General features: G+C 45.9%; 1 protein-coding gene across 3 annotated transcripts; it reads right to left on the bottom strand.

The window, feature by feature from the left end:
* Positions 1 to 15,139: 15,139 nt before the first annotated feature.
* Positions 15,140 to 57,071, bottom strand: hyal6 (hyaluronoglucosaminidase 6). 3 transcript variants are annotated; one of them, XM_038781170.1, is made up of 5 exons: positions 57,057 to 57,071; positions 55,824 to 55,949; positions 21,323 to 22,303; positions 18,074 to 18,163; positions 15,140 to 16,790 (listed from the first exon to the last, which is right to left on the bottom strand). In XM_038781170.1, the coding sequence occupies exons 3-5, from the start codon at positions 22,286 to 22,288 to the stop codon at positions 16,341 to 16,343; spliced, it is 1,506 nt and encodes a 501-aa protein (XP_038637098.1). In that variant the 5' UTR covers positions 22,289 to 22,303; positions 55,824 to 55,949; positions 57,057 to 57,071; the 3' UTR covers positions 15,140 to 16,340. The 3 variants fall into 3 exon arrangements, with proteins under 3 accessions (XP_038637098.1, XP_038637100.1, XP_038637099.1); XM_038781172.1 differs by lacking the exons at positions 55,824 to 55,949; positions 57,057 to 57,071 and adding an exon at positions 45,375 to 45,398; XM_038781171.1 differs by lacking the exons at positions 55,824 to 55,949; positions 57,057 to 57,071 and adding an exon at positions 38,246 to 38,374.
* Between the last annotated feature and the right edge of the window lie 11,652 nt (positions 57,072 to 68,723).

Raw genomic sequence — 68,723 nt, 5'->3', positions numbered from 1 at the left:
ATCTGCACCTTTCATTTTCTTTGACCACTTTCATTTATTAGTCGCACAGATATTGAGGTTCAATTAAGGCCTGAATTCGGGGCACGTCCAAGGTTGGCACGGACGAAAGCACGTTGTGAATACGGTATTATGCTGGCTGGCCAATGTGAAGCCATGCAGCTTGATACATGCTCTGTGTAAGTCTGAACTCAGCCGGGGGCGCGCAGGGTAGGATGTGGGCAGGCACCAAGAAACAGGAAGGCGGAACTGCCAGAGGGAGCTGCGGACCAGTAAAAAATAAATATCAGCGGAAAAACTGTGCCACGAGTGTCTGGGTAGCACAATCATCCGCAGGGTTCAGTCCCCAAATATGTTAATTTTATTTGAGCACTGATCATTCAGACTGCCCTGGTTGCAGCCAAAACACAACGGTCACCTTGCCAGGGCCGGCTCAAGGCACCGGCAACTCGGGCAGTCGCCAGGGGCGCCATGTGCTAGGGGGCGCCAGAGACTCGGGTCCCGCGCATGCGCAGTTGGGCCGGTGTCAACCAGCGCATGCGCGGTGGCCGCCCTCCCCCAGGGCGGCCCCCCCCCCCCCCCAGTCCCCTCCCCCCCGCCCCCCCCCCCCCTCGGGTCCGTCCCCCCGCCCACCCCTCGGGTCCGCCCCCCCCTCGGCCCCGCCCCCCTCGGCCCCCCCCCTCGTGTCCGCCCCCCCGCCCCACCCCCCCCCCCCCCCCCCCCCCCCCCCCCCCCCAAGGGCGCCGAAGTTCAGCTTGCCCGAGGCACCAGCAACCCTAGGGCCGGCGCTGCACCTTGCCAACCGGCCCACCTGCCAACCATAAAGGCAGATGGGTAACGTAAAATCCCAGTTCATTGCTGATTAGTTTGGCTTCTTGGTTGTCAGCAGGCGTGGTTGCAACTCGCCCGCCCGCTGACCAAAATATTGTGCGAGGGGGCAATGACATCGGGATGCCCGCCTGATGTCTTCTCATGCGACTTTATGTGCTTCTCGGTCGGGCACACGGCCAGACCTTACACGTAAAATTCTGGCCTCAGCCATGATGAGGCAGCAGAGGGTTTGTCCCCTTTTCAGTTGGCAAAGCAGGGAAGAACGGCTGAAGGATGGACCTATAGCAGGATTGTATGGGTGTTTGAGGCAGGAGGTCATGTAATGAAACCAGGAAAAGCACCAAACCTGAGTTGGCAGCCCCACGAGAGTACATGCCCATCTTTGAAATTAAAAATTGATTTCCGACACATGGAAAGTTCATTTTGTTATTTAGTCCTTCAAAGCAGTTCTGCTGTCTGCCTCAGCACAGTACATAAACAAAATGCCTTGATTAATAAACAAAGTTGGTATGATTTTTGTTCGATCCTGTTTGGTGTTTTCTTATTTCAATGGAACTTTGAAATTGTTTTTGGTTACATGTTGTGCAGTTCATAGCAGATGAGCCTAAATCTTCTTTATTGAGCCAGCCTTTATATTCATTGGGTGTCAGCTGGTGTTCCGCACTTTTACTGAAACTCAATGAACCATCCAACGTAACATGATGCACGGTCAAATCCACAGCCCACAATTTGAAAGATGTGGGCGGGATTCTCCAGTCCCCCCAGCCGTGTGTTTCCTCAACAACGTGCCGTTCGCCGGTGGCGGGATTCTTTTTTTCTGCCGCCTGTTAATGGGATTTCCACTAAAACCACCCCACGTTACTGGGAAACCTGTGGGCGGGGCTGCGCTGCCGGCGGGGAAAGTGAATCGCAACGTCCAGGGGACTCCGGCCACCAGTGCATAATAGGGACAACTAGAATAAACTCTTTTTACATTGAGAGTTGAAGGAATTTGGGAAGTTTTGCCACATGGGCTAATTGATGCTTTATCATTCAATGGTGCATTTGCTGATTCTGACACTACAGAGCGCTCACTCCCTACACTTGCCATCATTGACAGTGATGTCCCAAACTTTGTTACATACAACAAAGATAGTGCAGATCAAACAAAGAGAAAAAGAACAACACTGTTCCGACTCCCTCCTGCACATCTTTGGGTTGTGGGGGTGAAACCCACGCAAACACGGGGAGAATGTGCAAACTCCACACGGACAGTGACCCAGAGTCAGGATCGAACCTGGGACCTCGGCGCCGTGCTCCCTGCTCTCTTCATGTTCGTCCGCCCACATTGACCACCACCCTTTGCCAGTCGCTTCCACTTCCCCCGTCTTCCTAGTTCTTGATACCCTGGCTACTTCTTCATGGTCCATTCACGGTTCCCTCCAGCGCCTTACATTGAGCCAGAAGGAGCAGCAAAGGGAACAAGAATGAGGGCTGGAGGCAGTGGGATGTTGGGGACTGGGTGGCAGGAAGCAGGAGGGAGTGGGGAATAGTGGAATGGACAACGGGGAAGAAGAAATGGCAGAGCATATGACAGTGAGTGAGAAACCAAGCATACAGCGGGGAGCAGGATGTGGATATGGGCAGCATGGTAGCACAGTGATTAGCTCTGTGGCTTCACAGCACCAAGGACCCTGGTTCAATTCCCGGCATGGGTCACTGTCTGTGCGGAGTCTCTACATTCTCCCCGTGTCTGCGTGGGTTTCCTCCGGGTGCTCCGATTTCCTCCCACAAATCCAAAAAGATGTGCCTGTTAGGTAAATTAGACATTCTGAATTCTCCCTCAGTGTACCCAAATGGGTACTGGAGTGTGGCGACTAGGGGCTTTTCACAATAACTTCATTGCAGTGTTAATGTAAGCCTACTTGTGACAATAATAAAGATTATTAAAATGATTATGTGCAAGGGGTGGCACGGTGGCACAGAGGTTAGCACTGCTGCTTCACGGGGCCGAGGACCCGGATTCGATCCCGGCCCCGGGTCATTGTCCGTGTGGAGTTTGCACATTCTCCCCATGGCTTCGTGGGTCTCACCACCACAACCCAAAGATGTGCAGGGTAGGTGGATTTGCCACGCTAAATTGCCCCTTAATTGGAAAAAAATCATTCGGTTCTCTAAATTTATTTTTAAAAATGTACAGAGGGTGGCAAAGAGTACAAAGAATGCAGGGGGTTTTTGAGAAGTGGATGGTGGTGACTGAATTCACAACAGTGACATCAATCCTGGGAAAAATCGCACATTGGCCGACAGGCAGACGTGCGTGTGAGTTCCTGTTCCTGTTCAATAATAGTTCATGCTAAGACTACTGGATAACTTTTAGATGATGCATAAAAAGGAGGGAAAATTGAACCAGGTAGTATCAGGACCTAAGAGGCATCCACATTTAACACATGGAACAAAGGTCCAAAGGTTTTCCTGTGCTCAGGCTTCTGTAAAAAGTCATTTTCTGCTGACAATATTTGCTGCTGCATCGAGATTAACCTGAACACAAGATGGTGTAAAATCAGAAAATGCTGCAGGCTGAGCCCATCGCCTGAAAAGAGAAAAGACGATTATAATAAAAAGACAAAATGGCAGAAAATGCTGGAAATCTGAAACAACAACAACAAATTCAGGAATGGGAACAGGTCAGGCAACATGTTTCAAGAGGAAAGATAGAGGGCAGCACGGTGGCACAGTGGGTTAGCCCTGTAGCCTCACGGCGCAGAGGTCCCAGGTTCGATGCCAGCTCTAGGTCACTGTCCGTGTGGGGTTTGCACATTCTCCCCGTGTTTGCGTGGGTTTCACCCCCACAACCCAAAGATGTGCAGGCTAGGTGGATTGGCCATGCTAAATTGCCCCTCAATTGGAAAAAAAATTAATTGGGTACACTATATTTATTTAAAAAAAGAGGAAAGATAGGTTAATGTCACTGATGTTAGTTACTCTGCCCTCCTTTCAGCTGCTGGTGAGTGTGATTTGATTTGGCAGCACGGTATCATTGTGGATAGCACAATAGCTTCACAGCTCCAGGGTCCCAGGTTCGATTCCAGCTTGGGTCACTGTCTGTGCGTGGTCTTGCACATCCTCCCTGTGTGCGGGGGTTTCCTCCGGGTGCTCCGGTTTCCTCCCACAGTCCAAAGATGTGCAGGGTAGGTGGATTGGCCATGATAAATTGCCCTTAGTGTCCAAAATTGCCCTTAGTGTTGGGTGGGATTACTGGGTTATGGGGATAGGGTGGAGGTGTTGACCTTGGGTAAGGTGCTCTTTCCAAGAGCCGGTGCAGACTCGATGGGCCGAATGGCCTCCTTCTGCACTGTAAATTCTATGATAATCTATGATTTGATTTGATTTATTATTGCCACATGTATTAGTACACAGTGAAAAGTATTGTTTCTTGCATGCTGTACAAACAATGCATACCGTACATAGGGAAGGAAGGAAAGACTGCAGAATATAATGTTACAGATTATAGCAAGGTGTAGAGAAAAGATCAACTTAATACAAGGTAGGTCCATTCAAAAGTCTGATGGCAGCAGGGAAGAAGCTGTTCTTGAGTCGGTTGGTACGTGACCTCAAACTCTGGTATCTTTTTCCTAACGGAAGAAGGTGGAAGAGAGTATGTCCGAGGTGCGTTGGGTTCTTAATTATGCTGGCTGCCTTTCTGAGGCAGCGGGAATTATAGATCGAGCCAATGGATGGGAGGCTGGTTTGCGTGATGGACTGAGCTACATTCACAACCTTTTGTAGTTTCCTGCGGTCTTCGGCAGATCAGGCTCCATACCAAGCTGTGATACAACCAGAAAGAATGCTTTCTATAGTGCATCTATAGAAGTTGGTGAGGGTCGTAGCTGACATGCCACATTTCCTTAGTCTTCTGAGAAAGTAGAGTCGTTGGTGGGTTTTGTTAACTATAGTGTCGGCATGGGGGGACCAAGACAGGCTGTTGGTGATCTGTACCCCTTAAAACTTGAAGCTTCCAACCCTTTCTACTTTGTTCCCATTGATGTAGACAGGGGCATGTTCTCCACTACGCTTCCTGAAGTTGATGATAATCTCCTTAGTTTTGTTGACATTGAGGGAGAGATTAGTGTCATCGCACCAGTTCACCAGATTCTCTATCTCATTCCTTTTTTAAAATAAATTTAGAGTACCCAATTCATTTTTTTCCAATTAAGCGGCAATTTAGCGTGACCAATCCACCTACCCTGCACATCTTTGGGTTGTGGGGGTGAAACCCACACTAACAGGGGGGAGAATGTGCAAACTGCACACGGACAGTGACCCAGAGCCGGGATCAAACCTGGGACCTCGGCACCGTGAGGCAGCAATGCCAACCAATGTGCCACCGTGCTGCCCTCTATCTCATTCCTATACTCTGTCTCATCATTGTTTGAAATCCGACCCACTACGGTGGTGTCATCAGCAAATTTGAAAATTGAGTTGGAGGGGAATTTGGCCACACAGTCGTAGGTGTATAAGGAGTATAGTAGGGGGTTGAGGACACAGCCTTGTGGGGCACTGGTGTTGAGGATGGTCGTGGAGGAGGTGTTGTTGCCTATCTTTACTGATTGTGGCCTGTGGGTTAGAAAATACAGGATCCAGTCGCAGAGAAAGGAGCTGAGGCCAAGGACATGGAGTTTGGAGATGAGTTTCATAGGAATGATGGTGTTGAAGGCTGAGCTGTAGTCGATAAATAGGAGTCTGACATAGGTGTCTTTGTTATTTAGGTGTTCCAGGGTAGAGAGCAAGGCCATGGAGATGGCGTCTGCTGTGGACCTGGGACCTGTTGCAGCGGTAGGCAAACTGTAGTGGATCAAGGCAATCTGGGAGGCACGAGTTGATTCGTGCCATGTTGAAACACTTCATGATAATGGATGTCAGAGCCACTGGACGATAGTCATTAAGGCACGCTGCTTGGCTTTTTTTTGGTACAGGGACGATGGCCGTCTTCTTGAAGCAGATAGGGACTTCAGATTGTTGTAAAGAGAGGTTGAAGATGTCTGCGAATACCCCCGCCAACTGATCTGCGCAAGACCTGAATGCTCGTCCGGGTACCCCATCCGGGCCAGAGGCTTTCCGTGGGTTGACCTTCGAGAAGGCTGCTCTGACGTCTGCAGTGGTGATCTCAGATACAAGTTCATCCGTGTCTTCTGGGGTGGAGGGCTCGCTCTCGCTGACCTCTTGCTCAAAGCGGGCATAGAATGCGTTGAGCTCATCAGGGAGGGGTGCATTGGAGCCGATGATTTTCCATGCCTTCATCTTGTAGCCTGTTATGTCTTTCAGACTTTGCCATAGACGGTGGGGATCCGTGTGGCTAGCCTGGGACTCGAGCTTGGTCCGGTACTGTCTTTTGGCATCTTTGATGGATTACTTTAGATCATATCTCGCTTTCTTGTAGAGGTCAGGGTTGCCTGACTTGAACGCCTCAGACCTAGACTTCAGCAAGCAATGGATATTCCTGTTCATCCAGGGTTTCTGGTTGGGAAACACACGGATTTGCTTCTTTGGCACACAGTCTTCTACACACTTACTAATGAAGTCAGTTACTGTAGTGGCGTACTCGTTCAGGCTGGTCGCAGTTTTTAAATACTGACCAGTCCACTGACTCTAAGCAGTCCCGTAGATCATCCGATTCCTCAGACCAACAATGCATGACTTTCTTTGACGGATTCTCCCGCTTCAGTTTTTGCTTATAGTCCGGGAGCAGGAGCACAGCCTTGTGGTCAGATTTGCCAAAGTGTGGGTGGGCAATAAAGCGGTAGGGATGTTTGATATTTGTGTAGCAGTGGTCCAGGATGTTTGGGCCTCTGGTGGAACAGATGATGTGTTGGTGGTAACTTGGTAATATGCTCTTGAGCTTGGCCTGATTTATGTCCCCAGCTACAATGAACAAGGCCTCGGGATGTTTCGTTTCAAGGCTATTTGTGGTGGTGAATATTTTGTCCACTGCGATTTTCACATTCGCATGGGGTGGGATGTAAACTGCCGTCAGGATAACAGAGCTGAACTCCCGCGGAAGGTAGTAGGGGCGGCATTTTAGAGTCAGGTATTCCAGGTCCGGGGAGCAGAAACTCACCAGTGTTGCTACATCTAGGCACCAGGAGGTGTTGATTAGGAGGCTAACCCCACCTCCCCTTGTCTTGCCTGAGGCCGCCGTACGGTCTGTTTGGTGGATTGAGAAGCCGTCTGGTTGTAGGGCACAGTCCAGTGAAGCAGGAGTGAGCCATGTCTCCGTGAAGCAGAGCACACAGCAGTCCCTTGGTTCTCATTGAAAAGTGAATCTGGCTTTAAGTTCGTCGAGCTTGTTTTCTAGAGATTGGTCATTTGCTAGGAGTAAGCTAGGCAGAGGGGCTTTGGAGCCGCGTTGTTTCACTCTCACCTGCAGGCCTGCACGTTTTCCGCGTTTCCTGGAGTGACTGCTTCTTTTCGAGCCTGGGAGATGGTGAGAGTATGCAGTGTTAAGGGAATAATTGTGTCCATAGAGGTTATTCACTCTGGTCAGTGTGTGGATGGAGGATTTGTTGCGGTGTTCTTTGTGTTACTCATTTTAAGAATATTTGGTGTAGTGTTCATAAGGATCACAAATAGCTTTAAACTTGAACAACGCTATAAATTTATTAACACTACTTAATTGGATTTATCATAGATAATCATAGAATTTACAGTGCAGAAGGAGGCCATTCAGCCCATCGTGTCTGCACCGGCTCTTGGGAAGAGCACCCTACCCAAGTTCAATACATCCACCCTATCCCAATAACCCAGTAACCCCACCCAACACTAAGGGCAATTTTGGACACTAAGGGCAATTTAGCATGGCCAATCCACCTAACCTGCACATCTTTGGACTGTGGGAGGAAACCAGAGCACCCGGAGGAAACCCACGCACACACGGGGAGGATGTGCAGACTCCGCACAGAAAGTGACCCAAGCCAGAATCGAACCTGAGACCCTGGAGCTGTGAAGCCATTGTGCTATCCACAATGCTACCGTGCTGCCCATTTGACACTTACTTCTATATAATACACAGTTGATACTAAACATATAATCTGCACTCATCTACAACTAATCTCTACACTATTCCATTAACTCTGATCACACACTATGTTTCCTTCAGTCTGTCCTCTAGCCTTCTCCTCAACCTCTCACCCATAAGGCTTAGCATCAATGCCTTATATAGTTGGATAACCAGCTCCCTCTAGTGGTTGATTTAGACAGTACATTAACCCTTACAGTTCTTTACATTTATGATAATGTCACAGTGAGCTCCCTGTTTGTGAGTCAGATTTGCAGTGCTAAGGAATTTCCTTTGGATCAACACCAGGTTCATTCTTACTTACCTTTTGTATTACATTTGCAACTTTGCAGTCACTATATATGCTTGTTAATTCAAATGAAACCAAATTGTGAAAATAGGCAGAATTCTATCAACGTTTTAAAAGATGGAATAGCATCACATTCTGGTAGAGACCATTCAGCGGAACATGAGAAAGAAATGAAATGAAATGAAAATCGCTTATTGTCACAAGTTGGCTTCAAATGAAGTTACTGTGAAAAGCCCCTAGTCGCCACATTCCGGCGCCTGTTCGGGAAGGCTGTACGGATATTGAGCCGTGCTGCTGGCCTGCTTTGGTCTGCTTTAAAAGCCAGCGATTTAGCCCACTGTGCTAAATCAGCCCCTTGAAAATCGCTTATTGTCACGTGTAGGCTTCAATGAAGTTACTGTGAAAAGCCCCTAGTCACCACATTCCGGCGCCTGTTCAGGGAGGCTGGTACGGGAATTGAACCGTGCTGCTGGCCTGCCTTGGTCTGCTTTCAAAGCCAATGATTTAGCCCAGTGTGCTAAACCAGCCCCTGCAGAGCTCCTTTTATAGCACTAACCGAAGCAAGGAAAAAATAAACTAAAATATGATGAATATTATTATCAAGTGTGTTAAGAAACCCGCTGATGTTGAATGTGAGCATATCCCAAAACCTAGAGGGGTAACATGGAACGCGGTTCTTAGTGATGTCTATTTTCAATTTGGTCTAATGTGCGATAAGATATGCAAACCTGGGAGGAATAGTCCAGTTGTTTTTTGATCAATTAATAAAAAATATTTATTAATGTAAAGAAAAATACACAACAAGAAGGGCTATAATACACTTAACTACACTGATGGCTATGACACACATACCACTTTGTTTCCAACTACCTTTGTTACCTGAACTCCAAGATGCCCCTTTATCCAAACAACATCCAATATTATATAACTATGTGCCAAAGCCACAAGATAATTACCACCCACAGGTTATTTGTTCACATTTAGGAAAACCGTCTTCAGTTTCAGTGAAAGCATAATCTTCTCAATTTAAGTGTTTACTTTTAACTGGCTCTTTTAATAATAATTTGTTTTCAGGGGAGTTGGTTCTCTGCAGCTGAGTGTGCCTGTGATGGTAGCTGTTGCTGCTGTGTCCCTTTCTCCAGTTATCATGCTATGGCTATATCATTCTCTCCCTTTGATGTTACCCATCATGTGGACCTGGCATTTTAGCAAATGCCTTAACGCTTCACTTTGAAGTTACCTCTTCTATACTCCATTGTTTTCCCCTTGACACATACGTAAACACTTGCTTTTCTCACTGTTATGATAATCCAGACATCAAAATTTCCTTTATGTTTTATTTTATCCCAATTTCATGTGGTGGATGAACCTCCATTCAAGGAAGAGTCCCAGGGCGGGATTCTCTGTAGTCTAACGCCAAAATCGCGATCAGGCGGAGAATGGATTCCGACGCCGGAATTGGGGCTGGCGCCGGTTTGACGCTGGTCCATCATGCTCCGCCGCATCCAAACTGGCATCATCGTGACGCGCACCGTGTGCCGTTTCAACACCATTAGCGCGTCATCAGCAAGCCCACCCATGATGCTCTGTCCCCAATGGGCCGAGTACCTGACGGCGCGGTTCACATGTGGTGCCGAGCGTGTGGGAACATGGCGTTCCGGCTGTGGACTGTGTCTAGCGCCGCCACACTTGGCCGGGATCCGTGCTGCTGGCCGATGGGACTTCTGCTAGGGGAGTGGTGGGGGGTGGCCAAGGGTTGGGCTGTGGGGTTGGCGGGTTGGGTTCGCGCAAGGCTGGTTGTACGGCGTGACCGGTGCCGGTTATCAGCCATGCCCATGCGTGGCCCGAGACAGGGCCATTCTCCAGCCGTTTTCAGCACGGTCCACGGGAGTTTCAGTTGGCACCGGTGCTAGCCCCTCTCCGGTACCGGAATCGGTGTGGGCTTTGCGATAATTTTTCGGTCGCGAAAGTCCAAACATGCTCCACTAGCGTCAGCACTTAGTCTCCCAAACAGAGAATCCAGTTCGTATGTACTTGTAATGCCCTCTATAGCTAAAGAGCTTTCCGACACACATTCCAGTGAGAATACACATGAAGTAAGGTCAATTGATAAGAAGAGATGTTGATATTTGGGGAACCATATCTTGGAAGTGTTCAATGCCTTCAGTAGGGGAAAGACTATTGAATAAATTAAAAAATCTATGTAATTGGTAAACAAAGAAGCTCTCTAGTGATCAAATATGAACTCATGCACAGAAATTTGTTCAGCCTCTGAGGGGTATTATAGTATTTTAAAGCCAAAATATAAGATGATATTCACAGAGCATGTTTGTTGGTTTTAATAATCAAATATGATGGGTACAAGGGACTGTCCGTTTTTTTTGAGTTTAGTTGTTTGACTGGCATTATTTATGTGCCTCTCTCTTACAACCAAGTGTGAGCCTTTCTGCCCCAGACAGGGTCATTCCTGTGCCCAGTACACAGATAAAACACGTAGATTTTCGAAAGTGGAAAATGTCACGGAAGCACAATAATTTATTCATACAAGTTTCTACTGTGAACTTCAAATGACATTTAAAAGGATGAAGTTATGGAATTATTTTTGGTTTATGTTCTATTAAAAGGACAGATGAAGCAAAAAACAACAACAGACACATTGATGCTCTTGGATGTTCTTGTGAAATAATAAAATGAGTGAAAGATATTGAAATGTGCAACTATGCTGTGAAGAAGAGGGAGAATAAAGAAATGGGACTTACTTTAAATCCTTGATGAGAAATGGGCATCGCTAGAAAGGCCAGCATGTGTTGCCCATCCCTAATTGCCCTTGAATTCAATGGCTTGCAAGGCCATCTCAAGGGCAGTTAAGAATTTCAGTTCAGCATTTATGTTTGAAAGGGTGCTGAGAACCAGCGTGTAGAGCTTCATCGCTGGGAACTTGGGAATAATATAAAAGCAAGGGGGCCTGAGCAGAGTGGTATCTGAAAGGAATGGCTTAATTGGGAATTTCAAGACAGTGGCAATTGGGACAAAAGGGGGATACCTGTATCTAGTATAAAAAATCAATATATATAAATGACTGAGGAATATAGGTAATAAGAGTTCATTAACAGCTGCAGGAGTGACCAGTGAAGAAGCAGCAGGGCAGAGCAGAACTGAGCACTCCTGGCACGGATAAGTTATTTATTTATTTATTTTTTAAATTTAGAGTGCCCAATCATTTTTTTTCCAGTTAAGGGGCAATGTTAGTGTGGCAAATCCACCTAACTTGCACATCTTTTGGGTTGTGGGGATGAAACCCATGCAGACACGGGGAGAATGTGCAAACTCTACACAGACATGTGACCCTGGGCTGGGATCGAATATGGGTCCTCAGCACCGTAGGCAGCAGTGCTAACCACTGTGCCGTCCTATGAGTAAGTTATTTTATTCACTTTATATTTACATTAAGTTAAGGGTTCTAACTTTAAAAATACATTTCTACTGGGCATAAATTTAAGGTGGGAGTTTTTTAACTAAAGCTATGTAAGTGGTGCTCAGTCCTGTGTTTTGCATCACCTGCAGCATGTGGGAATTCGTAGATGCTCCTTGCAGTCTGGGCGGCCACGGGTGCGATTCAACAGACTGAAGTTGAAGTCTGCTGAACAGTGTGTTTAGGAGGGTGTCTCTTGGCGACTGCATCTATCCAATGGTGCTTGGCTATTTCTTTTGGCCTCTGGTAGTTTCTCCTCACCAAGGCCACCCTGAGAGGGACTTCCTGCTGCCAAGCTTCAGCTCACCAGCAGGAATGGCTCCTCACAGATCGGGGCCCAATGTTGTCCGACAGTCTCAATCTTTTCACCCCAGCCTTTTGGTGCCCCACCCCCTGTTTATTTGACCCCCCCCTCCCTTCATCCTTGACAAGGGCCCCAGGAATCCCCAACCCCATCTATGTGGCAAGGTCCCCTGTGTCTGACCCCTGACACTGCCAACCTGACATCCGGCACCCTGGCACTGCCAGTCTATATCCCTGGCAGTGACACCAGTCGTGACACAGGTAGAAAGAAGGATGAGGTCCTGCAGCAAGAATTTAGGGAGCTAGGTAGCAGATTGAAAAACAGGCCATCAAAGGTTGTATTCTCTGGATTCCTCCCAATTCCGTGTGCCAGGGAGTATTGGAGTAAGAAGATAGAACAGATTAATGCATGGCTGAAGAGACGGTGTAGGAGGGAGGACTTTAGATTCCTAGATCACCGGGTCCATTTCTGGAGAAGGTGGGGCCTGGACAAATTGGATGGATTGCACCTAAACCGGAATGGGATTAACATCTTTGCGGGGAGTCTTGTTAGTGCTGTTGGAGGGGGGGGGGGGGGGGGGGGGGGGGGGGGGGGGGTGGAGAGTTAGAATAATTTGGCAGGGGGATGTGATATGGAGTGGAGTGATGTATCCATCAATTCACTCAAAGACATGAATAGAAGCAAACCGAGGTTTTAATCAGCTTAGAACAGCTTCACCCTGTGGGTGAAGCCACACAATAGCCCATAGGTGGAGTCCACAAGGTCAACAACATAACATAGCTGTAACACAATGGCAGAACATGATACTAATACACTGGTGAATTACTAGTACTATACATTCACCACATGGAGGTAGTCAACCGGGAAGGCAGAGATATTATAGACAAGTTAAGGCACAAGGGAGTTGTATGTGAAGGCTGGATGGCATTTATTTTAATGCAAGGAGACTTGCAAGTAAGGCAGATGAATTGAGACTGTTGATTAACAGATGGGAATGTGCTAATATCACAGAGACATTGTTGAGGGAGGGACAGGACTGGTTCAATATTCCAGGCTATAGAATCTTCAGGTGAGATGGGGGCTAACAGAGCAGGTGGTGTTACAATATTGATCAAGGAGTCAATTACGGGAAGTATAGTAAGGAGGGATGATATCTTAGAAAGTTCTTCAAATTAAGCCACATGGATCAAAGAAACAAAAAGGGGGCAATCACATTGCTGGGAGTACATGATAGGCCCCTCAATAGTCAGGGAGTGATAGAAGGGCAGATATGGAATCATAAAAATTTACAGCACAGAAGGGAGCCATTCGGCCCATTGTGTCTGCACCAGCTCCAGAAAGAGTTACCTAGCTAGTCCCATTCCCCATCTCTATCTCCGTAGCCCTCGATAGAATCACAGGGCGCGATTCTCCGCACTCCCGACGGTGCGGAGAATAGCGTGGCTCGTAAAATTTTACGGCCACACTGTTCTGACGCCCTCCCGCTATTCTCCCCCCCCACGCCCGACTCCCGATACGAATCGCTGCCGCCGTTTTTTTACGGCCGGCAGCGATTCTCAGCTGATCGATGGGCCGAGTTCCCAGCCCTTTATGGATGTTTTTACGAACGGCAAACACACCTGGTCTGGCCGTTCGTAAAAACGGCCGTAAACGCTCGATCTTTAAAACCATGGCACCGATTGGCACGGCTGTACCACGGCCGTGCCAAGGGTGCCATGGGCCCGCGATCGGTGGGCACCGATCACGGGCAGCGGGCCCGATGCCCGCGCACTCTTTGTCCCTCCGCCGCCTCACTGTATTACTTCGCGGGGCGGCTGAGGGGCATCCCGGCCCGCGCATGCGCGGGTTTCGCGCAAATGCGCGATGACGTCATCCGCGTATGCGCGGGCTAGAGTCTTCCAATCCGCGCATGCGCGGCTGACGTCATATGACGCGTCAGCCGGCGCTAACTCTGGCAAGCGGGCTTAACGAAATTCGTTAAGCCCGCGATGCCGGAGTTTACGGCGTCGGCATACTAGCCCCGACCGGGGACCAGAATCGGTTCCCAGTCGGGAAGGGGGGGGCTGGCGTCAAACCCGCCCGGATTTGACGCCAGCCTTACGATTTCTCCCCATATGGAAGAATCGCGCCCACAGAATTTTAAAGCACAGAAGAAGGCAAATCACTGAGAAAGGTAAGAATAATGGTAATAATTGGGATAGCAAGAGTGGAATTCTTAAAATGCATCCAAGAGAGCTTTTAATTCCAGTATGTAGAAAGTCCGACAAGAAAGGGGGCGGAATGAAACCGGACAAGAGGTAAAGGTTTCAGTCGTAGGGAAAATGGAGAATGTGAGGTCCACATGGGACAGCAAGGAAAGGAATGCCTGGAAAGGGTTAACCTGACAATCTCTAAAACCCAAAATGTGGACAAGTGCAAGTTAGCATACTAAACACAGGCATATCTCAGGTAACACATTCCCGAGCCGGGCTCCTGAATGTCTGGAAGGGGCAATGTGGACACACCCGTATACATGCTTCAGGGAAACAGCATTCACCACCTCATTACGGGCTGATTGTCAAAAGGACATTCCTTTGTATTGCAAAGCAGACGGACAAGATGTGTCCACCGAACAATTAGAAGTAGAGTACGTCAGACAATGTATCCATGTCATCTAATCAGGGAAGTGACTGTAACCTAATTAAACTGCTGGTATCAATAATCGGTTGTGTTGTAATACTTCGAATCACTTTGTATTCCTTTGAATTAGTCTGTACGATTCAAAAAGTATAAGATGTATGAGACAGCTTTATAGGGGCAGAGTGATTTGGACCAAGCTTAGTTACAGCAGCAGAGTTTAGTTCTCCCGCATTCAGGTGGCATTAAAAGACGTTTTGTTAAAGTTTCATATGGTCTGAGGAACTCGACTCATTTAACTCCGCGAACACCGAGCATTTTGATGACAGTAACCATAACTCAGTAGAGTTTTAGGTAGTTATGGAAAGGGACAAAGATGAACCGGAAATAAAGCTTGCACTTTCAACAACTTGCCTTGCACAAAATTGTAAAACTTGAACTTGCCGTTATATGCCATGAACATGCTAATTTTGTTTTTAAAAACATGAAAGAAGTGTATCATCTTTAAGCCACAAGTGTGTCAGAATGAATGTGTGAAGTCATATAAATCATACTAAAATGACGACAACAAGAATGTTACTTTACATGAATTTATTGACTTTATATTTTTCAAGCTGACGATATATATGGTTAGAATTGCAATATTAGCAATTTTTGCTCCAACAGCAATAAAGGAACACTTGTGCTTTAAGTCACATTGACTATAATAAAAAAAAATGTTAATAAATCATCCCAATTATTCTCCCAAATACAATGTGGCTAGGTATATTTGCAATCTAACGGAATACTTTATTCTACATTCTGGCATCTCCAACGTTGCTGCCAATTGATGGAATGTTGTGCCCATCATGTTTTTGGAAACATTTTCAATGTTTTGAAATTTTCTTCCCCGGTTCCTGAACACGTTGATTCCATCGGTGTTAATTGCACTCCAGCTCCTCACCCAAATGTGTCTCCTCAATCGCAAGTCATTACAGTGAGTGTCGGCAAGTTACTTTATCAGTATCCTTGCCACAGAAGGCTGTGGAGGCCAAATCACTGAGTGTCTTTAAAACAGAAATAGATAGGTTTTTGGCCAATCAGGGGATCCGGGGTTATGGGGAGAAGGCAGGAGAATGGGGATGCGAAAAATATCAGCCATGATTAAATTCTGCTCCTATTTCTTATGGTATGAAGCCAAGTATTGTCAGAACCCAACATCCAGCACAGTTTCCCCCCAACTCCCCATTCCCCACATACACCAATTAAATTACACTGAGGCCAATTATAGTACTTCAGCCATTATCTTGATAGAGATTAGTTAACTGGCCAGAGATTGGGGACTGAGCCTTAGATCCTAGTATGGCCCAGTTGCTCGCTGTGTGAACTCACTGAGCCTCTATGGTTGTGCCAGTCACATTAACATCAAGCTGACTAGAATTATTAGGCCTGGTAACCAGGAGACAGCACTCGTTCACTTCTATCAGAACATGGTGTGTGGAGAACTAATGAAGGAAGAAAACATATTTACAAAAACAAAGTGTTAAAAATTAATTCTCCTAAATTTTCTTTCCTATTGGGCAGAGTGTCCTGAAATAATCATGAATTATCTGATTTGGAACTGTTATATTGAAAGAATATGCTGCAGCAGATGTGATAGATACAGAGGTGTCTTTAAATTTATTTTGAAAAAAATCCCACTGTCCAGCCAAGTCCCCCAGTTGGGATCATTATGCACACATCAGCTAATGTAATCTCTTTGTGCCATCAACCATTTGCCAAAGTAACAAGGCCTCTTCTAGCGCTGTAAATTAAGGGTTTTAATGACCAGCTGAAAGACAACAATATTGACCAATGAAAATGGTAGCTGTGGTGCTGAACTTGTTCCAGCCATTGTGATCTGGACACTTTTATCCACTGAAGGAATCTCAAGAACTGGTACTTCGCAGGAGATTCCAATCCAGCCTTCGTAACACTGGCATGTGAACTTTTGCTGCATGACTTTAATGTCCCTTGCGTTCATCATCCCTTTCACAGAAAATCTGGGATGGACTCCTTCAGGATTAGTTTGGATTTGGAAATGGTTTGAGTCCAGGTGGAGGTAGGTTTTGGAGTCAATGTTCTTTCTCACACACCTCCCATGCCTCTTGCAAAGATGCTTGCTGCACAATTTGGCGGCAGATGTCACGTTGACAACATAGCGACCCAGGGCACCATCTACAAACTGCTTCACTTTTAAACAATGTTTCTGTAAGGGAAGGTTAAGGTTATTTTAATCCAAATGATACATGTATGAAATTAAATGACTGACACTCATCAGAGAGGCACTGTCTTCATTGTGATCCTTAAAAATACTAACTCATTGAAACACCTACTTTCCAGCTCTTGGACTGAATAGATGATGTAAAAAGAACACTTACTAAATTTACTAAATTTCTTCAGTAATTGTTTTGCCTGCTGCGGTATTTCTTTTAGGTAAATGTGGTGATTCAGAAATTGAAAGGATTATTATATGTGCAGCAGTAATTACAAAGTCTCGGTTCCTGCCGTTACTCAAGATAACGGCTGACTTTGTGGAATTTTACAAACCATAGCCAGGCTGAAGTGTTTCCCCTGCAGAACAACCGTTGTTCTTTGACATGTATTCAAATCCACTGACATTAGAAAACATAAACAATTGGATCATATGAAAAAGTAAATCTCACCCGAGGGATAAGTAAGGCGCATGAAATCGTGCCATCTTGTTTTTACAAGTCTAATAGTGCGGAATATTAAGTAGCTTATAACAACTCATCAAATTTAAAGTTAGGAAGGTTACTTTGAATGGGGAAAAATGCCATACAAATCCTTTGTGCGATTACAATGATTATATTCCTTGGAGAAATCAATGAAACCTTCTGATGATCCATCACTAAATATTTCAGATTCCTCTATTGGTTTCCAGTGGATGATATCAGAATAGGATACATACTCTTTTATTTAGCTATTTTTAAAATTTAAAGTACCCAATTCATTTATTTTTCCAATTAAGCAAGTCCAATCCACCAACCCTGCACATCTTTGAGTGAAACCCACGCAGACACGGGGAGAATGTGCGAGCTCCACACAGACAGTGACCCAGGGCCGGGATCGAACCCGGGTCCTTGGCGCTGTGAGGCAGCAGTGCTAACCATTGCGCCACCATGCCGCATAATGCTCTTTTATGAAGAATATTTAAACTTTATGATGGTGACAAAAGGGGAACAAGAAGTTATTGTTTGTAATAAAGAAATGGCCAACTTTGCTGAACATTTACTGCTTTTAAAATTCCGATACATTACAGGTAGAGACTCTTATTAGGTGTTCAATACACAAGGAATTGAGGTAACGGAAAACTGTAAAATTTGATTGTAATGAAAATTACTTGGAGTTATAAATGTTGAGTTCACAATATATCCTGTAACTCTCAACTAAAGGAAGGAAAGTGAAATCGGCTGCAGTAGTTGCGGGAGGCAGAGTGTTTGTTGGGGGGAATGAGTAAAATAGCAATACCTTTGATCTTGCATAATTGATGCTTCCCCAAAGAATGATCCCTGACGTTCCCATGGCAGCACTCTCTCCAATTGTATGAACCAAGTCAATCTGTCGAGTGAGAAGACATCATAGCACATTTACACAAGCGATGAAGACAATTAATACTTTGTGGCAACTTTATTCTGTATTTAGTTGTGCCTATGCGCAAAGCACCCTCCAGAATATCGCCCATTCACCAGAGGGGAAAAAATTGCGAATAATGACGACAAGAATAAACTGGTCATAAAAAAACAATATTCCCCGCTAGATATTAACTGGTAGATACATACAAGAGGATTTGTATGTGCCAGAGTTATTTAGTAGTAGTTAAATAGCAAGTTCCACTTTCCTTAGTCAAGTGATCATTTCTCAAGCCACAGGGAGAAAATGCAAACTCCACACAGTCACCCAAGGCCGAAATTGAATCCAGGTCACCGTGCTCCTTCTGAGCTTCTAACATGAGGATTTGCCTGGTAGGAATGCATCTCAGCAAATCATACATACACAGTTCATGATTGTACTTCCCTAATAGATGCAATAGTAGGAGCTGTGTCCAATACTTCCCAATTTGCTCATTCAGCAACCTTTATGTCAGGAACAAGAATTTGGGAATCTCATGTTTTGGTTTTCAGATACATTTGTTTTAATTGATATTTATGATAATTTTCCATTTTAGTGTTTTAGATGTGATATGCAACAGTGATCATTGCTTAATGCTACACAAGTCTCAAAGCAATGTTAGCAAACGTCTGAAGTCTTTTGATTGAAATTACTGCATCATTTTAGAATAAATGGTTGGCTTAATGTGTGGAGAATGGCATCACAATGGTTAATTGAAAGGATATCAAATTTATTTCACAGAGGGAAGAAATACACATTAGACCAGCATTTTTCAAACTTTTTCCCTAGGATCCTCTTTTGCCAAGCAGTTGACCTTCGTGACTCATGCCACGTCTTACCTTTAATGCAAAAGGGGAGCCTGTTTGGCCCTTATGATCCCACTCCAATCAGGTTCACAGGAGAAGAGGACAATATGCATATCAGGTGCAGACATCAGCCAGTTCCTTTGTGACATCTTCATCTTTGTGAGGATGGAAAATCCAACCTCGCATATGAAGGTCATCGTGAAGGGCAATAGTAACAAAATGCTTGTTTTACTCAGCACTAGGTACTCCTGGGAAACACTACTCCAGAAGGTTGACAGCCTCATGGAGTTTTGGCATGTTTTAAATGTGCTGTCATAGGTCATGCACTGCAGCTTAGTCTTTTCATTTGGAGTGATCTGTAAGTTAATAACTGCCTCTGGGGTCTCAGCCGCAAAAGGAATTTTCGCCCATCCCTTCTCTTTCAAAATCTGACACATTTCCTCTCATTTGCCAGTACTTTCCTGCATATAACACACATGGGCTTTGCATCCTTATTTGCAATGGCATAATTGACATAACCATACCTAAATAGATTATTTTTATACTACTTTGTTCCCGAGTTAAGTTTCTTCTTTGTAGGCTGTTCACTAGAGCCCTGGAGCTCTGTACAGAGCTAAACCTAGCACTAGCCATAGATTCTCCTGAACAGCTCTCTGCAGCAGATTCAAATGTGACATCCTGGCCAGTGGGTGCATTGCTTATTTGGATCTCTAGCTGTCACTTCCTTGTAACAAATAATCCATCTTCACAGTCCTTTTGCCTGGGACTGCGGCGTTGAGGACCCGGGTTCAAATCCCGGCCCTGGGTCACTGTCCATATGGAGTTTGCACATTCTCCCCATGTCTGCGTGGGTTTCACCCCCACAACCCAAAGATGTGCAGGTTAGGTGGATCGGCCGCACTAAATTGCCCCTTAATTGTAAAAAAAAAATTGGGTACTCTCAATTTGTAAAAAAAAGATTATGGGTGAGGCTTGAAGAGAGTGAATATTTTCAAGTGCCTGGGGTCAGTGGTGGCAGAAATTGCACATGTATGGAAATTAAGCAATGATTTAGCTCTGACTGGAGTAATTAGAAGAAGTGCAGTGAAGTGTTATGTGGTAGGAATGTGTCGCTAAAACTGAAAGGAAGTTCCTACAAGGCAGTTTGAGCCTGGCCTTGCTATATAGTGCAGAACATGGGCAACATCAACAAGAGAGGCACAATGGCTGGAGTGGAGTGATGAGAATGGACAAAAATCAGGAACCAGCACATTAGGAGGTCAATGAAGACTATGGGAGCATCAGAAATAGTAGCCGAGAAGAGATTCAAATGCGATCATGTGATCATTTTTTGCAGAAAGAGAGAGGAATTGTGCTGAAACAAGGTGTTGGAGGTTTGGGCGCTGGGAAGAAGAGGAAGGCTAAAAATCAGGCGGATAGCTGTATTGATGAGGGACTTAAACTCAAGGGATTGGAAGAATGGGTGACTGACAGGAGGAAATGGAGAAGGATGATTAATCAACATTGTGGTGACCCCAGGTAAAAAGGGAAAGCCAAAAGGAGAAGTAGCAGTGAATCTTAGATGTCATTTAAGAAGTCTTTCTCTGTGTTTTACAACTATGAGATATGGGGAACTGAAGAAAAAGGCATGTTCAATACCCACCGTATCAGTCAGCTTATGAATAAGTAAGGTATGATTGATTGGGGCAGCTTATCAGCTTTGCAGTGGGGGATGTTTTCTGACTTACTCCAGCTGATTATTTCAGGCTTACCAGCCTTTCCAAAGTGAAAAATGGCAAACCTTGGACAAGTGAAGGAAGGGAGGACCTAAGCGTAAGTCAGTAGGCTGGAGCAGTTAATACTGAAAGCAAATATATACTATTGGGTGTAATTGGATCATCATCTTTTTCTATTTCCAAAAGTGAACGTTGGCAGAACTCCTAGCTGGTCACAATCCCCCAATACATGATGATAATTGCATTGTTAATGAAAAAGGCTGAATTATGATTTTCTGACATTATTGTTGCGTATCTATCCCCAGGTTACAGATTCACTGGGGCAACAGCCTTCCATTACCTCACCCACCTGGCCACCCTCTTTTTGGAAGCTTAGACAATGACTGTCAGCATGCAAATTGATTTTTGGAAAACCACAGCTGAGCCAATCCCATTAACATACCCACATTCGCTGGCACGTTTCCAGCGGGAGTGATCGGATTGCAGTCAGGAGCATTAAACCTGCTGCAGAGGCCCAACCAAAATCGGCAAACTCAACAAAAGCAAACGTAATCATTCATCTTCAAATACAACATGTTTCTACTTACCTCAGAGAGACGCTTAAACGTATATGAATAAAATGGCCGTCCATATGCAAAGACGGGGAGAGCATAATCCTTCCTGGCAATGGAAGCTAATCTGATAGCTTCTTTCAATCGGTAATGGACAAATTTCAGTGCATTTGGGCTGGATTTCAATTCAAGTTCCAGGTAGATGGAAGGATAGAGAGCGCCACTTTCTTTCCATAGCCAGAGTAACTTGTCGTTACGTTTATACTCAATTGCTGGACACTTGCCATTATATTTCTTTGTTTTTCGTTTATAATTATGATTGTAGCAGTCTGGAAAGAGATAGAACCCCCAGAGGCCATTAGGTCTAATCTCCTCTGCTAACCCAAGTGTTTTATTCATAAATTTCCACCCAGCATCTTCGTATTCTCTCCTAGCTTCTAATTTAATTTGATTGGCTGTCCAGCCAGGGTGAAGCTTTCTCACAACTTGAATGGATTTCTTCCGATAGATATGTTTGCCCCCCCAGTTTCGGACCCACAGAGGTCTCCAATCTTCCCAGTCAATTACGCCAAGACCACTGAAGTCCTCGACTGGAATGGATTTCTCGATATCGGCCCTGGCTTTGTCCAGATGTTCCTTAAGGCTATTGTTCTGGGGAATTCCTCCATTTATGGCAATCATTTTTTTGTTGAAGTAAGGGTAATTGCCCAGATGATTGTGATAAAATATGGTAATGGCTGACCCACTGAGCGTCTCGTTGGAGTTTGCGAATATGTCAAAAACACTGAGGTCCAGGTCCACCTTGTACTTCAGCCTGCACTGTTCTGTCGGGGCATTCCACACAGCAATAAACGGGTTGTGTGGAAGCACTGGCGATTTTGCTTGCTTGAAGTATTGGCCACTTGTCATTTGTAATATGAATATAAGCACCAATTTTCTTGCAAACAACATCCTGGGGATGACCGCAACATTCATGGCACTCAGTTTCCAATCGGGTGGCATTTAATTAACCTCTCTCTGAAACGAGAAAGTTTGATTTGCAATTTGTTTATACTGCCAAGCCGTGACGTAAGTTTTTTTTTAATAAACATTTTATTGAGGCATTTTTTGGTATTATAACAAAAACACAATAAACAATGTACATGAAACTATAAACATAGTGCAAAATCCGTCTCCCTCCCTCACAGGTCCCACCTTTATTAACGAAAGAGAAAATGCTGGAAAATCCCAGCAAGTCTGGCAGATTCAGTCAGCAGACTCAAAGCGTTAGCTCTTTTCTCTCCCTACAGATGCTGCCAGACTTGCTGAGATTTTCCAGCATTTTTTCCACGTTTATTAACCCCTTACTCTGAGCTAAACTAACCTCCCCCCCCCCCCCCCCCCCCCCCCCCCTTCTGCTGACCATTAATTTTCCACGAAGAAGTCGATGCTAAATTTCCCCTTAATTGGAGAAAAAAAGAATTGGGTACTCTGAAGCATTTTTTTAAATAATCACAGTCGTTACAACACACGTTCAGTATTTTAAAAGGTATTTTGCTCTGTAATTACTGAACCATTTATTTTATCAATTCATGAAAAAGGAGATGAGGTCACATGAAGCATTATTCGACGCTTGCAGAACAAAGAATCAGATGAAAACGATGGGCAGGAAAAGACCAGCTGGTTCATCAGAACTACTCCACACTTGGGCAGCACCGTGGCGCAGTGGTTAGCACAGCTGCCTCACAGCGCCAAGGTGCCAGGTTCGATCCCGGCTCTGGGTGACTGTCCGTGTGGAGTTTGCACATTCTCCCAGTGTTTGCGTGGGTTTCGTCCCCACAACCCAAAGATGTGCACGGTGGATTGGCCACTCTAAATTGCCCCTTAATTGGAAAAAAAAATGAATTGTGTACTCTAAATTTATTTAAAACATTTAAAAAAAAAAGAAAAAGACTCCACACTCCTTAGTTGTGGAACATCGTGACCAGACAATTCCTGTCAACATGTCATCCCACTCCCCCCCCCCCCCCCCCCCCCCCCCCCCCCCCCCCCGCCCCTCCACCCCCCTCCTTACGCAACCATGTAAATCTCCAGGGAAAGGCAAAATCAAAATCAGAGAAGATCCCAAGGTCAATAAGGAAAATAATTTCTGGAAAATTCCTCGCTGACCACCTCAGGCAATGTAAAAATAAATAGGCCAGATTAAAACAAGCCAGAATAAATATAAAAATGCAGGAAAACTATGCAATGCTAGAATAGACAGGCTAAAAGGGAACATGGGAGAAACTGGCAAAAAAAAATGTAAGCAATAAAACGGCTTTCCATAAACATATTAGGAGTAAGATTATAATTAAAATGTGGAAGATAGGCTGCTAAGACAGTGAGACAATTACAGAAATAATGATAACTTAATACTTTCGGTGTACCTAGCATCCCAAAATGATGTGACTTGTACATGAATGATATTATCTGTAATTTCATCAACTGATCAAACATATTCTGAATTGTTTAAAAGGTCCTTTTAAAAAGGCAGGTAACGGCACTGACTTAAGATGGCTGCCAGAAGTCACCTGCTGATGTCAAGAACTACTTCAAAAGGATTTACTGAGACTGTTCTGAACCTCACATTTGATTTTCTATAGGGCTACCTCCCAAGCAGAGGCAGGTTTCCCAGCACAATAGCTATATAGAAAGGCCTATTTCATCAAGATGGAAAATTAATCATTCAGGAGGTTATTGGGCCATGGGACAAAAGCCACAATCTAGTCAGACATAACAAAAGTAAATATGGACTGAAATTATTTTGGGGAGAGAAGTCCTGTGCTTGGTTTAACCATTTTCTGAATGTCCTTTATTGCAGCAGGCTTGGGAAGGAGTTAGCCAGTGGGGCAGTCATTCTCTCTCTCTCCCCTTTTCCCTAAAGTTCAAGGCCCTATCTTTAAAATCCAGCACAGAGATAGAGCATTTTTCAGCAAAAGGAACATCAGATGCGAAATTCATCAAAGGTGGATTCAATTTTTAAAAATGAGACTATCGCCAAACATTTTAATTCCTGAAATTGCAAGCCGACTGTGGATAAAAATCTGCCTCAGCCACAGCAAAGGATTCATAAACAGTGAACTCACTATTTTCTTTCTTTTAGCACTGAACTTTAATTGGACTAAGAAGGTAACTACCTATTGTATAACTTGCAAATTCCCTGCCTGAGAAGGTGGAAACTGAACCTACAAGATTAGAAGATTTGGGCATTATCAGGCCCGTGCAGTTCGTGAAGCGGGCGCCTGCCGTTGTGCCAATACTTAAGCCGGATAAGACTGTGCTAATATGCGGCGATTATAAATTAACCATCAATCAAGTGGCAAAATTAAACAGGTATCCTATATCTAAAATAGAGGACGTGTACGCCAAGCTAGTTGGAGGTCTAAATTACTCTGCGTTACGCATTAGACATTCATTCCAGCAGCTGGTGTTGGATGAAGCAGCCAGACAGTTTGTCATTATAAAACACACATAAGAACCTATACCAGTACACCAGACTGCCATTTGGAGTATCAGTGGTTTGTGTAATCTTTCAACTCACAATGGAGAGCCTATTTCAAGATTTACCTAAGGTAGTATTTACTTGGAAAATATGCTAATCACGGGAGCCACAGAAGAGGAACAACTAACCAACCTAGAGGAGGTTTAAAAAAGGTTTCAAGAAGTTGGAATAAGATTAAAGAGAGAGAAATGCACCTTTGAGGCAAATTAAGTGACTTATTTAGGGTTTAGAGTAAATGCGCCAGGGTTGCATGTGACGGAAGATGAAGTTAGGGCCATTAAAGAAGCACCAGCCCCAAAGAATGTGTCGGAATTAATGGGCTGGAGTTCCCGATGTGTCAGAGAATTGAGTATCGGGGAAAAAACAGCACCCTGTACCGATCCGTTTGTGATGCTCCAGTACCCCCGCTGGCAGCAGCATTGAGGTGGAGAATGCAAATGGATCAAATTGACCCATTTACATCCAATTAAAGGGCTGGACACCGGAGTGGACCTCGCGGTGGATCAAGGGTGTAAGTATTAAATGTAGGTGCCCCCAAAGTTCATTGGAGAGCTTCCCTCCTCCACACAATGAAAATCTTGCCCACCCCCCAACATCACCATCAAATCCTGCCCTCCCCCACCAGAAACCCCTCATATCAGAAAATCGCCCAAATCACAGAACTCCCCACATAATGGAAACCCCTCATCAGTCAACCCTGTCTGGAGGGTTAAGAGCAGTCCAGGCAGAAACAATAAAAATAAATTACTGCTTTTTCACTCAACTGTCCCTTAAAACAACTTCCTCAGACAGATGCCCACATGGGCAGCAAGATAGCATAAGTGGCTAGCACTGTGGCTTCACAGCTCCAGGGTCCCAGGTTTGATTCCCCGCTGGGTCACTGTCTGTGCGGAGTCTGGACCGGGTGCTCCGGTTTCCTCCCACAGTACAAAGACGTGCAGGTAAGGTGGATTGGCCATGCTAAATTGCCCTTAGTGTCTAAAACGGTTAGGAGGGGTTACGGGGATAGGGTGGAAGTGAGGGCTTAGGTGGGGCAGTGCAGACTTGATGGGCCGAATGGCCTCCTTCTGCACTGTGTGTTCTATGTTCTAAAGCTGCAGCTGCAAATTCATCGAAAGCCAAAATGACATATCAGGGCATTAAACTCTCTCAGATCCTTTGATCGGCAAGGCTTCTACTCAGCAGAGCGGTTGAAGGCAAAGCAGAATGTTCAAAAGAGACATCATGATTCTATAAAAGCTGAGAGAACATTTGAGGTGGACGGCTTGGTATGTGCAAAGAATTTTGATGCTGGTTCGAATTGGATCCTGGGAACAGGTCCCGTGTTGCATGAGATAGATGTCAAGGTAAAAGGGTGAAGAAGCACCTGGAACATCTGAGAAGAGGAGAATCGCGCACAGAACCTGTAGGGCAGTCCATCCCTCATGTACCTATCAGTGATATTGATACAGATGAAAGTAATGCTGCAGCAAGCTACCCCGAAGAACAAAAACAGTATAGCACAGGACCAGGCCATGGGTCACTGTCCGTGTGGAGTTTGCACATTCTGCCCGTGTTTGCGTGGTTTTCGCCCTCACAACCCAAAGATGCGCAGAATAGGTGGATTGGCCACGCTAAATTGCCCCTTCGAAACAAATGAATTGGGCTAAATTTATATATAAAAAATTAATTCTTATTTCTAATCTGTACGAATGTAGATGCATGTGTTTTAACATTTCCACTTAGCTTTTTAGTAGTTAAGAAACTGACTTTATCTTAACTCAAGAAAGACTGGTTAAATTGGGCAACTTTTTAAATATAACTATTGGGTGGGATTTTCCACACCACCGTGGCAAGTTTCACCACAGCAGAGGTGGCCTGCCATTGGCCAGTGGTGGCATCTTATGGTACCGTTGCTATCAACGGGGTTTCCTGTTGCATGGATCCCCTGCTGCTACGGAACCCATGGCGGGGGAGGAAGATCGTGGGAGGGGGGGGCGTCGCCATTGGGTCTAGAAAAGGAATTTTGTTACATTCAACTTTTGTTGCTTCCGACAGGGAGTCGGTTGACTGAAGACACAGAGCCGGTCATCCCTCCTCACCCAGGTTCGTAACAAAGCGGGGAACAGGTCAAGAAGAACAGCGAGGCATGGTGGCCTAGTGGTTAGCACAGCTGGCTCACGGCGCTGAGGTCCCAGGTTCGATCCCGGCTCTGGGTCACTGTTCGTGTGGAGTTTGCACATTCTCCCCGTGTCTGCGTGGGTTTCGCCCCCACAACCCAAAAATGTGCAGGGTAGGTGGATTGGCCACACTAAACTGCCCCCCTTAATTGGAAAAAATAATTGGGTAATCTAAATTTATAAAAAAAAAGAAGAAGAGAGAAAAAAGTTTACTTTATCACAGTCATAGAGAATATCTTAGGATGCATGAGTGTATGTCACTAATGTGGCGGAGTCTGACACATATCAGAGTCAGTATCATTGCTCACTACCATGGATTTTTCTGGAAACATAATTGCTACAATGAAATTCGTAGGCAAAGTGCTTTTTTAAAAAACATACTTGTCATGGCCAGGAAGAATATATATATTTTTAAATTTAGAGTACCCAATTCATTTTTCCAATTTAGGGGCAATTTAGTGTGGCCAATCCACCTAGCTTGCACATTTTTGCGTTGTGGGGGCAAAACCCACGGAAACATGGGGAGAATGTGCAAACTCCACACGGACAGTGACTCAGAGCCTGGATCATGGGACCTCAGCACTATGAGGCTGCAGTGCTAATGTACTGCACCACCGTGCTGCCCCTCATGAAGAATATTTTGAAAACTGGCGTGTACTAGAGCTAGGTTTTCAGACCTTAAGCGCTTCGTATGAACATTCCAAAATAAATTTTGACACACCCCCAGCAACATGTGGAGGCTGATCGACAGATACCGTTCGAGGAAAGAAATCTGACGATGCAAAGTAAGTTTAAGGTAGGAACTGCAGAACTTGGGATCTAAGCAGCTGAAGGTTCACCCACCATAGAACAAAGAAACAGGGATGGACATCGCAGACAATATGGTGGTGCAGTGGTTATCACTGCTGCCTCACAGCGCTGAGGGACCCGAGTTCGATCCCAGCCCCGGGTCACTGTCCATGTGGAGTTTGCACATTCGCCCCGTGTCTGCGTGAGTCTGATCCCCACAACCCAAAGATGTGCAGGATAAGTGGATTGGCCATGTTAAATTATCCCTTAATTTCTCCTTTCCTAAACAAAAATATTTTTAACTAACATTTTTCCATCCTGGGGCAACGCTTCTTCATGAGATTTTTCAAATCCAGGCATGCTCAAAACAGCTCCAAGCAACTACTGATTTTGTTATTCATTAACACACCTGCTAATCCAGAACTGGGACCTAATTATGGGATCATGTTTTTCACAAATTGTCATAGATGAGATGCCCAGTAATTTATCATTTGAAGCAAAATATTTTCTGCGCCTGCTGGACGTGACAGATTTATGATACAAATGTAGGTTTTCAACACCTGGCTACATATTTCATACCCGTGTCACAAGCATGTGTTTCTTGAAGATAGAAATTCTCATTTTTCTTTTTCTGGCTGGCGATTTTAAAAACTGGGACCATGGGATTTTTCAACAGAAAAAAACCCTGTCCAAACTGCTGGAATACACACAACCTCACATTCCACCAAGTGGGACCAATCCAGATGCTCAGCCCCCCAGGGAGCGTGAAAGACTCCACCCCCTGTCGATTCACACCCTGAGACTTTTCAAGTGGAACATCAAAATGCAGTTACCTGTCCTGAACAACCACCACAGACATGAACTAATAGAATTTCTCTGGAATATACAACCAGAAAAGTTAACCAGGGCCCCTGATTAAACAGGAGGAAAACAAAAGACAATTCTAGGAAGACTGAAGCTCTGTGCTCTTTCTGTGTCTCTCCCTCAGAAGTGCCGTGCCCGGTTTGCGAGCTGAGATCTTTCCAAAAAGTATGAAAATCTGCTCTGTACACCTATACCCTGGAGAACAGCTGAACAAAATGACAGCAATGTTGTACCACTGCATCAAGACTCCCTGAGCAACTGCGAACCTTTGTTTTATCTTCCAGGGACTGTAAAAAATATTCTAGCAGCCTATACTTTCATTTTGCCAGCTATACGTGTGTATGTGTCATAGAATTCCTACAGTGCAGAAGGAGGCCCATCGTATCTGCACCGACCCTCTGAAGCAGCACCGTACCCAGACGAACTCCTCCCTCCACCCCCCCAGGCCCGTAACCCACCTAGCCTGTACATCTTGCACTGTGGGAGGAAACCTTAGCCCTGGAAAAAACTGGAAGACACAGGGAGAAAATAAGAACTCTACACAGGAATTGAACCCGGGTCCATGGCACTGTGAGGCAGCAGTGCTAATCACTGTGTCAGTGTGTATATATGTGTACGTGCATGGGACATAGTTTAATTGAACTTACCTTGTTCTATGTTTCACCTAAGAAAAACTTGTCTGCATAATTCATTTCAATCTCAACGTGTAAATAGTAGGATTCTTACAGAATCAGTGAAGCGCATACTCCCTAAATTGTCCAAAATACCCTGGGTGGGATTGTCCAACCCCCCGGCAGGTTGGAGAATCGGCGGGCCGGGGGGGGAGGGGGGGGGGGCGTAAATTCCGCCTGTCCGGCCCCCCCCAAGAGGGGTTGGGGAGGGTGCGTGCTGGGGAGGAGAGGGAGGGCCGGGCAGGGCGAGTGGTGGAGAGGGTGCGTGCCGGGGAGGAAGGGAGGCGGGGTTGGGGAGGGTGAGTGCCGGGGAGGAGAGGGGGGGTGGTTTGGGGATGATGCGTGCCGGGGGGGTGGGAGGGGGGGGGGGGGGTGGTGTCCGCCTGGCCATGTGCCAGCTGGCAACAGTTGTGACCATGCAGCCCATGGCACCTGGCTGCAGGGGGGGCTATGGCCAATGATGACATGTAGTCTATCCCCCCCACCCCACCCCCTGCAGGCCGTCATGTTTGGTCATCAGCCAGCGATGTTGGCCACTGTGGCGGGAGCCGCACTTCTACATGTTGCCCTGGGGGAGCTGGAGCAGGAGCGTGCCAGGGAGGTGGCGGGGGCTGCCACAGAGGAGCATGCCGCAGGGAGGCAGGTGGAAGCCTCCCAGGCTGGAGGGCCGGCCGCACGACAGGATGAGGAGGTGGAGGTGGTGGTGGTGCCACGGCAACGGAGACGCCCAATGAGGCCCTGTGTGTACCGGCCCCGCTCGTCGTACCAAGACCTCACGGACCGTCGCCCATATCTGCCACCTGATGGCACACCTGGCACTGGGGGAGGACACCCTCTCCCCGTGGCCATCAAGGTTACGGTGACCCTGAACTTTTATGCTACGGGGTCATTCCAGGCACTGAGTGGGGACCTGTCCGGCATCTCACAGGCGTTGGTGCACCAGTGCATCTGTGCAGTGATGACGGACATCCTGTATGCCATTGCGGATCGCTACATCCAGTTTCCTGTGGACCGGGCTAGCCAGGATGCCAGGGCAGCGGTCTTCATTGCAGTGGCCAAGATGCCCATAGTCCAGGGGGCGATCGATGGGATGCACGTCGCCCTGCGGCCACCAGTGGATAACAGAGCTGTGTTCACGGATAGGAAGGGGACCTATTCCATTAATGTGCAGGTGGTCTGTGACCACCGCATGAGGATTCTGCACATCTGCGCCCGGTACCCGGGTAGTGTACATGACTCATCCGTATTGGCGCAATCTTTCATCCCCACCATGTTCGAGGGAGGGGCTGGTCCCTGAGCGACAGGGGTTACCCATTGCGGTGGTGGCTGATGACGCCTATACGGAGGCCACAGGCTGACACGGAGAACCGATACAACGATGCCCATGCAGCGACCAGGGATGTGATAGAGAGGCGCTTTGGGCTGCTGAAGATGCGCTTCAGGTGTCTGGAGGGGCCCTCCAGTACCCGTCAGATAGGGTAGGCCACATCGTTGTGGTCTGCTGCGTCCTGCACAACATAGCCTAGCAGAGGAGCGATGTGCTGCAGGCAGAGGAGGGGGGTGGAGCAGGAAGATGAGGCGCAGACCTCCCTAGATGAGGAGGATGGGGGCAATGGTCAGGACAGACGGGCTGGACATGGATGGGAGGCTGCCCACCATTACCGACTGGGCCAGCGGAAACGGGACAGGGTGATAGCTGCCCGATTGACGGCTAGGCGGGCGTGGGAATCGCCGAGTATGGGCACAGACTGCACACTATGGCACCAGCCTACACCCTCACCCCACCTACACAGCACCAACCACCTTCACCCCACCCGCATGCACACCAGCCCTCCATGGCGCATCCACCTGCGGCTCAACTAGCCGGGCTCACACGGTTGCCAGTGGAATCGGGTCTATTGGAGGCCATAGAGGATGATAACAACCCGCTCTGGGATGAGCTCTGGGCTCTACATCCTTGGACAATGTCTGACCCATGGCCACAGTACCACCCTCCATCCGGACCAACCCTGCATGCGGCCGAGGCACGGTCCTGTCGTCTGCCCGGGGGATGGCGAGGGTTACCCGGGGGGAGGGAAGGGCATACTCACTTGAGGCCGACCTCCTATCACCCCTCACACATCCACTGGCGCTCACCTCACATCACACCCCCGCCGCATCGGACAGAGCACAAAGGCAGCTCTGTAGCTGTGAAAGTGATTTTAATAACAAACAGTTCACACACGTGCCCTAGCCCCAGAACTAATCTGTGCCCTGCACCCGTGCCAACTTACTCAGTGTCTAATTTTTTGGCCTTACGGGCCCTATGACTACGTCTAGGTGATTCCCCTGATGGTACAGCAGAACTGGAGGTGGACTCCCGTGATTCCTGCCCTGTGACTAGGGACCCCTTCAGCGGACGTTTCCTGGGGCGGCCCGGTCTAGATGGGCCAGGATGCGGCTCGAGCGACTGGGATGGTGAGCTGCCAGCCTGTCCTGCCCGTTGCCCACCAGATGCACCTGGGACAGAAGGGGGAGGGGTGGGGGGGGGGGGGGGTGTGTGGGGGGGGGGGGGGAGTCCGAGGTGTCACGGTGTTCCGGGACCTCCCCTACAGGGGGACCCAGAACGGGCCCCAGCTCCTCCTCCTCCCTCGGGGTGCCCGATGGGTGTGGCCCACTGGCGTCGCCACACACACACTAGATGTGGGCCGCATGGTGCTCCGGGTCTGTCCCTGGCTCATGTCCGCCCTGAAACGCCCTGGGGGCATCTATGCCTGATGGGCTGGGTCTGTTCCACCTTCCCCCAAAACCAATATCCCCTGATATGGGGGATGGCGGTATATGGGGAAAGGGTGGATATGGGGGAAGGGGAGATATGGGGGAAGGGGAGATATGGGGGAAGGTGGATATGGGGGAAGGGGCCATAAGGGGAAGGAGGATATAGGGGAACAGGGATATGGGGAAAGGGGGGGATATAGTGGAAGGGCGGATATAGGGGAAGGGGTATGTAGTGATCCACAGGAGACAGGAGTTCCGTCACCACACCAATATTTATTTACAATAACGATATTACAGGAGCAGCTATTAACAGTGCTGCTAGCAGTCCAGTCAACTTAAGACTGGATCACAAAGCCTACACAGGTGCTTATATGGGCCCCTTCAATGAGCTATCATTGAGGGAGCTCATACTTCAATTGGCCAGGCAGCACGGTGGCGCAGTGGGTTAGCCCTGCTGCCTCACGGTGCCAAGGTCCCAGGTTCGATCCCGGCTCTGGGACACTGTCCGTGTGGAGTTTGCACATTCGCCCCGTGTTTACGTGGGTTTCACCCCCACAACCTAAAACAAATGTGCAAGCTCGATGGATTGGCCGCGCTAAATTGCCCCTTAATTGGAAAAATGAATTGGGTACTCTAAATTTATAAAAAAAAAAAAAAAAATACTTCAATTGGCCAACCAATAAAGCTAATTGGAGTTCATTACACCCCTCCCCCCCAAGGTCCGAGGAATTCCTGCCAGCTGGCATTCCTCTGAGCTTCTTCCTGCTCCTGATGTCTGGGTCTGTCACCTCTGTGTCGTCCGCCGGGTCGTTCTCCGTAGTGGGCGGGGTGTACCTTATCGGTGCCCGTCTTTTCCTTGACGACCTCCTTGGAAGTTGTTCTTGCTCCTCCTTGGGGAGAGGTGTCGCGGCGGCCTCATCGAACGTGTCCATCTCCGACTCTTGACGACTGGATGACGGGGTCTGGAGAAATTGCTCGGGGCTGGGGTGTGGGTATCCTTTCCGTCTGGGCTATCCCAGCTTGAGGCGGTCCTGCTTCGCCTGCCTCCAGGTGTGGTTCCGCTGCCCTTACTTGGTCTCGGTGTTTCTTCAGCACCTTACCTCCTATCGAAACCTCATAGGATATGGGCCCTGTTTGGGACTCTACCGTGCCTTTGACCCACGTTGGTCCATTCCCATAATTCTTGACCCAAACTGGTGCCCCCACCTGGAAATGTCTTTGCTGCTGACTATTATCATGTCCCCTGCGTTGGGCCTCCTGTTTGTTCTCCACTTTCACCGTTAAATTTGGGAAAAGGAGACTCAGCCTCGTTCGCAGCCGCCTTCCCATTAAGAGTTCAGCTGGCGGTATGCCCGTTGTGGAATGTGGTGTGGTCCTGTAATCAAACAGCCAGCGGGAGAGCTTTGTGTTCATTGACGCTGCCGGCTGCTTCTTGAGTCCCGCTTTAAGTGTCTGGACCGCTCTCTCTGCCAGGCCGTTGGTCGCTGGATGGTAAGGGGCCGTTTTGATGTGACGGACTCCGTTTTCCTTCAGGAATTTTCCAAATTCCCCACTTGTGAATGCCGTTCCGTTGTCCGACACCAATACCTCCGGAAGTCAATGTGTTGCAAACGAGGCCCTGAGCTTTTCAATTGTCGATGCTGTGCTTGCCGTGTTTACCCGGTGGACGTCCAACCATTTGGAGTGGGCGTCCACTATCACCAAAAACATTGAGCCCATGAAAGGGCCGGCGTGGTCAATATGCAGGCGGGTCCACGGTCTGCCTGGCCATTCCCACGGGTGCAATGGCGCCGCTGGTGGTACTCTTGGCCCCTGTTGGCACTCCTGGCACCGACGTACCAAGGCTGCTATGTCCGTGTCCAAACCTGGCCACCAAACGTAGCTTCGAGCTAGCATCTTCATTTTAGACACCCCTGGTTGTCCGTGATGTAACTCAGTTAAGATTGCCTGACGGCCCTGAGATGGGACTATTACCCGGGCTCCCCATAATAGGATACCGTCTTCTACGATTATTTGATCCCTTCTGCTCCAGTATGGGTCCATCTGGGGCTCCACTGGTCTTTCCAGTTCCCCTGTTAGCAGTAAATGCTTCATCTTGGCTAAAACTGGGTCTTTTTGCGTCCACAACCGAATATGTTGTGCGTCTACTGGTAGGGTGTCCAAAAAATTTAGAGTCATTACTGTCTCCTCTACTTTTGGTATTTGCCGCGGAGTGTCCGGGAGGGGAAGTCAGCTCAAAGCATCTGCATTTGCTACACGCGTTCCCGGTCTGTGCTCCAGAACGTATCTATATGCCGCCAGTAGCAACACCCAGCGTTGGATACTAGATGATGCAATCGGGGCTATTGACTTGTCTTCTTTTAATAACCCTAATAACGGCTTATGGTCCATCACTATGGTGAATTTCCGCCCGTACAGATACTGGTGAAATTTTTTTACTGCGAATATCACCGCCAGTCCTTCCTTCTCGATTTAGGCGTACTTCCTCTCAGCCATCGCCAAGGTCCTCGAAGCATAGGCTATTGGCCGTTCTTCCCCATTCCTTCCTCTATGGGCTAAGGCGGCTCCTACCCCGTAGGGGAATGCATCACAAGTGACAACCAACTCCTTCCTTGGGTCATAATACTCCAGGACATTTTCGGATGACAACTGTTCCTTAATGTCCCTAAATGCTCAGTTTTGGCAGGTGGACCATTTCCATTCTTGCCCCTTTTTTAGTAGCTGGTGGAGGGGTTCTAGGATGGACGCCCTATTTTCAATAAATTTTCCATAATAGGTTAGCAACCCTAGAAATGATCGTAATTCCTGGACCGTGGTGGGAGCTGGGTCTTCTTTTATTGCCCTTACTCTGTCTTCTAATGGGTGTAAGCCTGACTCGTCTACTTTATATCCCAGGTCGTCACTTGTGGGGCCAGAAAAACAAATTTTTCCCTTTTTAGCAGTACGCCTGCCTTTGCGAAACGCCTGAGCACTTCCTCCAGGTTCCTTAAGTGTTCCCTGTTTGTCCTACCCGTGATTAAGACATCGTCCAAATAAATCACAACCTGCGGTAGTCCCTGCAGAATATTTTCCATCGTACGCTGGAATATAGCGCAGGCTGATGACACTCCAAAAGGTAGCCTAGTATAACAAAAAAGGCCCTTCAGGGTGTTGATCGTAGCGAACTTCTGGGAGTCCTTGTCCAGTTTTAACTGCAGGTAGGCGTGGCTCATGTCCAGTTTCGTGAACAAAAGCCCACCTGTCAATTTGGCATATAGGTCGTCTCTTTTTGGGATTGGGTATTTGTCCAGCAGTGCGTATTTGTTTACCTTCTGTTTGAAATCCCCACAGAGACGTATTCAGCCGTCTGGCTTCAAAATTGGTACCACCGGCGCTGCCCATTCCGAGAACTGTACTGGTCTGATAATGCCGTTGCGCCGTAACCTTTCTATTTCATCATCTACTTTCTTCCTTAATGCAAAAAGTACTGGCCTGGCCTCAAAAAATATCGGAAGGGCTTCCAGGTCCACGTGCAAAGTTGCTTTGGCGCCTATGATTTCCCCCAAACCTTCCTGGAAGACCTCCGGGTACTTTTGGAGTACTCCACTCAACTGCCCGCTTCCACTCTGGAAAAGTTTCATCCAATCTAATTTTAGGGCTTTCAGCCAGTTTCGTCCAATTAAGCTTGGTCCTGAGCCCTCTACTATTGTCAACGGTAATCTAAGCAATTGTTTCTCATATTCCACAGGTACATGAGTCGTGCCTAGAACTTCCAGGGGTTCCCCCGTGTAGGTTTTAAGTTTCGTCGATGTTTTTGTTAGGGTTAGTGGCTGGAGTCCATCTTTGATTTTTCTAAATGCTGCCACTCCCATGATTGATACGGCCGCACCCGTGTCTATTTCCATTATTGTCGGCCGCCCACTCTTGATTCGGGGAGTAGGTTGTTAGGCGAGATAGTGAATAGTCGTATTATCAGGAGCTCTGTAGTTAGTATCATAGTTTTAGTCAATCATAGTTTTAGACATCTTTTATATCTTAGCAACCAAGACTAATCTATCTATTTTGTAGAGTAAATAAATTAGTTTCGTTCAAAATATAGCGTGATGTCCTTCATGAGACACTACAGTTCGAAGCCATCCTCATTCAGAAATCAAAGAACATCACACTATATCCAGGTTTGTGCCTTCTCTGATGCTGTCCTAGGGCAGGCAGGCGGAAGTAAAAGATGTGTGACAATAAGAGCGATTGAATTGAATAACTTAAAAGAATAGAAAAAATCCACACACAATTAAATTGTGACAAAAACACTGAAGTTACAAGGAGCATGTAACATACTAATCTGCTGTCAGGTAAATTTAAATTACAAAGGGAAGATACAAAGATCATATCTAAATTCCTAATCCCGGAGACACAGCCTGACATTTGCTTAGCCGTTTTCCAAGAAAGAGAACTCTCACTGTTGGCACTCAGAATATGCATTCCTCTGCTCTGGTGAAAGTCAACATTTTCCAAAATAAATAGCCAGACAAGATACCTTTGGGAAATATGATGACAGGATTAAATGATATACCAGGCAACCTGGACTCCTTTCCTGGTGCCTTATATAATATCGCTGGCTTTGAAAGCAGACCAAGCAGGCCAGCAGCACGGTTCAATTCCCGTAACAGCCTCCCCGAACAGACGCCGGAATGTGGCGACTAGGGGTTTTTCACAGTAACTTCATTGAAGCCTACTTGTGACAATAAGCAATTTTCATTTCATTTCATTTCATAATAATAACAACAATCTTTATTATTGTTACAAGTAGGCTTACATTAACACTGCAATGAAGTTACTGGGCCCATCTCAATGGGCTACAGTTTGGGGCAGGGTTGTAAAGGGGTGACATTCATGAGGATTGTGGGGAACACACCTGGCATCACTGAAAGGGGTGAGGGTTGGTGGTTCAAGGAGTGGAAGCTCTGAAGGGGAAAAGTCTGGAAATGGGGCAGCACGGTGGCGCAGTGGGTTAGCCCTGCAGCCTCATGGCGCTGAGGTCCCAAGTTCGATCCCGACTCTGGGTCACTGTCCGTGTGGAGTTTGCACATTCTCCCCGTGTTTGCGTGGGTTTCGCCCCCACAACACAAAGATGTGCAGGCTAGGTGGATTAGCCATGCTAAATTGCCCCTTAATTGGAAAAAGTTAATTGGGTAATCTAAATTTTTTTTTTAAAAGTCTGGAAATGGAGTGGAGTTATGATATTGCAGGATATATAGGGTATCATTTGCATACTGGAGCACCGGGGCGTGCAAGAGCAGGGCTAAACCTCCTGGGGAAACAGTTCAGTTTATTGTTTATGCCATTTTTCCAACAAATTTGATGATCTCCCAGTGGACAACTCCTACAGGAGTTCAGGCACTGCAATCAGTGATAACGTGGTTAAAACAAACTCAGATAACAGGGGCAGCATGGTTGCACGGTAGTTAGCACAGGTGCTTCACAGCTCCGGGGTCACAAGTTCGAGTCTCGGCTTGGGTCACTGCCTGTGCAGAGTCTGCACGTTCTCCCCGTATCTTCGTGGGTTTCCTCTGGGTGCTCTGGGTGTCCAATGATGTACAGGTTAGGTGGATTGGCCATCTAAATTGCCCTTAGTGTCCAAAAAGATTGGGTGGCGTTACTGGGTTACGGTAGAGGTGTGGTTTTAGGAGGGTACTCTTTCCAAGGGCCGGTGCAGACTCGATGCACTGTAAATTCTATGATTCTATGACTGTGAAAATCCCCTAGGGGCCACACACTGGTACCTGTTTGGGTACACTGAGGGAGAATTCAGAATGTCAGGATTTATGGGAGGAAACCGGAGCACCCGGAGGAAACCCATCCAGAGACAGGGAGAACGTGCAGACACAGGGAGAACGTGCAGACTCCGCACAGGCAGTGGCTCAAAGCGGGAATCTCCCAGAGACAGGGAGAACGTGCAGACATAGGGAGAACGTGCAGACTCCGCACAGGCAGTGGCTCAAAGCGGGAATCGAACCTGGGACCCCGGCACTATGAAGCAACAATGCTAACCACTGAGCTACCATGCCAGATGCACAGTGATCACAAATATGTTGTGATCATCTCCAAAAATGCCCCAATGACACCATAAAAGGAAGGTTGAGAAACACGACCAAAGCGGTGGAGGAATGTAGCTACCTTGAAACCCACAGTGGAAATGATTCAGCTCAACCTGGCCACTCACCTGTCCACATAGTTCTTGACTCAATCTGATCCTGGCTCGTACTACACCATGCAGCACCCAAAGCATGTCTAAGGCAAACCTGTTACTTATCCCAAGAAAATGTAAACAAATTGAACTTGTTAAAGTTTATTTTTTATTTTTTATTTTTATAAATTTAGAGTACCCAATTATTATTTTTTTATTTGCCAATTAAAGGGCAATTTAGTATGGCCAATCCACCTAACCTGCACCTCTTTGGGTTGTGGGGGTGAAACACAAGCAGACATGGGGAGAATGTGTAAACTCCACACGGACAGTGACGCAGGGCCGGGATTTGAACGCGGGTCCTCAGCGCTGCAGTCCCAGTGCTAACCACTGCGCCACATGCAGCCCAAACTTGTTGAAGTTTAAAAAATAAATAAAATCAGTGCACAAATAAACTATATTTCTTGCTCAACATCTTGCTATGTACTGAAAATTCCTTGTTGATCACCCAGACATGTTGACAGCTTTTAGAATGTCCTGTTTAATCACCCAAATAAATTGGCTGCTCACTTCCATCTCAGTCTCTGTTTTGGACCTCTTGAAATGGACCTTGGGTAAAATTGTCCTTCTCGTGTCGCTGGTAGGAGTTCCCGGTGAGGCGGAGAATCCAACGGTAGTGCAGAAAATGGGCCACTGATCCATTTCCAATGCTCCAGCTTCCCACTGATGACGGGGTCAAGGTTCATGACCCACCTCAGCAGGAGGATATAAATGAGTCATTAAGACATATTTGCAACCACTTAGCAGGTCGGACACCATGGGGTGGATTCTCCCAAAATGGGGCTATGTCTCCACGCCGACATAAAAATGCAGGCGTTGCACTCCCGAGTTTCCAGAAATAAATACCTTCAGGGGGCTAGCAGGGACCCAGAGTGCTTCACGCAGCTTTAGCTGCAAATACGGGCCCATGCAATCCGGTTTCAAGTCCGCACATACGCACGGCGGCGGCCTCCAGCGGCCACACTGAGTGCCATGGCACACTCGGATCGCAGAGGCATCTGGAAAATGTAGGTCCTCCCTGATCGGCTGCGCTCCCGAGTATCCGTCAGGCCCAATCTCTCCCCGGCCACCCATAAGGCCCCACTCGGTGCCCGATCCCCCTGCCCCTCACCAGAGCAGCCGGAGACTGAGGGGCCTAGATTTAAGGTGTTTGGAGTTTTGAGGGGACATGAGGAAAAATCTTTTCACCAAGTGGGCATTTGTAATTCACTGCCTAAGTTGGTGGTTGAAGCAAGTCCAAAGATATGCGGGTTAGGTGGATTGGCCATGATAAATTGCCCTTAGTGTCCAAAATTGCCCTTAGTGTTGGGTGGGGTTACTGAGTTATGGGGATAGGGTGGGTAGGGGGTAGGGTGCTCTTTCCAAGAGCCGGTGCAGACTCGATGGGCCGAATGGTCTCCTTCTGCACTGTAAATTCTATGTAAAACACTCAACTCATTTAAAAGGCTCCTGGACCTGCATCTGAACTGCTGGAAGTTGCAAGGAGTAGGTGTTGGAAAGTGGGATTGAAATGAACGGCTTGTTTATTTTTTCTCTTTTCTGGCCAGTGCAGACACAATGGGCTGAATAGCCTCATTCTGCAACCTAACTCTTCTCTGGTTCTATAAGTACAAGGATACAGTATTCAGAATGTAAAACCTAACTTTGCAGGTCCTGTTTATATTTTATTTTACTTTTTCACTCTGCATGTATCTCTAGTATTCATTAATTCTATTTACTTTGCTTTTTAAAAGTTATCTTAATATTGTCAGCTAATCAATGAACAACGGGAAATGACAAACTAACTTGCGCTTGGAGCAAATTTTTCATCTCCAGAAGAAGCCCTCCACACATGTTTTAGTAGGTCTGCATCTTCACTACTAAAGTTGAAGTCTTAATGCCAAACAGAAGAATGAGCATAATTTCAAAGATCACTACACTTTAAAAATGGTGTGTGTAAAGATGCACTTTCACACACTTCATTAATGAACGCAAAAGAGTGTCTATTAATAAAAATTGTTCAGCAGCTACTAGAGCAAGACCCGACATGTATCTCTTGCCTAGGAGGACTCCATCCCCTGTGATTACCAACTCTGTGTCCCAACTGGTCCCCAAGCGAGGTGACCCTTACTCTGCTGTGTTACCCTTTAAGGGACAATCACTCCATCCTTCCTATTTAACTCCTTTACACAATCTTCTTTAAAAAAATTTTTAGAGTACCCAATTCATTTTTACTAATTAAGGGGCAATTTAGCATGGCCAATCCACCTACCCTGCACATCTTCAGGTTGTGGGGGTGGGACCCACACAAACAGGGGGAGAATGTGCAAACTCCACATGGACAGTGACCCAGAACTGGGATCGAACATGGGACCTTGGCGGTGTGAGGCTGCAGGGCTAACCCACTGCACCACTGTGCTGCCCCTCCTTTACACATTCTTCAATAACTAAGTTACCCACACTAAGTTCTAACTGAACATTAAGGGTGGGGTTCTCCGTCGGCCGACACCGAATTCAGGACAGGCGATTGGGTTCACGCCAAATCTCAATTCCCCGTTGCCTCGACAGCGGCATCGATGCATTCCACTCTGCATGTACAGTAAATGCCATTGGCATATCATTAGCAGGCTTGACACAGTACTCTCCAGGGCGTATGCGATCCTCTTCCTCCAACAGGCGGAATTCCCAATGGCGAGATTCACTTGTGCTTTCAAAAATCGGGAAACAGGCATCATGGCTGGTGACGCAGTGATTTAAAAAAATAAATAAATTTAGAGTACCCAATTCATTTTTACCAATTAAGGGACAATTTAATGTGGCCAATCCACCTACCCTGCACATCTTTGGGGGGGGGGGGGGGGGGGGGGGGGGACCGAAACACACACAAACACGGGGAGAATGTGCAAACTCCACACGGACAGTGACCCTGAGCCGGGATCGAACCTGGGACCTCGGCACCGTGAGGCAGCAGGGCTAACACATTGTGCTACCATGCCTCTCCGTGGCACAGTGATTAGCACTGGGACTAGGGTCACTGTCCATGTGGAGTTTGCACATTCGCCGTGTCTGCGTGGATTTCATCTTAAGAACCCAAAGATGTGCAGGTTAGGTGGACTGGCCATGCTAAAATTGGCCCTTACCATCACTGAATCAAAATCATGGGGGTTACCATTGATCAGAAACTGAACTGGACTAGCCATATAAATATCTGGCTACCAGAGCAAGTCAAAGGCTATGAATCCTGCACAGGTAGCTCACCTCCTGAACAACCCCCCCCCCCCCCCTCCTCCCCCCCCCCCCCCCCCCCCCCCCGCCAAAGTCTGTCCACCATCAACAAGGCAGAAGTCAAGAGGGGGCATGTGGCGCAGTGGTTAGCATTGGCACTACAGTGCTGAAGACCCGGGTTCGAATCCCGGCCCTGGGTCATTCCGTGTGGAGTTTGTACATTCTCCCCATGGCTGCGTGTGTTTCACCCCCACAACCCAAAAATGCGCAGGTTAGGTGGATTGACCATGCTAAATTGGCCCTTAATTGGAAAAAAAATAATTGGTGCTCTAAATTTATTTTTAAAAAGGCAAGTCAGGAGCGTAACGGAATATTCGCCACTTGCCTGGATGAGTGCAGTTCCAACAACCCTCAAGCAGCTTGACACCATTCAGGACAAAGTAGCCCACTTGATTGCTCCCTCTTCCACAAACATTAATCCACCTACCACCGATGCACAGTGGCAGCCATGTGTACCATCTACAAGATGTATTGCAGGACCTCACCGAGGTTCCTTAGGCAGCACCTTCCAAAACCACGAGCACTATTATCTAGAATGTCAAGAGCAGCAAATACCTGGGAACACCACCACATGGAAGTTTTCATTCAAATCAGTCACTATCCTCATTTAGAAATATATGGCCGTTCTTTCACTGTCGCTGGATCAAAATCCTGGAATTCCCTTCCTGACCGCACTATGGGTGTACACACACCTCAGGAAAGGCAGTGGTTGAAGGCTGCTCACCACCTTCAAAGGGCACATGGAGATGGGTGATAAATTCTAGTCCAGCCAGCAAAATGAAAGCAAGATACTCACAGGTGTCGGGCCAGAAGCATAACAAGGTAATTCATCCTCCTCTCCAGATGCACTTCCACAGACTCCATTAACAAACACAAAAAGGTATTTGTTGATAAGAATTGCTCAGCAGGCGCATGGCTGAAGCTAGTCCCTCAATGTCTTTCTTGCCTCGGGGGGCTCCAACTCATGGGGTGATTACCCACTCTGAATAGTAATTGATTCCCCCCAGGCCAGGCAGCCGTTAATCATCTGTGTTGCCCTTAAAGAGACAATTACCATAGTGTGCATGGATGAAGTTACTTTCAGAAAGTGTAAAATGGAATGCTACGCCTTAACCTCAACAATTTTTTGAAGAATCAGTCATTATTAACATTTCCCACCTATTGCAAGGAAGATATACCAAAGACTGGGCAAATCACTTGTGGAAGAAAATACAAAGTATCTGTGGGAAAATAGTTTTGGTATAATTGCTAGTGTTCAGAGCCAATCAAGAGGCACCACACCTAAACATGAACACAGAAAGTATTATGCCCAAGGTGAAGACTCTTGGAGCATTGGTTGTCAGATCAGGATTATTCTGCTGTGTTGGTATTTTATACTTTGGCTTCCTGCTACCTTGCATTTACGTGTAGAGACTTCTGAAATAAAAGTAAGTTATGCGCATTCTGGAGATCCGAAATATAAACAATAAATGGTGCAAAAACTAAGAAGAGTCATACTGGACTTAAACGTTCTGCTTCTCCCTCAGATTCCGCCAACCCCCTGTTGCGGGCGGCACGGTAGCACAGTGGTTAACACTGTTGCTTGACAGCTCCAGGGTCCCAGGTTCAATTCCCAGCTTTGGTCACTGTGTGGAGTCTGCATGTTCTCCTCGTGTCTGCTTGGGTTTTCTCCGGGTGCTCCGGTTTCCTCCCACAATCCAAAATAGTGCAGGTTAGGTGGACTGGCCATGCTAAATTGTCCTCCGTGTCCAAAAGGATTAGGTGGGGTTACAGGGGTGGGGTGGAGGTGTGGACTTAAATGGGGTGCTCTTTCCAACAGCTGGTGCAGACTTGATGGGCCGAGTGGCCTCCTTCTGCACGTAAATTCAATGAATAATTTAATACTTTCTGTTTTGAGATTAGATTTCTAAAATAAGCTTTTGCCAATTTTCAGCTGATTTTCTTAACAAACTTGGGAGTTATCCACACATTGAATGAGTGATTGCTGTTGCCACAGATGTTAATTTTCTGCACTTTAGGATTTTCAGGAGGGGGAAAGCGGCTCGTTGTTTTTGTTAATTTAGAGTACCCAATTCATTTTGTTTTCCAATTAAGGGGCAATTTAGCGTGGCCAATCCACCCAGCCTGCACATCTTAGGGTTGTGAGGGTGAAACACGGGGAGAGTGTGCAAACTCCACATGGACAGTGACCCAGAGCCGGATCGAACCTGAGACCTCGGCATCATGAGGCAGCAGTGCTAACCATTGTGCCACCGTGCTGCCAAAGCTTGATTTTTTTTTGAAGGAGAATTTTATCTTCTTTGAGTACGGCTGACTTTAAATTAAAGCAGATGCTAGTTTTTATTTTCTATCCAGGCATGGAGCAAGGACAGCCGCGCATTGCACAGTTACCCACAGATTGCCCGAATACTGACAGTTGATTGAAGTCTGAGGTGATACAGCAGGTCATACATTTTTGAGTGCTCAGTGACATCTGTCGGCAGGTTTGTATCCCCTGCTGTCATTTCCACAAGGAGGACTCGAGAATTCTGAATCATTGAAGTTACATGTTCTTCTGTTTGGAGCCCAAGGACAAAATAACTAGGAAAGGACTGGATGGATGACATCATTCATCCCTCCCTCGGGTAATTAACAATACCCAAAGCTAAAATAAAAATCAGACCCTTCCAACATCAGTTCTCTTCTGAGTTCAACTGGTATAATTTGAATGCCTCGGGAAACAGAACAACATTGCCAAATGCTTTTAGCCTTGGCATCATGTTTGGGAACATTTTACATGAGGGAGGTGCATGAGCTACTTTCAAGAAAGAATCTGATGCTCCATTGTATTTGACCCAAGGAAAATTTCTGTTGCAACTTCCACTTTTCAATCTCTAATCAGTGACTGCGGTATCTTTTTTTTCTTGGGCAGGTATGGTTGGATACATCTTTTTTGAAGCAGCATTGACAATAAAAGAATCTGACCTGCTCCACTCTGCAAATATATGCAAATCACAAAAACGAGCTACATTTTCTCATCCTGTATAAGGGAAATGTTCCAGCACAGACTCAAATATCAAACTCTTGCCAACGTTAAGGCAGGTGGGCAGCATGTGGTGCAGTGGTTAGCACTGGGACTACGGCGCTAAGGACCCGGGTTCGGATTCCAGCCCTGGGTCACTGTCCGTGTCGAGTTTGCACATTCTCCCAATGTCTGCATGGGTTTCAACCCCGCAACCCAAAAATGTGCTGGTTAGGTGGATTGGCCACGCTAAATTTCCCCTTAATTGGAAAAGAAAAATAATTGGCTACTCTAAAATTTTTTAAAAAGCATTAAGGCAGGTATAACTTCGCTTGTGATTGCCAAATAGCAAAATACATGGTGGGGTCCCTCACCCTGACAGGAAATAGTGGGCGCACTGCTAGCAAACTCATGCCTACGTATGTAAATTGTTACATTATGTCTGCCCTAATTAATTGTGAAAGCCAGATTGAAGAGACAGTGTTTGTAATGCATGACACCAGCCAGAGTGAAAAGAGTAGAGGAGATTAAATTAAGCACTTTAAAAAAAGGGGTGTTATGGGTCAGGGTTTAGAGAACCCCAAAGTGTATCATGGAGTCCCACAACTTTTAATAGATTGTGGTATGGGGAGCACACGGCCCACTCTACAAGTGTGGTACTTCAGAAACTGGAAAAGTTATTTTTCAAAGCAAAACAATGTTTATTCTATGAACTCAAGTTAACCATTTTAAAATAAACAGTGAATATCTTAGCAACCAGTACATCAAACCCCCCCCCCCCCCCGAAGAATACAAAGTAACATGTCTGCTGTCCTTTTAAACCCAAAAGACTTAACAAACCTTCAAACAGGAGCACATTCGGTTTACATTCAATACTGAGACCTTTCTGGGTTCACCAAATGATCCATTGATCGTTTTTGGGTGGCAGAGATCAACAGTACAGCCCTTTGTCTTAACTCCACATGCAGCTCACTGAAAAACACAGACACACCCAAGCTTTTCTCAAACTGAAACTAAAAAGCAGAAGTAGAGCTCAGCTCCACCCACACTCTGACATCACTCCAGTAACATGAGCAGCTCTATTTCTTAAAGGTACATTTCCTAAACATCCATTTCTTAAAGGTACTCTCACATGACTGGGACACTCATTTAAAACAGAGGTGAGGAGAAATGATTACTCTCAGAAGGCCATGAGTCTCTGGAACTCCCTTCCTCAAAAAGCAGTGGAAGCAAAGTCTTTGAATATTTTTAAGGCCAAGCTAAATAAGATTAACAAGGGTGGGGTGAAAGATCATCAATGGAGGGCAGTAATGTGAGGTTGAAATTACAGTCAGTTCTGAATGGTGAAGTAGGGGCCGAGTGGCCTACTCCGGCTTGTAATTTGTATGTTCATGGCAAATGTTAAATTAATTGCAATGGCTTCTAGACTGTTTGCTACATGGCTATAAATAACCAGGAGAAGAATGCAAGGCACAACCGAGATGAGACATGTCTATTTACAGGGTTAGATTCTTTAATAAGGACAAGACAGTCCACACCGTGTAGAATAACAACATTTAATTACCAGAACAATATGTAAAATGCCCGGTAGATCCCTATCGGGTTCTCCTCTGGTCAGTGCCTTACTGGCCGGCCTTACAAACAGTGATTAAGGAGATACCCCCACTCCCAGCGGGGGAGCTCTGCGAGAAGCACGAAGACCAGCATTCCCAGCCGCTTGGTCCCATGCGGAATATTACAGATTCCATCTATCAAATCATTTTGCCTGTTCTTGAAAACAGCATTTGCAAGATGTCCTTTTTATTATTCAATAATGATAATACAGTAGTCATTCATATTTTGGCTGTTCTCAAAGAGGAAAACATTGGAGATTATTGACTTGAACAAGTTAATTCAGAAAGGTAGAGGGCGGGATTCTCTGACCCCCCCCCCCCCCCCACCGGGCTGGAGAATCGCTGGGGTGCGGCGTGAATCCCGCTGCGCCACCCCGACGCCGGCTGCCGAATTCTCTGGCGCTGGTTTTTCAGCAGGGGCGGGAATCGCATCGTGCCTGCCAGTGGCCGCTGGTAGTGGCCCCCCCCCCCCCACAGCGATTCTCCGCTCCGCGATAGGCTGAGTCGCCGCCCATTTTCGGCTAGTCCTGCCGGCGTAAATCAAACAAGGTCCGTACCGGCGGGGCCTGGCTCTGAGGGCGGCCTGCGGAGTCCTCGGTGGGGGCACGGGGGGAATCTGGCCCAGGGGCCAGTTTTCACGCGCGATCGGTGCCCACCGATCTGCGGGCGGGCCTGTGCTGCGGGGACACTCTTTCCCTATGCGCCGGCCGCTGTAACGGTCCGCCATGGCCGGCGCGGAGAAGAACCTCCTGCGCATGCGCTGGGATCATGCCAGAACACGCTGGCACATCCGCGCATGCACCAACTCACGCTGGACGGTGGGGGCCCTTCGGCACTGGTTGGCACGGCACCAACCCCATCGGGGCCGGCTGGCGCGGCGCCAACCCCACCGGCACCAGCCTAGCCCCTGAAAGTGTAGAGGTCTGCACCTTCCGGGTGGCCCGATGCCAGAGTAGTTCATGCCACTCCTCGGCGCCGGTACGGTTCACCACACCGGACAAAAAAGAGTGACTAAGGTAAATATTGGTTCTTTAGAGGATGAGAAGGAAGATTTAATAATGGGAGAGGAACTGAACAGGTTTTTTGGGTCGGTCTTCACAGTGGAAGACACAAATAACATGCCAGTGACTGATGGAAATGAGGCTATAACAGCTGAGGACCTTGAGATGATTGTTATCACTAAGGAAGTAGTGATGGGCAAGCTAATGGGGTTAAAGATAGACAAGTATTCTGGCCCTGATAGAATGCATCCCAGAGTGCTAAAAGAGATGGCTTGGGAAATTGCAAATGCACTAGTGATAATTTACCAAAATCCACTAGACTCTGGGGTGGTCCCGGCGGATTGGAAATGAGCAAACGTGACACCACTGTTTAAAAAAGGATATAGGCAGAAAGCGGGTAATTATAGGCCCGTGAGTTTAACTTCGGTAGTAGGGAAGATGCTGGAATCTATCATCGAGGAAGAAATAGCGAGGCATCTGGATAGAAATTGTCCCATTGGGCAGACGCAGCATGGGTTCGTAAAGGGCAGGTCTGGCCTAACTAATTTAGTGGAATTTTTTGAGGGCATTACCAGTGCAGTAGATAACGGGGAGCCAATGAATGTGTTATATCTGGATTTCCAGAAAGCCTTTGACAAGGTGCCACACAAAAGGTTGCTGCATAAGATAAAGATGCATGGCATTAAGGGTAAAGTAGTAGCATGGATAGAGGATTGGTTAATTAATAGAAAGCAAAGAGTGGGGATTAATGGGTGTTTCTCTGGTTGGCAATCAGTAGCTAGTGGTGTCCCTCAGGGATCAGTGTTGGGCCCACAACTGTTGACAATTTACATAGATGATTTGGAGTTGGGGACAAAGTGCAATGTGTCCAAGTTTGCAGATGATACTAAGATGAGTGGTAAAGCAAAAAGTGCAGAGGATACCGGAAATCTGCAGAGGGATTTGGATAGGTTAACTGAATGGACTAGAGTCTGGCAGATGGAATACAATGTTGATAAATGTGAGGTTATCCATTTTGGTAGGAATAATAGCAAGTGGGATTATTATTTAAATTATAAAATATTAAAACATGCCGCTGTGCAGAGAGACCTGGGTGTGCTAGTGCATGAGTAGCAAAAAGTTGGTTTACAGGTGCAATGAGTGATTAAGAAGGCAAATGGAATTTTGACCTTCATTGCTAGAGGGATGGAGTTTAAGACTAGGGAGGTTATGCTGCAATAGTATAAGGTGTTAGCGAGGTATTGAGTTCAGTTTTGGTCTACTTACTTGAGAAAGACATACTGGTGCTGGAGGGTGTGCAGAGGAGATTCACTAGGTTAATCCCAGAGCTGAAGGGGTTGGATTACGAGGAGAGGTTGAGTAGACTGGGACTGTACTGGTTCGAATTTAGAAGGATGCGGGGGGATCTTATAGAAATGTATAAAATTATGAAGGGAATAGACAGGATAGATGCGGGCACGTTGCTTCCACTGGCGGGTTAAAGCAGAACTGAGGGGCATAGCCTCAATAGGGGGAAGTAGATTTAGGACTGAGTTGAGGAGGAACTTCTTCACCCAAAGGGTTGTTAATCTATGGAATTTCTTGCCCAATGAAGCAGTTGAGGCTCCTTCATTAAATGTTTTTAAGATAAAGATAGATAGTTTTAAAGGGATTTGAAGAATAAAGGGTCCAAAAAAGATCAGCCGTGATTTCATTGAATGGTGGAGGAGGCTCGAGGGGCCAGATGGCCTACTCCTGCTCCTAATTCTTATGTTCTTATAGCGGAGAATCCGGCCAGAATGTTGCACAAGAAGGATCATTTTCAAGGGTTTCGCCACAACCATAGAATTCTGGACATTTTGGCCTTATTTCACTCAGCGGGACTTTATTACAGATGGATTACTACAAGTTTCATTTCTTAACATACATTTAGAGTACCCAATTCATTTTTTCCAATTAAGGGGCAATTTAGTGTGTCCAACCCAGCTATCATGCACATCTTTGGATTGCGGTGGCGAAACCCACGCAAACACGGGGAGAATGTGTAAACTCCACACTGATAGTGATCCAGAGCCAGGATCGAACTTGGGACTTTGGCGGCGTGAGGCAGCAGTGCTAACCACTACGCCACCGTGCTGCCCGTACTATAAGTTTTATAACAGAATTTCAGACTTGTCCAAAACCAAACAAATTCCATCAATGGCACTCCCTAAATACATAGAATCCCTCCAGTGCAGAAGGAGGCCATTCAGCCCATCAGGTCTACACTGACCCTCTGAAAGAACATCCTCGCTCGGCCCACTCCCCAGCCCTATCCCCGTAACCCTACATCTTTGAACACTAAGAGACAATTTAGCATGGCCAATCCACTAACCTGCACATCTTTGGACTGTGGGAGAAAGTAGGAGCACCCGGAGGAAAACCACTTAGGGAGAACATACAGCCTCCACAAAGGCAGTCACCCAAGACCAGAATTAAACCCGGGTGCCTGGCGCGGTGAGGCAACAGTACTAACCTTAAACTATTCAAGGGGCAAGGACAAGAATACGCAGCAGGAAAAAATAAATTATAAGAATAAGGAAAAAATGAGGAAGAGAGAGAAAGGGACTCTGAATGCAAAAACAAAATGACAAATCTAGTAAACCTAAATATCCAAATGTTAACACAAATGATCTGCTAACAAATAACTGTCGCTGACTACTATATATGGTTTCCTACATTTCCTTGATAATTATAGGATGAAAAAAAGCAAGGATTAAATTCATGAGCTTAGTTATTACTATCTCTCATGTATAATTGTTAGGGTGGCACAGTGATTAGCACTGCTGCCTCACGACGCCGAGGTCCCACGTTCGATCCTGGCTCTGGGTCACTGTCCTTCTGGAGTTCGCACATTCTCCCCGTGTCTACGTGGGTCTCACCCCTAAAACCCAAAGATGTGCAGGCTAGGTGGATTGGCCACACTAAATTGCCCCTCAATTGGAAAAAATGAATTGGGCACTAAATTTATTTTTAAGAGTGTATAATTGCTCATATAAAGTCATATATAAAGTGGTTCAGTCGGTAGCGTTAATTTCTCTGAGTGAGAGATTGTGGGTTCAGATCCTATTCCAGAATGTATGTAACTTAAATTGATACCACAATGGAGTGCATTTTTAGAGTGCTGGCTTTCAGATGAGACATTCAAGTCAATGCCCAGTCTACCCTTTCCTGTGGTCCCAAGAGATGATGAAAAGCAAGGGTGTACTCCCCTGTCTCCTCCCAATATTTATCCCTCAATAAATATCATTAAAAGAAACCAAGCTATCAGGTCATTAGCACATCGCTGTTTGTGAAAGCATATGGTTCACAAGTTGACATATTTCCCACAATGCAACAGTTACTGCACTCCAAACATTTTTAAAATACATTTAGAGCACCCAATTTTTTTCTTCACCCCCCCCTCCTCCAATTAAGGGGCAATTTAGCATGGACAATCCACCTAACCAGCAATCTTTGGGTAGGGGGGTGAAACCCACTCAGACACGGTGAGAATGTTCAAACTCCACACGGACAGTGACCCAGGGTCGGGATTCGAACCCCAGTCCTCAGCACTGTAGCCCCAGTGCTAACCACTGCACCACATGCCACCTAAACGTGAATGAATTGGCTACGAAGCACTTTAGGTCATTTTTCTTTTGCACGTGCTTGTGTGCATTTAGAATTTTAATAAGGTCATCAAGGGAATAGGCAAAAAGGGAAAAACTGTTGATCACTGTAACAAATTCTACGCACGGCAGTTGCTGTACCTGGCAGATCTTGTTGTTTGTCCACGATCTTACGCAATACCATTTCCAGAACATGTGAATTGGCAAGCTCTCTTTGTCTGAGAGAAATTTCCCAGTACAAGACTTGCACCAAACTCCTGCCAACATTAAGGCAAGCACTAAACCTACTTGCCAAATAGTAACTGTGTTGCTGGCGGAACCCTCGCCATTAACAGGAAATAGTGGGCATACAGCTTGCAATTTTATGTCTTCTAGAAGCAATGGACATAACACATTGTTACCAATGTTTAATTTTGTGGTTCGTATGTTTTAGGAATATAGCATTAAGTTTGGAAATTGTAATTTTGAAATGGGGGATGTTATATTACTATATTGTAATATAAATATTACTCTTTTTGTCTTGCCAAATTGTGTTGAATTCTGATGAGAAATAGTTGAAGTCTTCCAGATGATGACAAAAATGTTTATTGAGTAATATATAATAAACTAGTGGATTCTTTCACTTCAATACTAAACTAGTAAAACAAAAGAGTAAATTTATATTAAATTAATAATTATAAAATTACACTGCACTCTGATCTTTTTTTAAAAGTTTTTATTAATTTAGAGTGTCCAATTCATTTTTCCAATTAAGGGGCAATTTAGCATGGCCAATCCACGTACCCTGCACATCTTTGGGTTGTGGGGTGAAACCTTCACAGACACGGGGGGAATGTGAAACGCTACACGAGCAGTGACCCAGAGCCGGGATCCAACCTGGTTCCTTGGAGCTGTGAGGCAGCAGTGCTAACCACTGCGCCACCGTGCTGCAGACACTGCACTCTGATCTGATCACGTCTTCACTCTAGCTGTTCTCCACACACACGCACACTAAGAAAGAACGGGAAACTCCTTTTATAGGTCCTGTTAGTGTCGCCATCTAATGATCATCTGTCTGTACTGACTTTACATTAATTGAACATGTATTAACACATACAGAGATCACTACAGAGGGGAAATGAAAAAAAGCAAACTCACACCAAGTCCACGCACCTATCACTAGTGTGAGAGGGTGGCCCTTGTTTATTAGGATGCTGGCATGAGAACCTATACATTAGACGAAAGACGTGTAAATGTGAGGTCTTTCCCTTAGGACAGTGCAGATTATAGGATTATCTGTTGATAAAGTTCAAAATTGGAATAGGGTATATAGGAATAGTTTAGTTTCATAGGTGCCATAGGAAGAAGATTTAATGTAAAAGAATTTTCATAGAGAACAAGAGAAACCTCTTTGCACGCAAAGGTGAGGCTGTGAAATTCACTTCCAGGGTTCATGTTTGAGGCAGAAAGATCAACTTTCAGGACATTAAAATGAATTCACAGGATGTGGTTCATTTCTGGTCAGTGCAGTATTTTTTTTTTTAATTTAGTGTTCCCAGTTGATTTATTCCAATTAAGGGGCAATTTAGCATTGCCAATCCACCTACTTTGCACATCTTTGGGTTGTGGGGGGCGAAATCCACACAAACACAGGGAGAATGTGCAAACTCCACATGGACAGTGACCCAGAGCCGGGATCGAACCTGGGACCTTGGCGTTGTGAAGCAGCAATGCTAACCACTGCGCCACTGTGCTGCCATTAATTACCAATCTAAATACCCTTGAGAAGGTGATGGGTGAGCACCGAACTAGGGGAACACGGGTTTAAAATTATGGGTTGCCGTTTTGGGGCAGAGCTGAGGATTTATTTTCTCTCAGAAGGTTGTGTAACTTTTGAACTCCCTGAAGGCAGTGGAGGCGGAATTATTCAATATTTCAAAGGCCGAGGTAGCTCGATTCGTGTTAGACAATGTTATCGGGGGTAGATGAGAATGTGGAATTCAAAAACACAAACAGGTCAGCCATGTTCTTATAAAATGTCGGAGCAGGTTTGAATCCAATGACCTACTGCTTTTTCTGATGTTCTTTTTTAAAAATTTTAAAACAAAATTTAGATTACCCATTTATTTTTTCCAATTAAGGGGCAATTTAGTGTGGCCAATCCACCTACTCTGCACATTTTTGGGTTGTGGGGGCGAAACCCACGCAGACACGGGGATAATGTTTAACCAGGGGCTGGTTTAGCTCACAGGGCTAATCGCTGGCTTTTAAAGCAGACCAAGCAGGCCAGCAGCACGGTTCGATTCCCGTACCAGCCTCCCCGGACAGGCGCCGGAATGTGGCGACTAGGGGCTTTTCACAGTAACTTCATTGAAGCCTACTCATTTTATAAGGGCAGCAGGGTAGCATGATGGTTAGCATAAATGCTTCACAGCTCCAGGGTCCCAGGTTCGATTCCCGGCTGGGTCACTGTCTGTGTGGAGTCTGCACGTCCTCCCCCTGTGTGCGTGGGTTTCCTCCGGGTGCTCCGGTTTCCTCCCACAGTCCAAAGATGTGCGGGTTAGGTGGATTGGCCATGCTAAATTGCCCGTAGTGTCCTAATAAAAGTAAGGTTAGGGGGGGGGGGTTGTTGGGTTACGGTATAGGGTGGATACGTGGGTTTGAGTAGGGTGATCATGGCTCGGCACAACATTGAGGGCCGAAGGGCCTGTTCTGTGCTGTACTGTTCTATGTTCTATGTTCTACTCGTGACAATAAGCGATTTTCATTTTTCATTTTTCATGTGCAAACTCCACACGGAGTTGTGGGGGCGAAATCCACACAAACACAGGGAGAATGTGCAAACTCCACATGGACAGTGACCCAGAGCCGGGATCGAACTTGGGACCTCAGCGCCGTGAGGCAGCTGTGCTAACCACTAGGCTACCATGCTGCCCTTTGTTTTGTATGTTCTTGTCGACAACTGAGTGGCTTGCTAGGATATTTCAGAGGACAGTTAGAGTCAATCACATTGCTGTGGGTCTTATGGATTTAAATTGGGTAGATTAATTAAGATAAAGGGAGAATGGCAGATAATTGTGACTAGGAGTTTTTTGCTGGCTACCAACAGGGACAAATTGGGCTGAATGGCCTGCTTGCATGCTGCAACTCCTGTGTATTTCTATCAGACCTGCTGGAAGCACAGATGTAAATTCCAGGACAGAATCTGTTTGTTCTGTGATTTGCACCATGACCAAGTCACCCTTCATAGTTCACTGTGACTTTCACATGAATAATGACCATTTAACCAAAGGATGATTGGCACCAGTCAGATCAACCTCCAAGAAGGAGTTAAAAGCTTCAGGGAGTGGAGGGAAGCAAATTGGCAGAAAGTATTGGCAAGCAAGGGGAAGGGAAACTGAGAGGAAATCAAGGGCTCCAGTTACAAAAGAATTAGAAATCACATTTAAAAAAACATTTTTCACTGACTTTATAAAACAGTAATTGCAGCAATTTAGAACAAGCACACAAGTTTATTTTGTCCCCTTCGCCCCACTAAACAGTCTTGTTTACTTGTACCGTGATCATATTGTTTTAATCACTTGAAAAGCATCTGTGTCATGGGCTTCATTTACATTTCACACTTTGGTAACTTCAATTCTTTTTACAACTTTCTTCCCTAGAAACCTAACTCATGGATTTTCTATTTGCCTTATCTGATTGTGCAGATAAAGTGGGGAAATCAATTTGCAGGCAAAAAGATCTTCTTGCATGCTATCTTCCAAAACATAGCGAAAAACCCTGCCTAAAATAGGGTTTGATAGTTACAAAAATCTGTATTTTGGTCACATTTGAACCCTGGTATGTATGAACATCACTATTGCCTTTGCATGTCTATTCCAGACAAGCAAATAGGGAAAAGGACATTCCTTTATGGGTGTTATTGGCAAGACCAGCATTTACTGCTCATCCTCAATTGCCTTTGAGGTGATGGCCACTGCAGTTCATAACTGTACTGGTGGCTTCAATTGTTCCTGAATATCCAATTCAATAATCTCAATCCTCAGTAACATTTTAACTGTTTAAATAAAGATGTGTAATTTTACTGGTCAACATGCATGTCTCTAGTTTTGGTTTCCTAATATCCCGGTTGCATTGTAAATTCTGTTTGAGCTTATAGATGGGACAGGCAACCAGCAACTCATCATATTTGTATCTTAGTTAGGGCAGCATGGTGGCACAGTGGTTAGCATTGCTGCCAACAGCACTGAGGACCCGGGTTCGATCCCGGTCCTGGATCACTGTCTGTGTGGAGTTTGTACATTCTCCCCGTGTTTGCATGGGTTTCACCCCCACAACCGAAAGGATGTGCAGGCTAGGTGGTTTGGCCATACTAAATTGTTCTTAACTAGAAAAAAATGAATTGGGTATTCTGAATTTATTTTTAAAATATTTGTATCTTAGCACTACTGCTGAGTAACAGCAAAGTCCAGGTGCTTAAAATGCAGCAAAGAACTTTACCAATTGTTATCCAAGTGCTGATTTCATTTGAAGTTAGTCATAGATAGTTTCTCGGTTCTGCTTTTTGGCTTTAGAAGCTTAAGGATTGGTTTTACAATTTGCAATTACCTTTTGTGGTTAAAACAAACTGATTTGGGGGCGACACGTGGCACAATGGTTAGCATTGCTGCCTATGGCACTGAGGACCTAGGTTTGAATCCTGGCCCTGGGTCACTGTCCATGTGGAGTTTGCACATTCTCCCTACGTTGGAGTGGGTTTCACCCCCACAACCCAAAGATGTGCAGGTTAGTTGGATTGGCCATGTTAAATTGCCCCTTAATTGGGGAAAAAAACCAATTGGGTACTCTAAATTTATTTTAAAAACTGATTTGAGACAATCTATGCCAGTTGATCTCACCACCACAGTCAATTCTCAAATTAGTGTCGATTTGACCGTAGTTACAAGGAACACTGCGTCGTGATAAAACAAGTTTACTTCTCAGCAACAGAAAATTAGCTTTTCTGTATGATCTGTCAGCAACTGAAGTTTAAGTCTACATTCATATAATTCAAACGTTTTCAGATCTTACCTTTATCAACCAACATTCAGGGGATCTTCTCTGAAAGGAGAGTTCCTGCAGATCCGAGGCTGTCAATTTTATATGTCGTTATGGGAATGCTTTCTGTGGATTATCTGGTTTGGTCCAATTACACTCCTCAAAGGTTTTTAAAATGTAAATTTATGTTAATTTGTTAACTGAAAAGCAGAAATGGCTACGAGTAGATAGCCATCTATTTAACAGCCCATCTCATAACAATTTGACTATAATTACATTGAAAGCTTTGCCTCGCTATAAAAGCCAAATCAATTCATAGTAATGCAAAATGTGCAGTCTATCCTGTTCTATAAGTCTTACATACTATTGAGCAACAGGAGTAACTATCACAGCTACACTCACAGGCTAACACCACAATGTCAAGCTCCATACAAACAGTGCAAAGGTTTACCTTTCATTCAGCAGATCTTGTCTGAAAGTCCCTGCACATCTGAGGTTGTTTTAACATATTGTTATGCTCCACCTTATGGGTGTGTCTTATGCAGGTTAAGTGAATGACACACAATGATTTACTTAGCTGCATTCCCTAAGGGTCTTTCATTTGAATTGATACTGTTTTGTCAAGTAGAAAACATTGTAGTTAAAAATGCTATAGATAGTCATTTGTTTTGCAGCCCAGGAATTAAGGACTGGCAGTTGATGACCCTGTGTGAGAATTTGTGTTTCACTGGAGGAATCAAGAAAAAAAAAGGCAAAGTACTCCCTGGTGGTAAGGAGGAAAAATATTATCAGGAACCATTCCCCATACCGACATGTATCATTTGGCCCAAGAGTCACAGGCTTAAAATGGGTCACTTGAATATCACTCAGTTAATAGTGTGCGCTAAAAGGGTAAAGAATTGGAGTGGTGGTTTTAAAGGAAAATGGTTAGATACCTTTTAAATTGTGCTAACACCAAAGAGCAGCTTGTAAAGGTAATCTGATAAAACAAGCAAAAAGACAGATCACAGTTACTTATCGAAAAATGTTCAATAACAACCCAGTCACCCCCATGCGTGCGGTTAAGCCACATCTTCATCTTATTTGGAAAAATTGCCACCTCAAAAATAAAGTTTACTACCTAAAAATTCACTCCTCTTCAGCCATAAAATCGCAAACTATCTTATTTAAAGATTAAAACCAGCAAATGATAGAGAGTCACAGTTCAGTCAGCAGCTGTAAAGAAAATTACAAGAGGTGTATTCCCTTTTCTTGACAGGTACTGACCTGTTATTTAGTTCCAGAGCTCTGTTTTCATTTCAGACTTCCAGCATTTGATTTCTTTTTTACCGTTTTATTTCTGCTTCATCCCATTTTTTTTCTGACTGTGTCTCGTTTTTCAGTTGGTTTGTCAGATTTAGTGATTTTTCACAAAGGTTTCACAATAGTCTTCATTCCAAAAAAATCCTACAATTATGATTACAATGCACTGACTTAACTGCTATTTGGCTTGCTGTCACCAACCATTTTCCCCTGCAGAGTGAGTTTTAACAATCATACCACTTAAGGAAGACACCAAATGGAAGACAAGCGAGAAACCTAAGAGGAAGAAAGTATTGTCAGCAGCCCCTTAGGCAGGCTCAAGCATTTGGCTCAAGGACAGGTGACTGAAACCCTTGGCTTGTTCTCCCTGTCCTTTGAATTGGCAATAGTGTACAGGCACATTAGATTGCAAAATGAAAAATAGAGGGGAAAAAAATAATTATGTATTTTTACAGCAACGCTATGGCTTGTTGATAATCTTACAAAACGATAAATGCTATAAAGTCCACCTTAATGATAATTATTGCACCAAAAAACATCTTACAGGGTATGAGGAAAAGTATTATAGGGAAACTAGAGTATTGACTTTCAGGGCATAACCTGCCCAGGCTAGCTTTAGAAATAAGAGAACCCGAAAAAGGAGAAGAATGAGATCATGTTTTATGTCAGAAGCCCCTTTGAAGACGATACCTGTAACACCCGTTTGTAAAAATAAGTACATTCCTGTGTTCAATTATTGCTGTAAAAAGTAGGTTTGCTGGATTTGGTGGAGTGCTGTTTAGTGCTACTCTGAGCAAATGTAGAAGCAAGTACTTGGAAGTAAGAAAATTGTCAATTACATGTTTTTACATAGAATTTACAGTGCAGAAGGATGCCATTCAGCCCATCGAGTCTGCACCGGCTCTTGGAAAGAACACCCTACCCAAGGTCAACACCTCCACCCTAGCCCCATAACCCAGTAACCCCACCCAAAACTAAGGGCAATTTTGGACACTAAGGGCAATTTATCATGGCCAATCCACCTAACCTGCACATCTTTGGACTGTGGGAGGAAACCGGAGCACCCGGAGGAAACCCACGCACACACGGGGAGGATGTGCGTGGGTTTCGCCCCCCACAACCCAAAGATGTGCAGGATAGGCGGATTGGCCACTCTAAATTGCCCCTTAATTGGAAAAAATTATTTGGTACTCTAAATTTATAAAACAAAAAAGAATATGAGATCTATGACTATTGCCAAAAATATTGCATGAAACTGGAAGAAAAGCAGGTAACAGATCCCCAGTACCAATGTGTATTTACATAGCACCTTTTGACATTGTAAAATGGCACTTTGCAGGAATGTTGTCAAACGAGGTTTGCCTCAGAGCCAGATGCCTGGGCAGAGTGAGGTACAGGCCTTTCATGCCAACCTGGATGATTGGTGCACCATTTTATTCAATTATAGAAACTTACAGTACAAAAAGAGGCCATTCAGCTCATCGTACCTATTACTGTACCTAGAAAGAGTGGTCATTACCTAATTCCAAATCCCTGCTTCTTTGCCGTAAATCTATAGGTTCCTCATGGTTAAGTTCTGTACAACTCTCTTTTAAAACAGTTTATGAAATCGGCTTCCACCACATTTTCATGCAGAGGGTTTCCGATCCAGGCAACTCTAAGTGAAAGATATCTCCTCCAAATCTTTTTCTAATGATTTTAAATTCATGATCTTGAGTTATTCATCAGAGGGATGTTTTTAAACAATATTTACTCTATTAAAATCACTCTTTACCTTGGAAAGCTCTATTATGTTACCTCTTAATCTTCTCTGTTCCAAGGTGATTAGTTTTAAGTACCTTTTCCAGCCTCTCCTCATAATTAAAGTCCTTCCCCCGAGTAACATCCTGGTAAATCCTCTGTGTACCCTTCCTAAGGCCTTTACAGCTTTTCTGAAATATGGGCCCTTAACCTCTGAACTCTTCAGTGTCATATTGGGGGCTGGGTACCCCAAAGATGTGCTGGGAAATCCCCTTCAGACATTCCTAGGTGAGGTTTGCATGGCAATTGCCCAGAAATATAAACTTCCCCAGAGCAATTGCACTACACTGGAAACCATCTCAAGATGTGATTGAAATCACAAAGTTCAGATGGTTCCGACTGGGTTACAGAAATAGTTACCCTGGAAAAGAGAGAAGAATTAAAATACATCTAACTTCTGCGTAACTATTGTACAGATCCCCAACCACCTAATCTGAGACCTGACACCGTCTCCACCACACCTTCCTGAGGACCAACACTCCCATTGAGGCCTGACACTTTCCCCCACCCCGTCCCAAGCTTGTCCAAGGCCTGAACCCGACCTGGCACCCCTACCCCCAAAAACCTTACCTCTCGCCTAGAGCCCAACTCCCCCCCCTAACCACCACACCTAACCCGGCCTGCATGATGTCCAACCCCTCCCCCCCCAGAGCACCCCCTCAACCACCCCACAGTGACCCGAACTCTGATCCTACCCCAACTTCTGATCTCCACTGACCTCCGATCCCCCGCCTCCAATCTCCGCCAACCTCTGATCCCTCCTGACCTCCAAGTTGACGGCTTTAGATTTCCCACCTGACCTCCAATTTCCCCCAATCCCCAAATCCTATCCACTTACCTTCTCCTTGGCCTATCAATGACCTTTAAATTACAATGGACCTTTCAACTTAGGGTTTACTCTAGGGGCTTGGCCTCCTTCACTCCAACTTTCCTGGACTTCGCCGCTGGGCCCCGGGGATGTGCTGCACTGCTTCGATCTCACCTGGCATGATTTGGAAGGTTGGACATGACAGAAAGGAAAATAGACCATTTAAAAATGGCAGCCCAATCACTTCCTGCACTGACAAGCTGAGATAAGTACAGTCTCAGCGGGGTGTTCCTCACTGAGGCCCAAAAAAAGACACAAAATTCCATTTGATAGTAAGGTCATTCCTGCCCAAAAAAAGACTCGCGTTTTTATAAATTTAGAGTACCCAATTCATTATTTCCAATTAAGGGACAATTTAGCGTGGCCAATCCACCTACCCTGCACATCTTTGGGTTGTGGGGGCGAAATCCACGCAAACGCAGAGAGAATGTGCAAACTCCACATGGACAGCAGGACTATTTTTTTTGTTAAATCACACCCACAGTCCCTCTGTCCTGTGCACTCAAGCATTTATCCTTGAACCATGAGTTATCATGCTTATCCAGAGGGCTCTTTGACTTTGAGAATGTGGGCAGCTGATATTATTAAGGGTTAACTACTCATGAGGGCCGATTAGTTTGATGGGTATGAGTCAAAGGAATGTTAGAGGGCACAGTTACTTTCTGCATCAGGGATAGGCAAGATTAATGGGCACCCTTCTTACTCAGGCTGCATCATCCCAATATATCTGCTGTCAGGCTTTTATGTTTAAGACTCTTGGACAGCTGGAGAAGATCGCAACAGGAAATCTTGCTGGCACAAATCCTGTTTTTGGCCCCTTGTAATATTTTGCAGCCCTGACAGGATTTGCACGCGCGGCTAACGGGCCCACCAAATCCTGCCGGATATTTCAGGTAGCTGACGTTTCATTGGAATTGTTAATGCTCTTTCTCCACAGATGCTGCCTGACTTGCCAAGTGTTTCCTTTATTAGTGTGGTGATCTAGCAATCCTGTTCTCTTCAGGCTGCATATTCCCATTGTCATTGGTGTGATGTTTGCAAACGGTTGTCACGGTGTTCGTGTCAATATAACACATTTACAATCGCTGTAAGAGTCAAGTGGAAAGATCCTGGCAATTTTAGACATCTTGACAGTTTGACCCATTTAAAAGGCTCAACTGATTTCAGCAAAATTGGGTCCAAACTGCTTCAGTCAATTGTTCTTACCTTGTTAAAACATGACGACCATAGTGATAAGATTCTGGATGCAACTGCAAACAATTAGGAGACACAATTGAGGAGTGAAATTTCTTATAAAATGTTTGTTTTGCCGTTTTATGTGTACAGTGGGCAGAAAATAGTAGCAACATTACATTGCGTAGTACTATTGTCGCTGTACTAATCCAGAGACCTAGGGTCATGTACCTGGAGGCCCAGGGTTCAAATCCTGGCAGGCAGATGGTGAAATTTGAATTCAATGAAAATCTGGAATTAAAAGTCAGCCATTGTTGATTGTTGTAAAAACCCATGTGGTTCGTTAGTGGCCTTTAGGGAACGAAATCTGTTGTCCTTACCTGGTGTGGCCTACATGTGACTCCAGATCCACAGCAATATGGTTGACTCTTTTAAAAACTATAAGTTTAGAGTACCCAATAATTTCTTTTTCAATTAAGGGGCAATTTAGCGGGGCCAATCCACCTAACCTGCGCATCTTTGGGAGTGAGACTCACGCAGACACAGGGAGAATGTGGACAGTGGACAGTGACCCAGGGCCGGGCTCAAACTCGGGTCCTTGTCGGTGGTTGATTCTTAAATGACTTCAGGATGCGCAATAAATGTTGGCCCGACCAGTGACTCCCATATCAGGTGAACAAATAAAAAAAACCATTATCAGCTTTTAAATAATTTGTTTATGGGATGTGGAAGTTGCTAGCCAGGTCTGAATTCATTGCCCATCCCTGGTTACCCTAGAGGGGCAGTTATGAGTTAGCCACATGAAATGAAATGAAAATCGTTTATTGTCACAAGTAGGCTTCAAATGAAGTTACTGTGAAAAGCTGTGGATCTGGCCAGACCAAGCCAGGATGGCACATTTCTTTCCCTAAAGGGCGTTAGTGAACCAGATGGATTTTTAAACATCAATTTATAACAGTTTCATGGTCATTATTAGACCTATTTTGATTCTATATTTTTATTGAATTCAAATTTCACCATCTGCAATGGAGGGATTTTGAACCCAGGTCCCCAGAGCATTATGCTGAGTCTCTGGATTACTAGGCCAGTAGCAATACCAATATGCCATCGCCTCCCCATAGTAGCTTTCCTAATGGATGTTTCCACTGTGTCTGTGGCCTGTGGAGGTGAATTCAAAATTGCAGACACCGCTGTTGTTGCAATGTATTTCATGACACACTGTGCTCAAGATAACTGTTAGTCCAACCTAACCGTGCCATCTTACGGCACTATGTATGTAGAAGTAAAAGCCTCCTCAACATGGATACTTGGTCCAAATTAAATATGTCACTAAAGTCCATAAATCTCACAACTTCTGGGGGCATGCTGCATTCTGTCTTTCAGCTGTGAAACAGCTCATCTCATTGTTTTTTGCAATCTTTGTGAAGTCATTTCCCTCCACAAAGTTGCACATCCGAAGGCTAAACTATCAACCATTTTGATACAAAGACCATATAATTAGTCTACTGGCTGCTTGAAGGATCATTACTAAAGGAGTGCCGTGATTGATGACTATTATTTATTAACTCCTCCTTTCAGCCTCTCTTTAAATCCCACTTTAGTCCAAGGTTTTTGCTCACCCCTCTTCATAGCTCCTTAATTGTCCATTTTTCCCTGAGTAAGTTTCTCTGAAGCACATTGAGATGTTTTTCCACATTAAAGGTGCTTTATTTATTTTCCCAATTATGGGGCAATTTAGCGTGGTCAATCCACATACCCTGCATATCTTTGGGTTGTGGGGGTGAGACCCACGCAGACACTGGGAGAATGTGCGAACTCCACACGGACAGTGACCCGGGGCGGGGATCGACACCGGGTCCTCGGCGGCGTGAGGCAGCAGTGCGTTAAAAGTGCTTTATAAATGTAAGTTGTTGTTACACTTTAACCAAAAGGTATCTTCCAGACTCCGACCCGGTTGTAAGTGATCCAAGTGCAAACTATTGTTTATAATGCAGAGCACTAACATAAATCTGCAACACTGAACTGGTGAGCGCATAGAGCCGCATACATAATAACCACTCACTATATGGAATGAAATGAAAATCGCTTATTGTCACAATGCAAATGTAGCCAATTCTCTACACAACTGAAGATTTTTTTTTTATATGCTCGCTTTGATTACTTTAACAGTGGAAAAATTGAATTTCTGCAGTTTCCTAATTCAGCCAAGCAGGACTATGGTGTCCCTGACTGCATCTGTACATGTGCAGGACATGCTTCCCCACAGTGTTGCTGTGTCGATCAATGCAGCCCAAATTTTATACCTTGACAAGCTACTCAGTTGCCTGTGATTAATCATCGTCAAAGAACTATTATAGCACAGGAGGAGGCCATTCAGCCGACAAAGTCTGTGCTGTATCTCTGCAGAGCAATCCAACAATCCCATTACCTCGCCCTATCCTTGAAGCCCTGTAGGTATGTTACCCTCGAATGCCCATCTAGTTTCCTTTTGAAATCATTCACTCTCTCCTCTTCCACCACCCTCATGGGCAGTGAGTTCCAGGTCATGAACAAATTGCTGTACAAATAAAAAGTTCTTCCCCACATCTGCCATGCCCAAAAATTTAAAGTTGTGTCCTTGCCTTTGCCATTAATGACATGATGCATGTTAATTGTTGCTAGCCAACCTCACTGGCACCTTTCAGTCTCATTCCTTTAGTTTGTAATTGTCAGTGACTTGAATTATTTTCTTTGCATTTCCTTTGTCTTTTTGCTTTCTCAATATATTCTTTCTCTCTTTCTAATTCTCCTTCTGGATGATTTGACATCACATTCATCCACTCTGATATATACTTCCTCTCAATCTTTGCGTTGTCAATTTCATAAACCTTCAATCTGATTTTGATACAAATGGCTGGAAACAAAAAATAGATTGCTGTGAATTGTCATTGTTGAACGAATTGCCTTCCTAACAAATCTTCTTCCATCCATCACCCTGTTCTGCTTTTTATTTTTAAATTATGTATCTGGCCCCAACCAGGCTTGTGAGGGTTTGAAGTGGTGGGAGACCCTCTTCAAGACTTTAATGGGGTATAACATCAGCCTGTTACAAAACGTCACTTTCAGAAATTACCAAGTAGCCTACGAGCCTCTTGGGAACTTCTAACATTTTGAACAGAATCCCTTTTTTACAAATTTCTTTTTAATTTTTCCAATTAAGGGGCAATTTAGCATGGCAATTCCACCTACCCTGTACATCTTTTGGGTTGAGGGGGTGAGACCAACGCAAGTAGAGGGAGAATGTCCAAACCCCACACAGACAATGACCCGGGGCAGGATCAAACCCGGTTCCTCAGAGCCGTGATGCAGCAGTGCGTCACCATGCTGCCATATTGAACAGAATCCTCGGAGAGAACATGCATCATTCTCCTAACAGTAAAAGAAGTTGACAGGGCTAGCATTACGCAAATAGATTATTATATAAAATAACATGGATCTCCTGATTAGGAATTGCAGACATCAGGGGCGGGATTCTCCCGGGTTGGAGAATCGCCGGGGGAGGGAATGAATCCCGCCCCCGCCGGCTGCTGAATTCTCCAGCACCGGAGATTTGACGGGGCGGGAACGAGCCACACCGGTCGCCGGCCTCCCCTCGGCGATTCTCCGGCCCGCGATGGGCCGAGTTTCCGCCTGTTTTTGCCGGGTCCCGCCGGCGTAAATCAAGGTAGGTCCCTACCGGCGGGACCCAGCTCCGTGGCTGGCCTCCGGGGTCCTCATGGGGACGTGGGGCAATCTGGCCCCAGGGGGTGCCCCCACAGTGGCCTGGCCCGGGGTCGGGGCCCACCAATCTGCCTGTGCCATGGGGGTATTCTATTCCTACACGCCGGCCGTGTAAGCCTCCGCAATGGTTGGCACGAAGGTGAACCCTCCTACGCATGCGTGGGGATGACGTCAGCAGACGCTGACCCTCCCGCACATGCCCAGACCTGCGCCAGCCGGCTCCAAAGGCCTTCCACGCCGGCGGGTGGGGCGCAAACCACTACGGCGCCGTCCTAGTCCCTGACAGCACCGAGGATTCTGCACCTTTGGGGCGGCCCAACGGCGGAATGGTTCCCGCCACTCCACTGCGTCATTTCTTCCCGCCCCGCCAATTCCCAGAGAATCCCGCCCCAGATGCCAATGTCAGGTTGCTTGTGCAGCCTGTGAGATAGCCAAGTAGTGTTTAGTTGTGGTGAGCTATCTTTTTTTTTGAGTCTAAAGAAATACTGATGGGTGAGAGAGTAAAGCTGTGCAAACGTTGACTTGCAAGTGCTCAATGCTTACAATGAGTATCTAAAATGGAAAGCATTCCAATTCCCAGGCTTGATAAAAATTCACCCAATAGCACAACAACAAAAATATCTGATGCTTTGCATTGAGGAACAGTGCTTAACTATCATTAATGGTGCAAAATAGAAGTTTGCAAAAATCCTCCTGAACCTACGAAACGTTATCAAGAAGTAAGTAAAATTACCAAAGAAAGAGCTTGACAATTCAAGATCCTTCAGATTATTATTTTTTAATAAATTTAAAGTACCCAATTCTTTTTTTCCAAGTAAGGGGCAATTTAGCGTGGCCATTCCACCTACCCTGCACATCTTTGGGTTGTGGGGATGTGACTCACGCAGAAATGGGGAGATGTGCACATGGCCAGTGATCCAGGGCTGGGATTGAACCCGGGTCCTTAGCACTGTGAGGCAGCAGTGCTAACTACTGTTCAACCGTGCCACCCCTGGATTATTTTTTTAAAGTATGAAGTGATAAAACAATATAGCCTTCCAATTGTCACCATCTAAAATGGCCGCCCGCAAAGGATAATGGGAATTGTGGTCAGGTTGGGATACAGATGATACACAGCCCATGTGTATTGTGCAGAGGAAACCAGATACTTGCACCTGCTAAACGTCAATCACCGATCTCCCCAGGACAATGGGACTCAGATTGAAACATTGCAGTAGTAACAGACTCGGGGGCGCCTATTCACCTTATTTGGGAGTGCATACGTGTCTTGGACGCAAGTAGAGACCCGCCCAGCTATGAAGGTACCCGCCCCTAATTGGCCAGAATTGATAAGGGTGATCGAAATCCTATCAATCTATTGGATCCTGAATTGGGATCACCCAAAACAGCGTGAAAGATCAGATATGAGAGGAACTGCGCGACCAACATTCTGTCTCTTTTGGGACCGTCTTCTGCCCCACCAACTGCAGCACATCGACCAGCCAAGTTCAAGGACCCGCGATCGCTACCTGATGGACGAGCCGCACCTGACGACTTCCAGCCGCCACACGTGGGGATTCAGATAAAGGCCTTATCTAAGGCACTGAGCCGATCACTTGAAAGTTAAGTAAAGGTCATTCAAGTTGTTAGGTATAATTTAATATGTAGCCACGTGTAGATTATTATGCATAGAACCAAGCCTATGTTTAATAATAAACAGTAATTGAACTAATATACTGATTATGTGGTCATTTGTCCAATATACAGAACAAACTCACATCTTGTGGTTATTATTAATAAAGATAAAAGAGCAACACAATAATCCGAATGTTGATGCTGAAAATCTTGAAGTGGATTCACTGAAAACGAACTTGAACCAAATGATGATTAAATTTATTTTTGGTTTCAAAATACAACATTTTCCCACACAAGAGCCAAAACGGTTCATAAGCACTGTAAACCAGAATGGGGGTGGGGGTCAAAGTGGAAACCTTGCTATGCTGACCAAAGATTTAAATTGTGGCGTGTACAAAAAAATGCACTTCTCAATCCAAAGTAAAGCAAGTCTCCGACGGAGAAGGGCTGTTTAATGGTTGAACGAAACCACATTTTCGGGACTAATGATGACTGAATTCTTGTTTCTCACACAGCAGGGGGGATAGGTATTTGGGGGAAAGAAGCAATTGAAGCAAATTCGTGTTTCAGTTTGCCAACGCAGTCCAGATGGAAGGTAAGATTTCCCTTCCCTCCCTATCACCTCCCCCCTCCCCACACACACCCGCATACTTGAATTATGCACACAAATCACTACATGCAAAGACAGTGGATTCACAAAAATGCAAAAGTGCCTCGGGAGATTTTCAACAAAACTTCCCAGTTAAAAAATGTCTTATTTTACTAGTTAAAGGTTACGCCCAGGCACAGCGAACTGAAGTCTCAATTATTTGAACTGAATGGCTTAGGGAGGAGCAGGGGTCACACTTACGAGTTGTGCACAAGCAGAACTGGGTTGAATATTAGGTGGTTCTTCTTTTCCCAGAGATATTTGCAGCCTACACCTCTGCCCCTGTCTCACCTCGTCTGCTGTTGAAATCCTCATTCAGTCTGTTGTTTCTTCTAGGCCTGACTATTCCTTTTTTCAATGCTACCCTGAAGAGGTTAACAAGGGGCTGGTTTAGCTCACTGGGCTAAATCGCTGGCTTTTAAAGCAGACCAAGCAGGCCAGCAGCACGGTTCGATTCCCGTACCAGCCTCCCCGGACAGGCGCCGGAATGTGGCGACTAGGGGCTTTTCACAGTAACTTCATTTGAAGTCTACTCGTGACAATAAGCGATTTCCATTTCATTTTCATAATGTTTGATGTTAATCAGTTCCTAATTGCTGACCTGTATCGGTTTCTGATCTGACATTGCCAAAATTTTAAAGCTCTTTTTCAAATCTCTCTATGGTCTCTCCCTCCATATATCTGTAACCATCTCCAGCCCTACGACCTTCCAAAACCTCTGTGCTTCTCCAATTCTGACCTCCTGTGCTTCCCTAACTAATTGGTGGCCATGTCTTCAGCTGCACAAGCCCTAAGCTCTGGAATTCTGTCCCTAAACCTCCCCCACTCCTCCTTTAAGTCACCCTTACCGAACAGGCGGCGGAATATGGCGACTGGGGGCTTTTCACAGTAACTTCATTGCAGTGTAATGTAAGCCTACTTGTGACAATAAAGATTATTATTATTGATGCGACCATCAATTCACTCAAGGACACGAGTAGAAGTAAACTGTGGCTTTAATCGACTTACAACTGAGCCTGCCTGCGACTAGCTGAACTGAAGGCAGGCTCGCAAGACCGCAGCACTTTATACTTCCGGATGTAGGCGGAGCCAAGGGCGGAGCTCTGTACATGCTCCTCATCTCCCCCTGTGGGCAGAGCCGCGCAACGGTTCACAGATGGAGCCCACAGGGACACAGTGATATACAGTGTGAATTAATATTATACATTCACCACATTCACCCCCTGTTAAAATAAATCAAGTCCGGCGGGGGTGATGGGTTTATATGTTTAGTCGGTCCGGTGCTCGAATCGTTTGCTGGGACTGGTGGAGCACCGGAGTTGCAGCCGCTTTGGATGGCTGTGTGCAGATGCTCAGTGTGAATGCGAGGGTGGACTCCGGGCGTTGTCCTTCCAGAGCTTCGTTCCTGACCGGTGTGACGGGTGAAAGGGGGCGCAGGAAACCTGTAAGTGCCGGGGCACTGGGCGTGGTGGTTCGGGTGGGGTGTGGTGTGAGGGATACCTCGGTGGCGGTGGTGGTGGTGAATCCTGCAGGTGCCAGGTCCCGGAGGGAAACGGTGTCCTGTCGGCTGTTGGGGTGCTCGATAAATGCGTAGTGGGGGTTTGAATGCAGGAGTAGGACCCTCTCTACCAGCGGGTCTGTTTTATGTGTCCGGACGTGCTTCCGAAGGAGGACAGGGCCCAGTGTCCTCAACCACGATGGAAGCGAGGCCCCCGTGGTAGTGTCCCTGGGGAAAACAAATAATCGCTCGTGAGGAGTCTGATTTGTG

Source organism: Scyliorhinus canicula, chromosome 20 (assembly GCF_902713615.1).
Source record: "Scyliorhinus canicula chromosome 20, sScyCan1.1, whole genome shotgun sequence".
Taxonomy (NCBI): Eukaryota; Metazoa; Chordata; class Chondrichthyes; order Carcharhiniformes; family Scyliorhinidae; genus Scyliorhinus; species Scyliorhinus canicula.
Note: the sequence above shows the minus strand (reverse complement) of the source record. Positions and strands in the feature narration are given on the sequence as shown.

What these genes read in the sequence shown, in the direction of transcription:
- hyal6 (XM_038781170.1), bottom strand. Translation starts at nt 22,288, where the DNA reads ATGCCACCCGATTGGAAACTGAGTGCCATGAATGTTGCGGTCATCCCC. An exon ending in CGTTTAAGCGTCTCTCTGAG is followed by an intron (nt 18,164 to 21,322) that starts GTAAGTAGAAAC and finishes CTCACTCGACAG; the next exon opens with ATTGACTTGGTTCATACAAT. An exon ending in TCAATTATGCAAGATCAAAG is followed by an intron (nt 16,791 to 18,073) that starts GTATTGCTATTT and finishes CTTCCCTTACAG; the next exon opens with AAACATTGTTTAAAAGTGAA.